The sequence below is a fragment of the Nicotiana tomentosiformis genome, chromosome 4 (assembly GCF_000390325.3).
Source record: "Nicotiana tomentosiformis chromosome 4, ASM39032v3, whole genome shotgun sequence".
NCBI classification, from domain to species: domain Eukaryota; kingdom Viridiplantae; phylum Streptophyta; class Magnoliopsida; order Solanales; family Solanaceae; genus Nicotiana; species Nicotiana tomentosiformis.
The window spans coordinates 7,328,756-7,400,844 of NC_090815.1; the positions used below are offsets into that span (position 1 = coordinate 7,328,756).

A 72,089-nucleotide genomic window follows, 5' to 3' on the forward strand; every position below is an offset into this window, starting at 1 on the left:
GCCGACGTTAAACTTCAGAGTGTCAAGCAAAAGGGGTTGGTTCAAGCTAAGAAGATCGATGAGCTTGAAACACGACTTGCTGGGGCTAAGGGGAAGGTCGAGTCGTCGAAAGTCTTGGTGGATAAGTACATTGCCATATATCGGGCTAATGTCGAGGCTGCTCAGATGGAGGCCCGGAAAGCGGCAAAGACCGCCGATGCTCGAGCTCATTGGGTTGCCAAACTTGCCAAGTGTAAGTATCGGAGGGAGACCCTCGAGGAGATACATGCTCAAGGTTTCGACCTTACCGATGAGATAAAAACGGTAAAAGAATTCGAAGCGGAAGCTGAAGCCTTGGCGTCTGATGATGATAATGATGATGATGGTAGCAAAAGCAGATCCGAGGATGGGGAAGAGCTCGACTAGGAAGCTTAGTTTCTAGTTCTTCATGTTTGTAAATTAATTGCATAGGCAATTTTGTACACACACACACACACACACACACACACACACATATATATATATATATATATATATATATATAACAAGGCAATTTTGACCTGGTAGTCTCTACGATCGATCAGATTTGTAGCCCCTAGGTTTGCTTGTTGAGTTGATGATTCAAACTCTGAAGGAACATACTCCGCAGGTGTAGTGTAACGGTTGAGTTAATGTAAACTCAAAATAAAAGTAGCTTATCAGCCGTCGAGTAAATGTTTTCAAACTTGAAATAAAGGTAGCCCGTAGGCTTAATAGTCGAGTGAGTGTTTCGAACTCGAGATAAAGGTAGCCCGTAGGCTTAATGGTCGAGTGAATGTATTGAACTCGAGATAATGTAGCCTGTAGGCTTAATAGTCAAGTGAGTGTTTCGAACTCGAGATAAAGGTAGCCCGTAGGCTTTATAGTCGAGCGAGTGTTTCGAACTTGAGATAAACGTAGCCCGTAGGATTAATGGTCGAGTGAATGTATTGAACTCGAGATAATGTAGCCCGTAGGCTTAATAGTCGAGTGAGTGTTTCAAACTCGAGATAAAGGTAGCCCGTAGGCTTAATGGTCAAGCGAATGTATCGAACTCGAGATAATGTAGCCCGTAGGCTTAATAATTGAGTGAGTGTTTCGAACTCGAGATAAAGGTAGCCCGTAGGCTTAATGGTCGAGTGAATGTATCAAACTCGAGATAATGTAGCCTGTAGTCTTAATAGTCGAGTGAATGTATCGAACTCGAGATAATGTAGCCCGTAGGGTTAATAGTCGAGTGAGTGTTCGAACTCGAGATAAAGGTAGCCCGTAGGCTTAATGGTCGAGTGAATGTATCGAACTCGAGATAATGTAGCCCGCAGGCTTAATAGTCGAGTGAATGTATCGAACTCGAGATAATGTAGCCCGTAGGCTTAATAGTCGAGTGAATGTATCGAACTCGAGATAATGTAGCCCGTAGGCTTAATAGTCGAGTGAATGTATCGAACTCGAGATAATGTAGCCCATAGGCTTAATAGTCGAGTGAATGTATCGAACTCGAGATAATGTATCCCGTAGGATTAACAGTCGGGTGAATGTATCGAACTCGAGATAATGTAGCCCGTAGGCTTAATAGTCGGGTGAATGTTTCGAACTCGAGATAATGTAGCCCGTAGGCTTAATGGTCGAGTGAATGTATCGAACTCGAGATAATGTAGCCCGTAGGCTTAATAGTTGAGTGAATGTATCGAACTCGAGATAATGTAGCCCGTAGGCTTAATAGTCGAGTGAATGTATCGAACTCGAGATAATGTAGCCCGTAGGCTTAATAGTCGAGTGAATGTATCGAACTCGAGATAATGTAGCACGTAGGCTTAATAGTTGAGTGAATCTTAAATCTGGTTGCACAATAAATCTCAAGTCATTGTATATGTGTTCATGTTTTGCGCTTATGTTCGGGCCAATCTACATGAGCATGGTTCGTTTTGACCATTTGGCTCTTACAATATTTCCTCTTGGAACCCTATTGTTGTGAAATAACTTTCCTGTATCTGAATTTGATGTATTTGAGGCCCTGATGCCCCCCCCCCGGTATTCGAGGTCGATTGGATAGAGGCCTCGGATACGGTTTAAAAGTGCAGCACGATCGATGGTTGCCTCATTAAAAACCTTGCCGAAAAATCCATTTGGGATAAAACCGGTCTAAAGGAAAAAGAGTGCAACACGTGCTTTTAAGCGAAAGATCCATCTCAGCTTTGTGGCGTGGTGGTCTAGCGGGTTCAAAGGCTTTGGATGGTTTAGCGATCGACTCCACATAGCAACATTTAGCTTTTGTCCGGACTTTCTGCAGTTAAATGAATATGGGAAGGTCGTACCTTAGCAATAGTACCGTTTTAGATGTGATACATTCCAACTGCTTGATAGCTGTTTGCCGTTTATGATGTCGAGCCTGTATGATCCTTTTCCGACGCCCTCGAGCACCTGATATGGTCCCTCCCAATTCGGTCCTAATTTTCCTTCATTTCGATTCCGGGTATTGATGGTGACTTTTCTTAATACTAAGTCCCCGGGTTTGAAATGGCGAAGCTTAGTTCTTCGATTATAATACCTTTCGATTCGTTGCTTTTGGGCGGCCAATCGGATGAGGCTGCTTCTCGTCCTTCGTCCGATAATTCAAGGCTGGTGTTCATGGCCTCGTTATTTGATTTTTCCGTCATGAATCAAAATCTGGGACTAGGTTCACTGACCGGTATCAATGCTTCAGAACCATATACTAAGGAGAATGGGGTTGCCCCCGTGCTGGATTTTGATGTTGTCCGGTATGCCCAAAGGACTTCGGGCAGGATTTCTCTCTATTTCCCTTGGCATCGTTCAACCTCTTCTTCAGGTTTTGAAGAATAGTCTTGTTTGTTGATTCGTCCTGTCCGTTCCCACTGGGTTGGTATGGCGTTAATAGTATCCTTTTTATTTTGTGATCTTCGAAGAATTTTGTAACTTTGCTGCCAATGAATTGCTTCCCATTATCACATACTATTTCGGCGGGTATCCTGAATCGGCATATGATATGATCCCAAATAAAGTCTATAACTTCCTTCTCTCTTATTTTCTCGAACGCCTGCGCTTCATCCCATTTAGAAAAATAGTCAGTCATAAATAAAATGAATTTGGCTTTACCTGGGGTCGATGGCAGAGGGCCGATGATGTCCATTCCCCATTTCATGAACGGCCATAGGGATAGGACCGAGTGAAGTTGCTCTCCGTGTTGATGGATCATTGGCGCAAACCTTTGACATTTATCACATTTACGAACAAATTCTTTCGCATCTTTGCTCATATCAATCCAATAGTATCCCGCTCTGATCACTTTTCGAACTAATGTGTCGACACCGGAGTGATTCCCACAAGTGCCCTCGTGTACTTCCCGGGGGATGTAATTGGTATCTCCCGGACCTAAGCATACTGCCATTGGTCCATCGTAGGTCCTTCGATATAGTGTTCCGTCAGTGGCCAACGTAAATCGAGCAGCTTTAATCCGTAGGGTCCTGAAATCTTTACGGTCTGACGGGAGCTTTCCTTTTTTTTAAATATTCAATATACTTGTTTCTCCAATCCCAGGTTAAGCTAGTAGAATTTACTTCGGTATGCTCATCTTCGATTACCGATTTTGAAAGTTGAACGACAATCCCCGAGCTCAAATCATCTACCTCGACTGACGATCCTAAATTCGCAAGAGCATCGGCCTCATTATTCCGTTCTCACGGAATATGCCGTAGACTCCATTGTTTGAAATGGTGCAAAGTGATAAGCAGTCTGTCCAATACCTTTGCATTCTACCTTCTCGGACTTTGAAGGTTTTGTTTACTTGACTCACCACCAGCAAAGAGTCACAATGCGCCTTGATGACTTCTGCTCCCAAGTTTCTAGCTAGTTCGAGACCTGCAATCATGGCTTCATACTCGACCTCGTTGTTAGTTAACCTAATAGTTTTAATATCTTGCCTAATAATGTTGCCCGATGGGGGTTTCAAAACTATGCCTAGCCCGGACCCCTTTACGTTCGAAGCCCCGTCTGTAAAAAGTGTCCATACCCCTGATGATATACCTGATTTTAGAAGGAGTTCTTTTTCGATTTCGGGTACGAGGGTTGGCGCGAAGTCGGCCACGAAGTCTACTAAAATTTGAGACTTGATGGTCGTACGGGGTTAATATTCGATATCGTACCCACTGAGTTTGATGGCCCATTTGGCCAATCGGCCTGATAGTTTGGGCCTATGTAAAATATTACGGAGTGGGCAGGTGGTTAATACGCTTATGGGGTGACATTGAAAGTACGGCCTTAACTTTCTGGACGCGCTTACTAGCGCAAGTGCCAATTTTTCTAAGTGCGGATACCTAGTTTCAGCTTCTACTAAGGTCCGACTTACGTAATAAACGGGAAATTGCGTACCTTGCTCCTTTCGAACTAAGACACTGCTAACGGCGACTTCCAATACCGCCAAGTATAAGTATAGTTTTTTGCCAGTTTTTGGAGTGTGAAGCAGTGGTGGGCTCGATAGATATCGTTTTAATTCCTGCAACGCTTGCTGGCATTCTGGTGTCCAGGCGAAGTCGTTCTTCTTTTTGAGTAGGGAGAAAAATTTGTGACTTCGATTTGATGATTTTGAAATGAACCGGCTTAAGGCTACAATTCTTCCCATTAACCTTTGTACAACTTTCACGCTGTCCACGATGGTAATGTCTTCGATGGCCTTGATTTTGTCGGGTTTAATCTCGATTCTCCGATTTGACACCATGAAGCCGAGAAACTTGCCCGAACCGACCCCGAAAGTACATTTTTCGGGGTTGAGCTTCATGTTGTATTTCCTCAGAATATCGAACGTTTCCTGCAAATGGGTCAAATGGTGCTCTGCACGCGGGGACTTAACTAGCAAGTCATCAATATAGACTTCCATTGATTTACCTATTTGTTCTTCGAACATTTTATTTACTAGGCGTTGATAAGTAGCTCCTGCATTTTTTAGCCCGAAGGGCATTACGTTGTAGCAATATGTTCCATATTGGGTCACAAATGAAGTCTTTTCTCGGTCGTCCGGGTTTATCTGAATTTGATTATACCCGGAATAGGCGTCGAGAAATGTGAGGATCTTTTGGCCGGCCGTGGCATCGATCATGCGATCGATGTTGGGCAGTGGAAAGGAATCTTTGGGGCATGCCTTGTTCAAATCTTTATAGTCCACACACATTCTAAGTTTATCCCCCTTTTTAGGCACTACAACCACATTGGCTAACCATTCGGGGTATTTTACCTCCCGAATGGACCCTATTTTGAGAAGTTTGGTTACCTCATCCTTTATGAATGCGTGCTTTCCCTCGGACTGGGGTCTTCTTTTTTACTTCACCGGTCTGAACCTAGGGTCCAAGCTTAGCTGATGCGTCGTTATGTTCGGCAGGATCCCTGTTATATCTAGATGGGACCAGGCAAAACAGTCGATATTATCGATAAGAAATCGAATGAGTTTCTTCCTGAGTTCGAGGCTCAAACCCGTCCCCAGCTATACCTTTCGCTCGAGCCAGCATTCGATCAGTATGATTTGCTCCAGTTCCTCAATCGTTGATTTGGTGGCATCGGAATCATCGGGGGTTACGAAGGATCGAGGGATCCATCGATCATCATCTTCTTCAATGTTCTGCTTACCTGACTGGGTCAAAGCCGATGATTGTGATTGCTATTTGGCGCTCAGCTCTTCGATTATGTTTCCTTCTGAACCTGATCCTTTTATCGGTGAAGACGAGGATATTTGACACCTCTCGATGTTGGGAATTTAAGGACCTAGTGCAGGGTCGAGGGTACGGCTCTCATGTTGTGGATCCATGGCCTTTCGGAAAGGGCATTATATCTCATATCGCCTTCGATCACATGAAACTTTGTTTCCTGGATGGTTCCGGCCACGTTTATTGGCAGGTTAATCTCGCCTTTGGTGGTTTCATATGCCATATTGAATCCGTTTAGAATCAGAGTTGCGGGTACGACCTGATCTTGCAGGCCGAGCTGTTCTACGACCTTCGATCTGATGATATTGGCTGAGCTACCTGGATCAATTAGCACACGCTTAATCTTAGTTTTATTCATGAATACTGATATTACCAGTGCATCATTATAAGGTTGGATGATTCCCTCTGTATCTTCATCATTGAAAGACAAAGTCCATATGGGTGTGTAATCTTGAGTTCGAGATCGCTTTTCGCTCACGATCGATGTTTTAGTGCGTTTAAGCATCGGTCCCTAAGGGGAATCGACGCCGCCGATGATCATGTGAATGACGTGTTGTGGTTCTTCTAGCTCGTTTTGCTTGCCGAAGTCCTTGTTCTTAAAATGGTTCTTCGCCCTGTTACTCAGAAATTCCCGAAGGTGTCCTTTGCTAAATAAGCTGGCTACTTCCTCTCTTAATTGCCTGCAATCTTCCATTTTATGGCCATGGGTGCCATGATATTCGCACATTTGATTGGGATTCCTTTGGGCAGGATCGGTCTGCATGGGTCGAGGCCACATGGTGTCTTTGATGTGTCCGATGGCCGATACGATAGTAGATGTATCAATGCTGAAGTTATATTCCGATAATCGAGGAACTTCTATAGGATAGACATATTTATCAAAGCCGCTCTTACTCATAAGTCCCCGAGAATTTTGCCCCCGATCAGTCCTTCGGTTGTTCCAAACCGTATAACATGCTGAACCATTATCCATCCGATTTGTGATGTATGGTTGGTATCGGTCTCTGTTCGATCTTTGTTCTCTGTTGATTTCCCTCTGATTTTTAGTGGTTGTGCGGTTCTGATGCACGGGTCCGTACGGGGCTCCCATTGATCATCTTCGACCCTGATTTTTGATTGGTACCGGTTGTGTACATCTGTCCAGGTTATTGCCGGGTACTCGATCAAATTTTGTTTCAGCCGACGTGATGTTGTCGAACTTAACCCATTCAACCCTTGAGTGAAAGCTTGTACGACCCAATCGTTTGTGACTGACGGCAAATCCATACGTTCCATTTGGAATCGGGATACGAATTCCCTCAGCATTTCGTTACCTTTGAAGAGGTCTCATTTCCTTGTTGCGACCTTTATGTCACAAGCATGTGCTTTTATGAACGAATCTGCTAACATGGAAAAAGAATCAATGGAATTTGGCGACAAATTGTGGTATCAGATCATTGCTCCCTTTGCGAGGGTTTCTCCGAATTTTTTCAACAACACGGATTCGATTTCATCGTCCTACAAATCGTTGCCTTTGATGGCACATGTGTAGAAGAGGTGACATGTTCGTTAGGATCGGTTGTACCGTTATATTTGGGAATTTCGGGCATACGGATTTTTTTGGGGATTGGTTTTGGGGCCGCGCTCGAGGGAAAAGGCTTTTGTATGAATTTTTTTGAATCAAGCCCTTTTATCATCGGCGGAGCCCCCGGGATTTGATCGACCCTTGCATTATATGTTTCCACTTTTTGTCATTGGCTTCGACTTGTTTTGTGAGTTTCTCGAGTAATTTAGCAATTTCAGGAGTGGTCCCTGATTCTTGCTCGTTTGATTTTACTATGGCGGGCTCCATTACGGGGATGACTTCTCGAAGAAGTGGATTGAAGTTCGGCCTGTTTTGCATATGAGTTTGGCTCTACAACTGAGCTATCGCTGCTTGTTGGGCATGTAGCATTTCGAAAATCATACGCAAGCTGACCCCGATTTCCCCCGTGCTGTGGGTGTCTCGGGCTATGGGTCGAGCACCGCCCTGAACGCTTCCTTCCGGTTCAGAACGTTGATTTACTTCTAGAGCTATTTGTGAATTGATATCCAATGGTACTTCGGCTCGAATTTTGGGTTCTTCGATTCGAGCCTCGTTGTCAATTAATTCCAGCATCATCAATTAATCTCATATTAACCACCACCTCGTTTCGAATTTTTACAACACTGACAACAGAATGTGAGGCATGAAGACCTCGTGATTACTTACTTGGATTAATGAGTCACATTTAACGCCACCTCGGCACTCACCTCATAGGCTAAAACCCAATATTTACAGCATGAAAATGGTTGAATATGAACAGAAAATATACAAGAATTATCAAATAAGCCTAACAGACATGACTCCCTATTAATATTTGTGAACAAATTAAATTTCACACAGTGAGAATTTTAAACTCATAAATATTTCACCACAAGGACCTTGTCCTTATATAACTTCCATCGCGACTTGTAGCCCTGTTTAAATATTTCATCTTATATAAAAATATGAGGATCTCGTCCTCAACTCAGAATCACAAGTATTTTGCACATTGTGCCAACTGAAATTTCAATTTCCTTTCTTTCTTCTTTTCAATATATTTCATAAATAGTTTTCACAAAATTGAACCCCCATACCAATAGGGCATACAATTCATAAAATTGAAATCAATTATTTTGAAATCACATCAAAACCCACTATAGTGAGTAATAGAAAGTCACGTTTGGACTTATAGCCCTCCTTAGTGTATAGAAATAATACTGATAGACACGGTTTATGTCACGACCCAATTTCACCTAAAGGTCATGATGGCGCCCAACACTACAGCTAGGCAAGCCAACTAATAAGTTAAACATATATCAATTATTTTCAGAATAACTTTCTAAGAAATTTTATTATTTTACTAGCAATATTAAAAAAATTAGAAATGATACCGATTAACTTAAATCCAAGAAAATAATACAATTCCAAATTCTACCAATGTGTGTGCCAAGACCTGGTGTCACAAGTGTATGAGTATCTAGTAGATTATACAAAACTCCAAAATACTGTCTGAAATAAAAATAGACAGAATGAAAATATAAAGAGAGGCACTGGTAGCTGCAGAGCGGCTCAACAAGGCAGCTCACCACTACGCCTCTGGATAACGTGGATGTACGATGATAGGTCCTCCACTAGTACCTGCCTCAGATCCTGCACAAAAAGTGCAGCAAGTATAGCATGAGTACGTAAATAACGTGTACCCAGTAAATATCAAGCCTAATCTCGAAGTGGTAGAGACGAGATGGCCGACTTGACACTCACTAAGAGTCAATAATAATAAATAAAATAACAATGGCAATATCTAGATCAACATGATTTATAGAATTTACAATTATTTTCTTTAACCAGCAGAAATAATTAAATTCATTCAAATGCAACAATTCTCAAAATATTAATTAAATTCCTTTAATTCCAATAAATTTTCAATTTATCAATTAGCTTTACAAGCTTCAATAAACCATCAAAGTATCGTGTAATTATTATTATTAGGCACGATTTCTGCCGAGGTCGTACGACCCGATCTAGAGTGTCGTGTACACTGTCGAGGGACGTGCAGCGCGATCCATAGATGCATCTATCCTACCGAGGCGTGCGGCTCGCTCCACAAGAAAGGAGAACATTTTCTTATGTGCCTCCGGAAGCAGAGTATATTCATAATAAGATAAATTCGGGAGGATGAACAATTTTTTTAACAGTTAATTAATTTAAACAAAAAATTAAGCATATGAGATTTTAATATTTTAATATTTTTATCTAACAATTAACAATATATATATATATATATATCAAATAATATTAATTAAACAAAAAATATAATTTGCACAAGTAATTCATGCTTTGAGTCCTAAACTACCTGGACTTTAGCATTAATAGTAGCTACGCACGGACTCTCGTCACCTCGTGCGTACGTAGCCCCCACAGTTAGCAATAATTATTACTTTAATTATCTATGGGGTAATTTCCCCCTCACAAGATTAGACAAGAGACTTACCTCAATTTGCTCCAATTTAATCTACTAGAAGGCCTTTTCCACGATTATCCAACTCTGTCTGGCTCGAATCTAGCCAAAATAATTCGATACAATCACTAAAAATTATAGGAATCAATTCTATAAAACAATACTACATTTTTCAATAAAAATTTGAAATTAATTAAAAATTCGTTTGTGGGGCCCACGTCTCGGAATTCGGCAAAAGTTACGAAATTCGACAACCCATTCAATTACGAGTCCAACCATACCTGTTTCACTCAAATCCGACTCTAAATCGATATCGAAATCTCAAAAATTCGTTTCTATGAGATTTCTAAATATTTTTCAAAATTTCAATCTCAAAACACTAATTAAATGGTGAAAACAATGATATATTCGTGTATATTGACCAAATCTAAGTTAGAATCACTTATCCCAATGTCTTTCCTTGAAAATCTATCAAAAGTCGCCTCTACTCAAGCACCAATTTGTTAAAAATGGAGAATGGGACGAAGTTCCCTCCTTTATAGTTCTGCCTAGGCAGCCTTCGGAACTGGGCCTTGATCATGACATCGATCATGGCTCTCGAGCCTGGGCCTCGATCGTGACTTTGATCATGGCCCTCGAGCATAGGCCTTCGATCATGACCCTCGAGCCCTGCCTTCGATCATGACCCTCGAGTCCTGCCTTCGATCATGACCCTCGATCATGGCCTCGATCTTGGGTCTCGATCTTGTGCCTCGATCCTGGGCTCGATCACAGCCCAGAATTTCCAGCAGTAGAGAAAAAAATTACAGCAGTTATTTTAAGTCCAACTTTTGATCTGTTAACCATCCGAAACTCACCCGAGGCCCTCGGGACCTCAACCAAATTTATCAACAAGCCCTAAAACATCATACAAACTTATTTGAAACCTCAAATCACATAAAACGATGCTAAAACCACGAATCATGCTCCACTTCAAGCTTAATGAAACTTAAAATTTTCAACTTCTACATTCGATGTCGAAACATATCAAATCAAGTCCGATTGACCTCAAATTTTACACACAAGTCATAAATGACATAACAGAGCTATGAAAATTTTCGGAACTGGATTTAGACTCCGATATAAAAAAGTCAACTCCCCGGTCAAACTTCCAAACTTAAATTCCTATTTTAGCCATTTCAAGCCTAACTTAACTACGGACTTCATAAAATTTCAAACATGCTCCTAAGTCCAAAATCACCATACGGAGCTGTTGGAATCATTAAAATTCTATTCCGGGGTCATTTTCTCAAAATGTTGACCGAAGTCAAACTTAGCATTTTAAGGCCAATTTAAGGAACCAAGTACCCGAACACTTCCAAATCCCGAACCAACCATCCCTGCAAGTCATAATTTCTTATAAGCACATACAAGGAGTTTTATTTAGGATAAAAGGGGTTCTAAAAGTTAAAATGACCGGTTGGGTCATTACATGTTAATACCATCAAATTTCCCAACAGGGATAAATATATAGGTGGGTCACAAAATTTACGAAGCTCACCCATAAGCGGAGCATAATAGGAGGACTCACCTCAATATTCATAATCGAATCAAATTAAGGGAAATTATCATTTTATAACAAAATCGGGATCGTACCTGTAATGTCACCATCTGGTGTATTGGCCTTAGCCAAATCATAGTGATAATATCAATAGGTCGGGCCTCCACCTCTTAGGTGCCCACTACCCGCCTCTCCTCCACCCCTAGCTGACTGTGCACGTGGAGTATCAACTGGAATAAAGCTTGTAGCTGGAGTAATCTGATGAAATTCACCTCTCCCAAGTCTGGGACAATCTCTCATGACGTGCCTAGTATCACCACACTCATAACAACCCCTCTGAGGTCGTGGCTACTCGTACTGCGTCTGTGCCGGATAACTAGAATAACCACTGCTAGAATCTCGTATCGATGGTGTACTATAAACTGGAGTACCCCGAGTAATCTGATGTGCGGACTGAGCTGACCGACTGCTCGAGCCTTCGCTATAATGGGTCCTAACTGAAGAGTAAAATACATTGAAACCTCCAGATCTTCGAGATCTTTTGGCCTCCTTAGACTCTCTTTCCTCGCTTAAAACACCCTCAATCTTCCTTGAAATCTTCACTACTTGTTGAAATGGAGTATCAGTTTGCAACTCTCGAGCCAGGCATATTTTAAGATCATAATTGAGTCCCTCAATGAATCTGCGGACTCGCTCTCTGACTGTAGGAACCAATATAGGTGCATGACGGGCTAACTCACTGAACCTGATAGCATATTCTGACACTCTCATAGTGCCCTCATGCAACCATTCAAACTCTGTGCGCCATGCATCTCTAAGAGTCTAGGGAACAAACTCTTTCAAGAATATTTCCGAAAATTGAGCCCAAGTCGGTGGTGTTGCATCGGCTGGTCTACTTTCTTCATAGATTTGCCACCACCGATAAGCTGCGCCTGACAGTTGAAATGTAGTAAAGGCAACTCTGCTCACTTCCACAATACCCATGGTGCAGAGAATACGGTGACACTTTTCTAGAAACCCATGAGCATCCTCTGTAGTTGTGCCACTAAAAGTAGGTTGGTCATACTTCTTAAACCTCTCAAGTCTCTTTTGTTCTTTTTCTGATGCCTCTGGACTGACCTCAAGCTGAACCGGAATAACGGGTTGTACTGGTACTATACCCGAAACTTGACCAATATGAACCTGTTGCTCTGGAGTACGAGCTGTAGGAGTCTGAGCTACTCCTCCAATATGTGAAATATTTGGTGAAATAGAGATCAGTCCCGCCTGAGTTAATGTACCAAATATGTTCAGGAACTGTGCCAAAGTCTCCTGAAGTCCGGGAGTAACAACAGGTGCTTCTGGTACCTATCCCCCAACTGGAGCTACTGGAGGCTCCTCAACTACTGCTCTGATAGGTGCTCCAGTCGCGGCATGTTCCCTTCCTCGACCTCTACCCCGACCTCTTGTATCCCTAGTTGTATGTGCGGATGCCTGTTCAGCTAACCCGATAGAACGTGTCCTCACCATATGTGAGAGAATAGAGGTACAAAGGCTCAAATTCCACAATCAATAAATCCGCACGACAGGATTGAAAGAAGTGGAAATTTCCTAATAGTTATGTAGCCTCTCGAAGATAAGTACACACATTTCCGTACTGATCCGCAAGACTTTACTAGACTCGTTTGTGACTCGTAGAACCTATGAACCTAGAGCTCTGAAACTAACTTGTCACGATCAAAAATCTCACCACAGGCATCGTGATGGCACCTAGTCTCTAAGAATAGGTAAGCTGATTTCAATTACATTTTTAAAGCCATTTGTTTTTAATAACTAATCTAAACTAACATCGGAACAAATATGAATATACAACCTCCCAAGACTGGTAGTACTGAGTCACGAACTCTAACTGAATACATGGGATGATCACGAAGACCGAATATACAATATTATTTGATTAAAAATTAACAGAACAATGAAATAAAAAGACTCCAAGGGACTACGACGACAAAGCAGCTTTACCTTGAATCCTTACGATCCCGCTTAAACTCTGCCCAAGTCCGATATCTCCAATACCTGGCTCCACACAAAAATGTCTAGAAGTGTAGTACGAGTACACCACGGTCGGTACCTAGTAAGTATCAAGACTACCCTCAGTGGAGTAGAGACGAGGTACAGTCAAGACACTCACTAGTGTTAATAGCCAGTGCAATATAATATACAAAATAATAGGAAACAGATAACAATAAGGGCAGGATAAAACAACTAGCGATATGCACAGCAAGACAACAAGAATACCATAAATATCACTCAACAATTAATAAATACATGTACTCCCAATTAATTCAAGTTTTTCAAATAAATATCTTTCACATATAATTCTTCCAAATAACTCTCTTTCAAATATAGTTTTCTCAAATAATTATCTTTCAAATATAATTATTTCAATAAATCTCTTCAAATATAAAATCCTTCCAAATAAATATTTTGACTATAATTCTTTCAAAGTAAAAAGTCACCATGTGACACCTCTTTTTATAATCATAAAATAGACAGGTCTCAGCCCAATATCATATTTCCACGGCACTTCGTGCCCATCATTAAATCATATTATTTCCCCGGCACCCCGTGCCCTCATTTCATATCACATCTGCATGGACAATTCACGTGCCAAATATCATTATCAATTAATCACAGCACCTCGTACCCACATTTCATATCACAATTGCACGAACAATTCACGTGTCAATATTCTCATTATTTACTCACAGCACCTCGTGCCCACATTTTATTTTATAATCCGCCTAGCAATAGCCACATGCTCTCACTTTTAACATAAATCAGATTAGCAAAGAACCGCGAACGCGAGGGTCAAGCCGCATTCGCGTAGAAGGAATGAGGCAGAAGCTGAAGCACAAAAATTGTACTATGCGATCGCACAATGATGTCCGCGATCGCAGAAGGCTATGAAATTGCCCTTCGCGTTCGCATAAGCTCTTCCGCGTTCACGTAGAGCAAAAACTGGGCAGCCTAAAAATGTGCTTCGCGATCGCGAAGCATTGTCCTCGATCGCATAAGGTAAAAATCCGAGAAACAAAACTTAAGTTTTGGAAAATGGGATTCGTCCCATTTTCAACCATTCTCCATTTTTTAGCTCGGGTAAGGCGATTCTTGGGCGATTTTCACGGGAAAACATTGGGGTAAGTATTCCTTATACTATATTTATTATATTTCATGATTCCATACTCATTTATATCATGAATCCGTGAAACTTTGGGAGAAAAATTAGATTTTTATAAAATATTCCAAAACAAAAATTTAAGATTTGAAGGTCTATTTGACATCGAAATTTGATAATTTTTGTATGGTTAGACTCGTCTCGGAATGGGTGTTCGGATTTCGTAAGTTTTTCCGAGATTTGAAACGTGGGCCCTACTGTCAATTTTTAAAGTGAATTTCAGATTTTATCCGGAAAATTAGTAAATTCATATGGAATTAATTTCTACGATTTGTATTGAGTATATCGAATTGTTTGTTAATAGATTTGAAGATTTTGGAGTCAAATTAAAAAGAAAAAGTTGTGGTCGAGTAATTGATTGAAATTGCAAAGCGAGGTAAGCGTCGTGGTTAACCTTGACTTGAGGGAATAAAACCCTTAAATTATTTGTTATGTGAAATGCATGTGAACGACGTCGACTTTATGAGATTAATTGTTCCAGAAGGTGGTGATTAATATGAGATTAATTGATGATGCTGGAATTAATTGTGAACATACATATGATATGCTTCATGTCCTGATATCATTATGATAATACAGTGCTTGCAATGATGAGATTGTGTTATTGATATATACATGTGGTGCTTTATTGGGTTGTGGATGTGTTGTTAGGAGTTATTTTGGTGTTATTCTGGTAAGTGGATAGGCCCAATTCCAGGGGAGATTCTACCGAAATTTCTGAAAAAATATGGGGAGTTAGAAAAATTTGGGGGATCGAAACATGCAAAAGAAGAGGCAAATTATGTTATGTGTTTGAGGGCGAATGATTCTAAGAGGGGAAGAATGTAATACCCTAGAAAATTTTTGAAGTACTTTCACATTATCAAGAAAGTTGATGTGTGCGTAGGCACAAGTTGCTATAGCCAGTTGAGACTAATACTGTGCGTTGTTGTGAAAAACAAATTGATCTTAAAGTTTACAAATATGGATAAAAGAAATAATCTCAAATGAGATGGTGTTGTCCGGCTTATCTCAAATGCGGTAACATGGGATCAATCGTGAGTATTTGTGTAAAAGTAAAATTATCGATTTGGTAACCTCAGAATAATTCTTAGCACGTTCGAGGATGAACGTTTGTTTAAGAGGTGGAGAATGTAACGACCCGACTTATCGTTATAAGAATTTACGCTATGTTCAGTGAATTAAGGTCTCGAGCATCTACGCAATATATAGTATGACCTACGGGTGTGGTCGAATTTGAATTACTGAAGTTTCGAAACTAAATTAAAAGAACAATCTTTAGTTAAAAGCTTAAATGGAAAGAGTTGACCGAAGAGTTGACTTTTGAGCAAACGACTCCGTAATGGAATTTGAAGGTCTGTAGAGAAATTTCTCTTGAAATGGAGAAAGATGAATTTTTGGGAAGTTTGGCCTAGGGTTAACTTTTTGATATCGGGGTTGAAATTCAATTATGGATATTTTAATGACTTCGTTATGTCAATTATGACCTGTGTGCAAAATTTGAAGTCATTCTGGATTGATTCGATGTGTTTCGGCACAAGTTATAGAATTTGAAAGTTCAAAGTTCATCGATTTTGATTTGGGGTGTGATTCATCATTTTGATGTTGTATGAGGTGATTTGAGAATTCGACTAAGTTCGTATGATGTTTTAGGACTTGTTGGTATATTTGGTTGAGGTCTAGAGAGGCTCGGGTGAGTTTCGGACGGCTAACAGATCGAAATTTGGACTTGGTAAACTGTAGAAGGATGCTGGTTTTCTGCCACTCGTTTCCTTCTATGCGATCGCGTGAGAAGCTTCGTGATCGCATAGGCTTGTTTTGGCAGAGGTGAGATTTGTTCTATGCGATCGCGTGAAGGCACTCGCGATCGCGTAGGCTTGTTGAGGCAGAGTAGAGTTTTGTTCTTCGCGATCACGTGAGGTCAACCATGATCGTGTAGGTTGGGCCAGTCTATGCTACGTGAACACGTGGGGAGTGCCGCATTCTCATAGGGGAACTTGAGAGGAAGCTGGGCCACGCGTTTGTTCAATGCGATCGCGTGAAGAGGGTTGCGATAGAGTAGAGCTGGGATCCTATGCATCGCGATCGCGTGAAGGACACCACGATCACGTAGGGTCTTTTCTGAGCAGTGGAAAATTGCACTTCGCGATCGCGTGTGTTTGTCCGCGATCGCGTAGAGCAAATAACTGGGCATAGAGTTTAAGTTCTGAAAATAGGACTTCGTCCTATTTTCTATTTTTACCGATTTGGGGCTCGGATTGAGGCGATGTTTGGTAGATTTTCAGAGAAAACAATGGGGTAAGTGTTCTTAACTCTATATTGGTTAAATTACCCGAATCCATGGTTGTTTTTAACATTTAATCGGTGAATTAAGTTGGAAAATTTGTGAAAACCCTCTTGGTTTAAATTTAAAATTTGGAGGTTGATTTGTTATTGGGATTCGATAACATTGGTATGGTTGAACTCGTATCGGAATGAGTGTTCGAATTTCATGAAAATTGTGTTGGGTTCCGAGAGGCGAGCCCCGCGTTGACTTTTATTGACTTTTTAGAATAAATTTTTAAGTCGGCGTTTTATTATCCGAAATTATTTTTGATGAATTTTAATGAAGTTATACAACTGAATTGGATAGATTTGAGCTGTCCGAAGGTCAATTCAAGCAAGAAGGCGATTTTAGAATATCGGCATAACTTCAAAAAGGTAAGTGTCTTGCCTAACCTCGAGTGGGGGAATTACCCCTTAGGCATCGAGTCTTATGTGCCATTTGTGAAATGTGAAAAGTCGTGTACGCGAGGTGACGAGTACGTACTCGGGCTTATATGTGCAAATTTTATTGGATTAAAGTCTTAGGCATTATTGTGTAGTAAATTAGAAAATTGTTGGCAATTATTAAATTATCTGTCTGCCATGCCTAAATCCTTGTTGTTAAATTTGTTTTTATATGACAATTTGATGTGATTGTTCCTTGAAATTTCGTAAGTATTGTTGGTTTAATATTTCTTGGAAATTAATTTCAATATGAATTTTTTCCTATGCAAATAATTAATTAAGCAAATTTAAAAAGAAGTGTTAATATAATTATCTAAAATTTGGATTATTGAAGGCTTTGCTTTATGTTGAGTAATTTCTATCTTTGATTATTATTTTGGTGGTGTTATATACATTGTGTGGAGCCTTCGGCTAGTTGTTGTGGAATTAATTGATTTGGTTGTGTCTTTGGAATTTTGGTTATGGCCATTGTGCAAACTGTGATATGAATTAATTTTGTTATGTTGCTGTGATAATTTTTCGTATAAATTGTTGTGTTGTGTGAGTTATTATTTTGAGGAGATAAGGGTGACATTTCACTGTTGATATTATGTGGTATAAGGGTGGCATTTCAATGTTGTTGTATTTGTTGGAATATTGTCTGGGCGGAGTGATAGGGGCGACTATATGAGCGATAATGGTGGCTATTGATATTGTCAAGGCGGAGGGATAAGAGTGGATATAGGAGAGATAAGGGTGGCTATTGTCAGGGACGATATATATTGATGTGGAGTTGTGATTTTTATGTGATGTTGTGATTTTCTTGTGTTTATTTGTATACCTTATGCAATTTGTCTTGTTGTTGATGCTTTGCTAATAATCTGATTTATGTTGAAATTGGGAGCCTGTGACTATTGCCAGGCGGATTATAAAATAAAATGTGGGCACGAGGTGTTGTGAGTAAGTAATGAGGATATTAGAACGTGAATTGTCCGTGCAGTTGTGATATGAAATGTGGGAACGAGGTGCTGTGATTAATTGATAATGATATTTGGCACGTGAATTATCCGTGTAACTGTGATATGAAATGAGGGCACGAGGTGCCGGAGAAATAATATGATTTAATGATGGGCATGAAGTACCGTGAAAATATGAAATTGGGATGAGACCCATATATTTTATGATTATGAAATGAGGTGTCACATGGTGACTTTTTCATTTGAAAGAATTATAGTCAAAATATTTATTTGAAAGGATTTTATATTTGAAGAGATTTATTAAAAGAATTATATTTGAAAGATAATTATTTGAGAAAACTATATTTGAAAGAGAGTTATTTGGAAGAATTATACGTGAAAGATATTTATTTGAAAAACTTGAGTTAATTGGGCGTACATGTATTTATTAATTGTTGAATGATATTTATGGTATTCTTGTTGTCTTGTTGTGCATATCGCTGGTTGTTTTATCCCGCCCTTATTGTTATTTGTTTCCTATTATTTTATATATTATATTGCACTGGCTATTAGACTAGTGAGTTTCTTGACTGTACCTCGTCTCTACTCCACTGAGGTTAGTCTTGATACTTACTAGGTACCGACCGTGGTGTACTCGTACTACACTTCTACACATTTTTGTGCAAAGCCAGATATTGGAGATATCAGACTTGGGAAGAGTTTAAGCAGGATCGTAAGGATTCAAGGTAGAGTTTCTTGGTCGTCACAGTCCCTTAAAGTCTTTTTATTTCATTGTACTGTTAATTTTTAATCAAACAGTATTGTATATTCGGTCCTCGTGATCATCCCATGTATTCAGTTAGAGTTCGTGACTAAGTACTACCAGTCTTGGGAGGTTGTATATTCATATTTGTTCTGCTATTAGTTTTGATTACTTATTTTAAAAAATGGCTTTAAAAATGTAATTGAAATCGGCTTACCTAGTCTTAGAGACTAGGTGCAATCATGACGCCTGTGGTGGGATTTTGGGTCGTGACATTAGCTTCGGTGGCACATTCTTATCACACAAGACACCATATGCTAACCTTCATTTCATCCATCCGCCCCTACACGGAGCGTGACATCCTCGTCAATCTCCTCATTCCCCTGGATAATTGACCCAAGATACTAGAAATTTACTTTCTTGGGGATGACTTATGAATCAAGCTGTTATGAGTCTATTAATAGAAGAAAGTCATAGTAGTCATTTCAAGGAAAAGTGAGTTAGGCGGTTAGACAATGTTAGTTGGGGGGAGGGGAGCTGACATTCAGTTAGAAGAGAATCTTGATTAGAGAATATACGCGAAGAAGCTCAGTTGTAATAACTATTCAGACTTAATACAATAACACTTCTCAAACGAGGTAGTTGTAGATTGTTCAAGAGCTATTCTCTCAATTGGCTCTTTAGATAATTTGTACTTAATTCGATTATGTACATAACAGTGGTATCAGAGCGACAGTCTTGGGAGAAATTATGCCGGAGACGACAACCAGAAATATAGAAGTTCGGCGAGAATTGGATGAGCTTCGCGAGGAAATTCGTTCCATGGCAGAGAAATGTGATGAATAGGTTCGAGCGATGGGGGAAAGGCAGGACGATGCATTGGGTGAAATTCGTTAATTGATTGTGGCGATGACAACCAACCCTAGGGTGGTTGCTGGAGCTTTGGTAGAAAATGGGGGAAATCACTGTCATGGTAACAATAACCCGTTTGGGATGAAATATTCTAGGGTGAAATTTCCTAAATTTTGGGGTGATGATTTAGATGGATGGATTTACAGGTGTTAGCAATTCTTTGAGGCTGACGGAACAATTGAGGAATCTAAGGTAAGATTAGCCGCCATTAATTTAGAAGGTCGGGCGTTACAGTGGAACAAAGCATTGATGAAAGCCAGGATGGGAAGGATGCCCAACTGGAATGACTATGTGTGAGATATACAGATAAGGTTTGTGGACAATTTGTATGATGATCTGATAGCGGAGCTAGTGGCATTGAAGCAGACAGGAACAATGCAAGAATTCTTAGACAAATTCGATGCGATGATAAATTAAGTGGAATTGACTGAGGGGTACTTGATTAGTTGCTTCTTGAATGGATTGAGGCCAGACATTAAAGTACAAGTACGCATGCTACAAACACGAACTCTTATGAGGGCTTACAACTTGGCCAGATTAACAGAACAATCCTTGAAGTTGCAAAGAGAATAGAACCAAGTGGCCATTAGGAGTTCCAGACCATTTCTTCCTAGCCCCAATTCTTCATGGCAATCGGGGAACTATTCTCAGCACTCGAGCAATGATAACCATAAATGAGGAGAGGGAAGAGGGTTCCTAATCAACCTGTAGTCAAATACTCTAGGAAATTGTCAACTACTGAGATGGATGAAAGAAGAGCACAAGGCTTATGTTACTGGTGTGATGAGAAATAATCTCCTAACTATGTCTGCAAGAAGAAAAAGCAATTGTACATTTTAGAAGTAGATGAGGAAGTGGAAGAGTGGCAACTAGAGGATAGTGTGGAGGAAGAGAATTTTGAAGAACCTGCCTTACAACCTCAAATGTATGTCCATGGTTTGGATGATACATTGTATTATAGAACTATGAGGGTGAGAGGAAGGGTTAAAGGTAAGATGGTGCATGTCTTGGTTGATTCGGGGTCAACACACAACTTCATGGACTTAGACATAGCCAAGAAGTTGGGGTGTTGACGAGCGCAAAACACACACTTAAATTATGCTCGCTAATCAAATATAGTATAGTATAATATCATATCCACAAGGATTGGTTTTAAACAGTATTCTCGTAGTTTCTAGCTTGATCGATACCCAAGAGAATCAACAGTTGAGGTTTATATAATTTCTAACTAAAAACTAAGAATCTAAAGTTATTGACTAATGACAATTGAAATAAAGATAAGCAAGACAATTATCCGGTGAGAGAAAATAGGGATTGATAAGATAGGCCCAAGATAATTGGTTGGGATCTAATTCTAAATAATTCACTTCTAATATTCAAGTGAGTCTCTCGAATTCACTCAATTATTAGTTCAAACGTTCAGCAAAACTCCTCTTTCAATTAAGTCTTAACCTCACAAGATGAACCAATTTAAGCACATTAAGATATGTAAGAATGCGTAGTGGATTGGTCTTAAGGAAAACCTCTTTCGATTATTCTCCTAACTAGGTTTAAGCAATGATTCAACTAGCCTCTTTCGATTACTAAGAAGAATTAATGAACTCAACCAATAATATAATGCAAAGATATCACAAGTTATGCCTCTCTCGATTACATGAACTAGTGAATATAGATGCAATAATTAAATCATCCAAAAATGCTTCAATACATAAAACTAGAGTTATAATCCACAAATAATCATCAATATACCTAATCCATCAAACCCTAAAGGGAACTACTCCGTGGATATGGAGTAATTCATCACAAATATGTTTAAAGTAAAGAAAAATATAAAACGATCCAAACTCTTGTCTTGAGTGAGAATTGAACTTATGCTTTTGCTTCTACACCTTCTATCTAACCTCCTTAGGTCTTAGGTGTGTCAAAAGTCCTAAAAATAATATTTTTTTCATGTATTTATACCAAGTAGGGTCGGACCCAGACGAAACCACCTTTTCCTATGCGAATTAGGATAATTACTCTGTAAAATTTATACAGATGCGCCACATGGAGCGACATGCCACGCGGGGCATTAGTGAGAAAGTTCAGAGAGTTAAAATCTGTCAAGCAGCCGGAAAATGTACATGCATGGCGCCCCACGTGCCGCATGTGTGTTATTTTCTCAAAGTCCGTATATTTCTTGACCTTTTGATATCCAGATGCGGTTTTTGACCCCCGAACGCGATCCTGGCTTTATTCCTTGGGCTTTTACTCAGAATTCAAATCTTCAATTCACTCAAATTAACTCTATAACATTTACATAGCTCGGAATTCTCCTACAAGTCATAGAATACATAATTAGTGCAAAATACTAGCGATTAAAGCTCAAACACAATTAAAGTACAGTAAATTAGAGTGTAATAAGCGACTAAAATACAAGATTATAGCCTACCATCAGGTGTAAGTTGGAAACTATTCCTACTATTTCAGTGACTGTTGCAAATGGTAGCAGATTGCATAGTTCTCTTCCAAGAACAGAGTAGTTGTAGATTGTTCAAGAGCTATTCTCTCAATTGGCTCTTTAGATTTATAGATTTGTACTTAATTCGATTAGGTAATGCCTTTGGGAAGGGCTGATGTAGTGTTAGGGATTCAATGGCTTGTTACATTAGGAGACATAAGATGAAATTTCAAACTTCTTAAAATGGAATTCCATATAGTAAACAAGAAGGTCTTATTGAGGGGCAACCAACCTGGGGGTAAAGAATGATTGATAACAGTTGAATGGAAATGTTATTGCACAAATCAATGGGACTTAGTATGATGGTTGTAGCACATGTGCAATCAATGGACACATCAGAGGCCTGCCTCAAATCACAACAAGTAGAGATATCTGGTGATTTGCAGGGCCTGCTGGACCAATACTCGACAATGTTTGCAACTCCTACTGAGCTGCCACCACATAGAAGCCATGATCACAAGATAATTCTGAAGGAGGGAGCACCTCCAGTAAATGTCAGACCTTATCGATACCCAGCTTTGTAGAAGAATGAAAGTGAATGAATAATACAAGAGATGCTGGATGCAGGGGTAATCAGACCTTGTGTAAGTACTTACTCTTCTCCTATAGTCATGGTTAAGAAGAAGGATGGAACATGGAGGCTATGCATTGATTATAGACAACTAAACAACCACATTGTCAAAGATATGTTCCATATTCCTGTAATTGAAGAATTGCTAGATGAATTAGGAGGGCTGAGGATTTTTCTAAGTTGGACCTTAGGTCGGGATATCATCAAATTAGAATGCATGAGAAGGACATTGAAAAAATAGCTTTTAGATCTCACCATGGGCACTATGAGTTTGTCGTGATATCCTTTGGTCTAACAAATGCCCTATCTACCGTCCAAAGTTTAATGAATAAGGGTTTTTAGCCCCACCTAAGAAGGTTCATCCTAGTCTTTTTCGATGATATATTGGTATTCATTTCTTTATGGAAGGAACACGTGACACACCTACAGAAAACCTTTGAGATTTTGAAGAAATATTGCTTATTTGTTAAGATGAGCAAATGCCAATTTGGTCAGTCAGAAGTGGAGTACTTGGGACACGTTATATTTTCTAAAGGAGTAACATCAGAACCCTCTAAGATCAAAGTCATGATAGACTGGCCTACTCCTAAAACTATCAAAGAGGTGAGGGGATTTATAGGATTAACTGGGTACTACAGACGATTTATCAAAGGTTATGGAAAAATAGCCAAACCTTTAACTGAACTCCTCAAAAAGTACAAGTTCACCTCAAATGAAATAGCTTCCACAATTTTCCAGGAACTGAAAGTAGCAATGACAACAACACCTGTGGTGGTCCTTCCCAATTTCAATCTGAAGTTTATTATAAAAACTGATGCATGTGGTATTGGCATTTGGGTAGTGCTAATGCAGGAGGGACATCCTTTAGCTTTTATGAGTAAAGCACTTAGCAGTAAGCATCAACAACTTTAAGTTTATGAAAGGAAAATGATGACCATAGTAGCAGCTGTAAAAAATGGTGACCTTATCTCATTGGAAGACATTTCACTATCAAGACTGATCACCAAAGTCAAAAATACCTCATGGAACGGAGGATATCAACCCTAGTCAACAAAAATGGCTAGCTAAGCTCATGGGGTATGGTTATACTATCACCTACTAGAAGGGTCGAGACAATTTGGTTGCAGATACATTGTCTCGATTACCTAAAGAGGAGATTCAGCTGCACACTTTATCATATGTGTCTTCTGACTTTTTAGAGAATATCAAATCTTCTTATGAGAAAGATACTCACCTACAACAGTTTATCCAACAGTTGCAGCAGGATCCTCTGTCTAAACCCTTGTATATGCTGAAGGATAGTATACTCTATAGAGGGGGAAAGATAGTGGTGGGTGCATATAAGGAAGTAAGGTAGGAAATACTACATTTTTTGCATAATAGAGCAGTAGGAGATCACTCAAGAATAGTTGCTACTCTGAGAAGGGTCACTCAGTTTTATCATTGGAAGAAACTGAAGGTGGAGGTGTATGAACGCATCAGAGGGTGTGAAGTTTGTCAAAGATGTAAGAGTGAAAATGTGAAATCACCAGGACTACTACAACCTTTGCCCATCCCAGATAAGGTGTGGTATGACATTAGCCTTAATTTTATCGAAGGCTTACCAAAATCCAATCATCACTCGGTGATCATGGTAGTGGTTGATAGGTTGAGCAAGTATGCTCATTTCATTGCCATGAAACACCCCTACACTGCTGTCTCAGTAGCTCAGTTTTTTTGGATAATGTTTACAAGCTCCATGGACTACCTCAAACAATTATCAATGACAGGGATGTGGTCTTCCTCTGTAAATTCTGGCAGTCTCTTTTTAATGTTCAAGGAGTGCAACTGCATCATTCTATGACTTACCATCCTCAATCAGATGGCAGTCTCAATGCATGTGTAATGATCGACCCAAAGATTGGGCATACTGATTGTCACTGTTGAATGGTGGTATAACATCACCTACCATTCTACTACTAAATTGACCCTATTTGAGGTATATATGGCCAAAAGCCACCTACGCACATGCCTTATGTCCCATACATCTCATTGGTGGAAGAAGTGGATAGAAGCCTGCAGGCTAGGGAAAGCACTATCAGGTTACTCAAGCATCATTTACTGTAAGCTCAATATAAAATGAAGATTCAAGCTGATAAAAATAGATCCTTCAGAGAGTTTGAGGTGGGAGATCAAGTGTTTGTTAGGCTGCAACCATACAGGCAGATGTCCTTGAAAGGTCACTCTTATCACAAACTAAGTCCAAAATACTTTGGTCCATTTCAAGTCATCAAGAGGGTTGGATCTGTAGCCTACCAGTTGTACTTACCTCCTCATACCAAAATCCATTCCACATTCCATGTCTTACAGCTCAAAAAACACATTGGATCTGCTCCTCTAATACGTGATCTACCAGTATCTCTTTCTCCCCGTGGCAATATTGTTTTGGAACCAGAGCAAGCACTGGAATTTCGATCCATTTCCAAGCATCACAGACAGGTCAAGCAAGTGTTGGTGAAGTGGTTCAACTGTCCAATCGAAGATAGTACTTGGATAGATGTCCATGCCTTCAAGCAACAGTTTTCTCATTTTGTCCTTGTGGACAAGAACTCTTAGTGTGGAAGATTTGTTACAAGTCTATTAATAGGAGAAGGTCATTTCATGGGAAAGTTAGTTAGGCGGTTAGACAATGTTAGTTGGGGGAAGGGGGGAGGGGGGACTAACATTCAGTTAGAAGAGAATCTGGATTAGAGAATACAAGGGAGAAGCTCATTTGTAATAGCTATTCAGGCTTGATACAATAATACTTCTCTCTAATCTTTCTCTATGTTCTTAGCTCTCTTCCAAGAACAAGGTAGTTGTAGATTGTTCAAGAGCTATTCTCTCGGGCTCTTTAGATTTACAGATTTACACTTAATTTGATTAAGTACATAACACGCCTTATGTTCATGTCCCGTCACGTTGCTGAAAACAAATCAAAAAAAAAAAAAAAGGTCATGTAAAGATGACCTGGCAAAGCCAAAGAAACAACGTAGACAAGCACAGCTCAATGGACTGATCGATCTAAATTTTAAACCTTTGAAGCAATATCCAAGGAAACAAAGAGTTAATCTTACATATGGTCATTATTCTTTACCGATCATTATAATTGTAAAATTATAACGTTATTTTTTATCACATTAAAATAATTATACTTTATCCACAATAACAATAAAGTCAATATTATCTTTTATGATGCTAAAAATAATTGAGCTTTACGTAATATAACAGTAAAAGTACCATCGAAAACACAGTCATAATATGCTCTCGGTAGGAGAATATATGATATTAAAAGACTCTAATTTTATAAAAGTTGCAAATGTTATACTTCTGATTTCTCATTTAATGGAGAGAGTTTTTTTTATATATATATATGAGGCAATGATATATATACATTACACGGACGATGTATAGTTTTTGGATATGTACAGTTACACAAACATAATAAAATTGTTTTTGTCTAGCGATATTGCGTTGACCAGACCAATACATAACTTGCACGGCACAATAATACATACAGAGGTCATTTTCTAATGAAGTAAGGCTTTCTTCGAGTTAGATTCATTCTTTTAACCGACGTGGGTTATGAGAGTGATAAGTACTCATTTATTTTTACGTAGAGGTTTAGAATTTGAATTCTAAGTATGAAATTACCTTTGTTACCGAGAGCTTTACACCCAATATATATAGGACTTCGACGCAATTTCTAATTAACTTGATCCCCAATGCAAATACCGGATTTCAAACAAAAAGAATTAATTATCTTAAACAAAGAAATTAAAAATATTCTGAAGGCGCGATGGATAGTCCCATTCATCTCCGTGTCAACAACACAAAACACAGAATAAAAAACTCAAAAAAAATAAAATAATACAATAGCTGACTTTGTAAGGAATGACCTCACCCACGTCAGCTGTGTATTGCACACTTGTATTTTATTACGTCATTATTTTGTCTTTTTAATAATTTAATCTTTTACATGAAATAATTATATTTCAACATAGTATCAGCATAGACATAACATAAATCTTGCTTTCGAGCTTCATCGCTGCTCATTGTAAAAAAAAGATATCACATACTTGCCCGCTTGGACATAAAATTTGCTGGAAGTTTTTTCCAAAAAAAATTCACTTTTTTTTTTTAATCAGCGTTTGTTCATAAAATTTCCAATTTTCACTTGAAAATGCATTTTGGAAATTTTAGAAAATTTAAAAAAATTCAAAAAACTGTTTTTCAAAATTTTCACTCACAAAACTTCAAAAACAACCCAAACTGAAATTTATGTTCAAACACAACTCTAAATTTCAAATACCATTTTCACTTGAAAAAGTTTTTCATCATTTTTTTGAATTTTACAATTCTTATGTCCAAACACCTACTTAGTTTATGAAAAAGAATTAGGCCTATAATGGGCGTTTTAAAAATATAATAAATGCATTTACAACAAGACATGCCTAAGTTTATGTTCCTTTAATGTTAGTGATGACATGAGATGTCAAAATGTGTAGCCCAACTGCCCAAGATTGTCCTTATTTTTTATTTAGTGCATCCCACTCCTCACTTCTCCATTTTATATTTAAGACAGTTGACTTTACTTCTCTATATATAGCTCTCCTTTGATCATTCCTCATCACCAATTCCACAGTTACGTACTAAAGAACTTATAATTTGGCCACCTTTGCAATTCCTAAGAGTTCATTCCTCCCTTTCCAATGGCCAGTCTTGATCAGGTAGTAGCTTTTTTTAAATATTGATTATTGCACTGTTAAAGCTTGTGACCAATGACGGATTCGGGATTTGAAGTAACGGGTGCACGAGGAATTATGTATACAATATACCCTGTTTGGAGGGGTTGATCATGTGTTCACGTGAACAAAGGTCTACTCTATAGATCCGTTATTGTTTGTGATTATCTCATCTAAAAGTTTAAGTTATCAGAAAGAATACGCTTATATTTTCAAAACGATCCTTCATCACTTCATGATTCTTTATGAGATTCAAATCCGTGGCCAGTACTCGTTATTTTTTAAAAAAAATAAAGAAAAATACCACTTAGTACTAGTTCTTATTTTACTTACTATGCTAAATGTTTCATTGGCTTCCTCTCCAAAAAAAAAAAAGAAGAATAACTGCTCTCTTTTGACCTTTTATGTTCTCGGAACTAGCTGATCATTGGTCGACATCTTCTTATATCTACTTGTATCACTGATGAAAAAATTTGTGATTTTCAAGGTTGAAATCCCGGCACAAGAAGTTGTAGCCCCAGCAACAACAGAAGTTGTTGCTACTTCAGCTGCGGCTGAAGTTGTAGCCCCAGCCGCAGCTGAAGCAATAGAAGCCCCAGCACCAGAAGCCTAAGGGGGAAGAATGATAGGTTCGGCTTGTCCCACGTAAATATATTGTGTCAATGTCCTTTAATAAAGATGAGATGAGAGTTCATCTCTAGGTGTGAATAATGATAAGAACATTGATCTTAATCATTTACTATAGTTTGAAAATTATAAATCAGTGTGTTCAATTTTTTGCTCTTATATATATATATATATTAGTTCGCATAAATATTTGATCCTATACAAATTAAGGAACAATGGTGGCCACAGATTCATTTGATCACCTTCTCTAGCCATTGGATCAGTCAAAATTTTACAAAATGGTGAATATTCAATATCGACTAAGAGCCCGTTTTAAGTTGTGGAAGTATTTGCCAACCAAAAAAAGAGCTTAAAAAAGTTAAAATTTGCTTTAAAAAGTCAAAATCAATAAGTTAAAAAATCCAACTTTTCGAAATTGGCTTAAAAGCTATATTGCTTTGACCAAGAATAATACATTCTTACCTCTTATAATTTTCCTTAATCCCAAAATTACCCCTCAGTAGAAAACCCTACATCATACTATCTTTTTCTTTTCTCCATTTTTGTTACGGCAGTCTCTGCTTTCTTCTTGGTGATTTTCCATAACTTTCCTCTCTTTTATTTTCATTTCTTTCTTTAAACTTTCATTTATTATTTTCCCATCTTTTTCCTTTCCTTTCTTTCTTCCCCAATGCTGCTATGAATTGAAAATATATTTACGTGTTCCTTTCCTTTCTATCGTCAAATTTATTTTCCGTTGCCCTTTCTCTTGCTCACCTCTTAACCTCTGAGAAATTATTGTATTTTCCATCCGAGAATGTGAAGTCCGGCGAAATGATAGGAGTGAACGGAGATCAGAGAAGATTTTGGGATAGCTTCCTTCCCCGGCGCCGGCCACCTCTATTGCTACTTGATACTTGACAACTTTAAGGATATTTCAGTCATTTTAACAAGAAAAAGTGCTTACCAACACTTGTTTACCAAACACTTCATCAGTTTTTTTTTTCAGTTTTAACACTTTTATCCAAACACATAACTGGTTATTTTTAAAATAAGTTCTAGCACTTAACTTAAAAGCCACTTTTTTTAAGTCAATCCAAACGGACTCTAAGTTTTCTTGTACTATATCAATTAGCTAAGGTTGATGAACATGATCTAATCGTTTCTGTAGATAAAAAAAATTATTTTGTATTAAAATGAAATGAGTCTGAAATAAATAAAAAATATCGATATTTACTATTTATATAATTTTATTGACTTATTTAAAATTATATTGTAATTTATTGATTGATTAAAAAGTGAAATGTTGAATAAATCCAAGCCAAAAAGTTTACGCAATTGTATGGATTGTAATAACTTAAGAAGGGTTTGTAGTGACTTCATTGGAACGTGCTACTCTTGTTTCACCAGCAATTGTATTTCTTAATTTTTCTTGTTTCCATATATACTTGACTTGGACAATAACAACAAAAACAACAACAATCCAGTGAAATCCTATAAGTGGGGTTTGGGAGGATAGTGTATACGCAGACCTTATCCCTACCTATGAAGGTAACACTACAAGAAAATGGGGCTTTAGCGAAAGGAAATCTGGTCGTTAAAAGTCCAATTCCGGTCGTTATAAGTTAATAACGACCGGGAAAAATCCGGTCGTCACCGGTCGTTAAAAGTCCCGATGTTAAAAGTTAACGACCGGATTGTAACCGGTTGTTAAAGGATCTTTAGCGACGACGTAATTTTCGGTCGTTATACATGCTTTTTAGCGACATGATTTTTCCCTCGCTAATTTGTTATCCAGTCGTTAAAAGTCTTTAATAACAACAATGTATTATGTCAATTCGAGTGCTTTTAGTGACCGATATTCCCTTCGTTAATTGTATAATTACTTTTAATAACCAATATTCTCTTCGTTAATAGTCATTTATCTATTTGAGAAGCCTGTCGTTAAAGAGTTTTAATGACCATATTTTTCTTCGCTAATATAAAAATGTAATAAATATAATTAAAAAAATAAATTATATGAATAGTAATAATTATTTATATGCTTTCATACACGCTTAATAACATTGGAAAATAAATCAAATACTTGATATCTTGTTAATACAAAGAACTAAAGTATCATATTTACGAGAAACCAATCCAAATTGTAACAAACCCATCTTGCTAAAATAATGAAAAGTAAAAATAATGCAAACCCAGATAGGAGACAACTAGAAGTATAAAGTGAGGTGAGTTAAGCATCATTTTAAATAATTCCTAAAAAGAATAAAAATAAAATTGTAGCATATATATGTACATAAGACAGTGTCTTTAAACCATCGATGACGAACCAAAAACCTCTTGAATTTCAACTTGCTCTACACTTTCTTCAAATATAGGTTCTTCAGATTTCAAATTTTAATCTGTTAAAATAACAAATTTATGCGAGTTTAGTATCAAAGAATAAATAACTAAAGAAGAAAATAAACACTTTAAAGGGAAAATGAACAGATAACACCTTAAATTATCGAATGCACAGATAGATAACCATATTCACGAGAAGTAAATTGACTAGCCAAAGAAGTGATAAGTTCAATTAAATTCTAGCCAAGTACCAGACTAACTTATACCAAATTACCTAATCATTATTGGACCCAAAATACACTTTTTCACCTTTTCAAAATTTTTCCCAAAACAAAACCAAAACAAACGTCATGAATCTTAACCAATGTTCCTAGATACCAATTGGCAATCTGCCACCAGCTTACAAAAAAATGAACTAGTACTTATTAAAGAGAGAACAATGACCAAATATTTAAGAAAAGAAAACCTTAAGTCTGTCTGCAAGATGGCTAGTATAACATGTCTTTCACCACAGTGCGTAATTTTTTAATTTATGATTATACGACTGGAGGACTCCGTATAGCATTCTAAGTTTCAAGTCTTGAATCCATATTCTTTAAAAGTGTGGAGATATTAGATAGAATAGCAGATTCTCTATTTCTTTCCAACTAATGTCTTCTCAACTATGGAAGAAGGTCTCAATAATAGCTTAAAATCTTTTAAACTCTTGTCCAAGGTATGAAATATATATGACATTTTAAATACCGAAGATTGTATCAAGGCCATGAAGAGGTTAATTGTCATTTGATTACAAAGATTACTAGCAGTAACATGCAAAAAGATAAAGAAATTACTAGAAGAGCAATTTGAAGCTACTCATAGTAGATCAAGAAAAGAAACCAAAAGCTCCAATTTTTACAAAGAGAAAATAATAACTAAAAAATCATAATCATAACAATAATAGTTATAATAGTTGTAGCATTTTACTAGTAACCATAATAACACTAATTATAACAACAACATACTAACCAACAAAGCTCGTGATTTTATCATCAAGAAACAAACAGAGAGAAATAAAAAGAAGGCAACAATTCAAATAGAAATAAAGCTAGAAGCTAAAGCAGAAAATTATAGAAAAGAACAAAGAAAAGTAGAGTACCCTTTAGTTATTTCAAAAAAATTGCAGGCTCAGAACTTAAGTGATATGACAGGATTGTTCTGCTTTGTGGGTATTCTAGTTTCTACTAAAAAAGGTGAGGTAGAAAGAGAGATAATAATAAGTGTAACAGGAAAGAAATAGAGATAAGATCATTGGAGAGAGAGAGAGAGAGGCGCAACGTCAGATAAAAAAAAAAAGGAGCAGACAGCGACACATTACTTTAGCAGACAGCAGCATATATCTAATGTAAAATCTCTCCAAAAGTCCTTTATCTCCTGGTATGTACGCAAGCACAAGTGCACCATGTACATAATATTTGAAACTTCATTCTTACTTAAATTCACTTGTTTCATTAACTATGTTTTTATTTATTCATAAATGTTAATGACATAAAGAAAAAATTCACATGAGCGTTGCAATATTTTCATCATAGAGTAAAATAGGATTTTCAATTACTAACCTGTTAAATGATTCAATCTATGGATCACTTGAAGATGTTGATGAAGGCTGATCAAACACTATCATTGCTCTTATCTTGGTATAGAAACTAAAGAATGCTCTATCTTTTATTTGTTCTCTTAAGGCAATACACTCCATCTCTATAACTTCTAACAGAGAAAACTCTCTATATACACTATCCCTTGGCGAAAGATCATAACTAGACAATACAGAAAACCATTGTAAGAGTAAATGTAGCAACATAAAAAATATCTAAAATCTAGTCAATATACAACTATAACGAAAGTATTATTGTTATCTATTAGAAGAGAGGAATCTAAAGGCAATGACATCCATAAGGAATAATAATTTTTACTGATACACCACCACCACCACCAGTAACATACCCAGTGTAATCCCACAAGTAGAGCCTGGAGAGGGTAAAGTGTATGCAGACCTTATACCTGCCTTTAAGAAGATAGATAGGCAGTTTCCGGTAGACCCTCTGCTCAGGAAGGAAAAAGGGGAGGGGCAATAACAAGCAAACCGATTTGACACCGAAGCAAAAATACAAAACTAGCAATAGGTAATGCAATCAGAAAATCGAAATAAAAGACAACGGCAAGTAGTAACACGAGAATAGATACATTATAATATTCTCAAGTTAAGTTGTTCCAAATCTTAATGAGTAGCTCGTCTTGAGAATCAGGGGCTTGTAATAAAATGAACAACAATATGGTTGTAGATGCAGGACTTTATCAGGGTAATTTTAAAAAGGACTTCTTAATTTATACAGTTCCAGATGTTAAAGCAAAATTCAGCATCAAACATTCTTCATAATACCTTTCTCTATTTGTGCAGCATGCATGCCCATACTACTTTCAATTTCAACTTAAACTTTGCATGGACAGGCAAAATAAAGACGAATATACTTTGTAGTCTGGGTAACTAAACATATTTTAATTTTCTTTATTTTGCTAAAGGTAAAGGCAATTTATTAGAGCTAGTAGCAAGAAGGTACTACAAAACACATAAACTTTTACATAATACTTCAACTCTTTTCTGTAACATATCAGGTAAATCTAGGTATAATCAACACTATCCTATATCAAACTATAGCTTTGTCTTAGAAACATTTAATTCAAACATTTATCAGCTACAAATGCCAATAATTCACCTCAATTGAATATTCAAATTAAAGGAAAGGAAAGGCAAATTATTAGGAAAAATGAGCTCAAAGCATGAGGAATAATATTAAATTCTAAACTACCCCTTATTAGTAGTGCTTCTGCAATCTTCATTTTAAACGAATATGATACAGATATACTGTACAACTGAAGAGAAAGAATACTATAGAAGGAAGCATGTGATAAAAAAGGATTGGAGGATTTAAGGTTTAACAAAATACTTCACCTGAAGCTTAACTTTTATGTCCAAAATCATATGTTCTTTACTGATACACCACGCACCAATATTTTAAGTAAAAAGTGCATTCTTAATATTCATACAACAAGACGTGATTTTCTAATTGTTTCAACATCTGATAGCACATAGCACGTGAACAAAGTCATCACTTACTTCAAGTTCTCTGTTAACATGATTCTTAAAACTAAGGGACTCTAAATATGGAGTCTAACTCATGATGTAGTACTTAAAGCAACACAAATAAGGTCAAACCAAACTCCAATTAGCAGAATTATCAGTATAGCTTCACTTATATGTCATCATGTTGGTAATAAATCTTATCCATGACTGTTTAGCAATTCAGTGAAATGGTATATTTTTAAGCTCTTTAGAGTAAACGAACAGAAAAGCTTATCATTAATTTTATTAAAATCCAATGGAAACACATAGGTCACAGAAAAACTTTTCCAAAACTAAATGCAAACAAACCCTGTAAATTCTGCTTAAGATATAACTTTGTTATTTTTCCTTTACTCTTTCTCTTTTATAAGCTATAGAATAGTTAATTAGACCATAACTATGATACACATACATATCGACATAGTTTTTAATGAAAGTGAATTTCTCCTAATTTTGCTTCAAAAATAATTAATAATTTTGAAGACCATAATTTAGACTTCTCATACAATAATAGTCTTGTTCAACAAAAGTAGAAGAAATAGGGATGCTAAAACGGAAACAACAGAAAAACTGAATGTAATTCAAAATCAAACCCAGTTCAAAAATAATCTGCTCTATAAGAGAATACACACAGTTGACATATAATGAGCAATATTCAATAAATAAATAAATAAAAGCAACTCCTGTACATTCATCAGCAATGTTAAAATCTGAATATAATTATAAAATTGTAGTACATGTAATTATAAAAAAAACCAATACATGAAAAACAAAGAGATAATTGGAGTATAAAAAAGGTACCCAATTTCACAATAGTACTACAAGATTAGAGCTTACTTTGAGAAGAAGAAGAATGAAACCCTAGGTTGTAGAGAGGAACACAAGGCTTGATGCTTCACAGAGTTTCAACTGCTTAATTTTACTTATACCCTAGCTTTGTAATTCCTATGATTAAAAAAAAAAAAAGTGAAAAAATTATGGGTTTGGGCAAAAAAAGAGGGAAAAGTGGCGTGAGTGGGCTGATGTTGGGCAAAAGATAGGGAAACGTTAGCGTTATTTATTTTTTTTTAACGACAGGATTTATGAATTTTAAGGACCGAATATTTTTTCTTTGTTAATATTAAACTAAAAATTAATTTTAACGACCGGAAAAAAAATGTGATCGCTATTGATATACCTATAACGACCGAATTCATGTCCCTTCGTAAAAAACTGGTCGTTAAAAGTCAAAATTCTTGTAGTGTAAAAATACTGTTTCCGAAAGACCCTCGGCTCAAGAACGTAAAAAAAATGGAGCATTAGAGAAACAATAGCAGCAACAATGAAATAGAGAATGCATATAGCTTGCGGGCAAAGAAAAACCAACAAAATTTATGAAATTTTAATCTTTTAAGTTACTAACCTAAACTCTAGCAACTTGATACACGAGCTAGATCTCTTGTTCTTTAGTCTTATTCTTTCAAATGCAAAGATGCGTCATTGTAATGTGTCTCGTTCCAACAGGTTTCACATTTGCTAGTGTATGAATAAATTAAAGCATGACCGATGCTCTTTAATTATCAGTTGCTTGTTCAACGTCCGTAATTCAAGAAAAAGCAGCAGTCTTAAATAGATTAATGTTTCCTCAAAGTAGAACAATCTTGCAGTAGAAGATTAATGTTACATCGCTTTGCTAATCTATTTTTATGGATCATAATTGCGTCTTTACACCTCACCCAAACTTTTCATGATTAAAATTTAAAACCTTGAGGCTCGACGTATATTTACTCAGTTCAAAACTTGGAAGTTAACATAAGGTTGCCTGATATATTGTTATAACAACAATAGTGATAAATTTGTCTTAGAATCTTCGGAAAAGGTCCAAATATGCCTTTATACTATATGAAACTGAGCACATTTGTCATTCGTTAATACTTTAGCTCAAATATGTCCTTACCGTCACATAGTTGGTCCATATATGCCCTTAGAGTTACACAGTTGGCCCATATATGCCCTTTTCGAAATGGAATCCACTCAAACTAATTAACTCTTTCGTTAATTGAATTAAAGTATATTACAAACATTATTTTCTTTTTATTAGTACTTTTTTTTCTTTACCTTTCTCTTTTCTTTCTTCTTTTTTCTTTTCTTCTCTTTTTTTTTTTCTTTTTCTTTCTCCCTTATCCGATTTCCTCCATTACTGATATTTCTCCATTTTCATCATCAATTTCACTTGACAAAACTCATAAATTTCAATTACTAAGAAAATTCTCCCATAAAAATATTTTTATAGATCATATGTTTTTCAATTTTTTAATTTTTACTGAACGTATATTTAGTTCTAAAAAATTTAACAAAGTAAGATTGAAATAATATTTATGTAACAAAAAATTCGAAAATCCAACAAAACCGAACAATCCAAACCGATATAATTGGTTTGGTTTGATTTTGATAAAAAATCAAAATCAAACCAACCTGTTCCATGTACACCCCTAATCTACATAGTTAATAAAAAAATAAAAAATGTCCCGCTGAAGAAAGACTAACAACTCAAATTTATAACACTACAACTTGAACTCTAGGCTTTTAATCATTAAATTATCTTTCTGAAAATAATTTAAATATTTTGGTATTTTGAGTATTGATAAAGGTTGAGATATTTTTATTATTTTAAAGTTTAATCCATAATTTTTGGAATAATTTAATTTCATTTATTTAAAGGACCAGTGAAATTGGAACTTGATTACCTTATGGGAGAATTTTCTCAGTAATTGGAATTCATGAGTTTTGTTAAGTGAAATTGGTGACGAAAATGGAGAAAATATTAGTAATGGAGGAAACGGATAAGGGAAAAAGAAAAAGGGAAAAAAAAAAAAAAGAAGAAAAGAAAAAAGAAGAAAGAAAAGAGAAAGGTAAAGAAAAAAAGTACCAATAAAAAAGAAATAGTGTTTGTAATACACTTTAATACAATTAAAGAAAGATCTAATTAGTTTGGATGAATTCCGTTTCGAAAATAGCATATATGGGCAACTGTGTAATTCTAAGGTCATATATGGACCAATTATGTGACGGTAAGGGCATATTTGAGCTAAAGTATTAACGAATGGCAAATATGCTCAATTTCGTATAGTATAAGTCATATTTTCACCTTTGCCCTAGAATTTTTTACTTATTTATTATCAGCTTCCCCTTTTAAACTTAAAGCACTTCAAAGATATATGTGACGTCCAATGATGGAGGGCAGCGAATGAGAGCGAGTCAAAGAGACGAATTGACCTATTTGTTAGGTGGCACATAACTTAATTTCACATCGAAATAAGAGGCAAAAAAAAAGTATATTACATAACACAAGTTCATATATAAGATAAATTCACTAGGCCCGTTAGGCTAAGGTAGACAATGCATGGCATCGACTTGGACTGCGACAATATATCAATATTTAAGAGAATTATATATATATATATATATATATATATATATATATATATATATATATATATATATATATATATATATATATTATATTGGTGTAAGGATTAATTTGATTTTGCATCTATTGAGAAACTCGAAAGGAGATCAAGAGGTCTATAAAGAGAATTGGCTCTTAAGAACATTAAATTCCAAAATACTCATAGAAGGACAAAAGAGCCAATCGATAAAAGATTAATATTGACATTATTGTTCAGAATTAAGCATTTTATACCGTATATTTATGATCTGTATTGACCAGGGCTTTCTTTTATTTTATACAGTATAAATTTTTGTTGTTGATTTTCGATTCGTCAATAACACAAGTTTAACATGTCAATTGTCAATTATATATACCACGCAAAAGTGACAGAGGAAATATCGAAAAAAATTAAGTTTGTGTGAATATAAAAAAAAATTCTTAAAGAATATAAAAATATATCAATCTTCTTAAAAATAAATTAAAAGATAATTGTACTGCCTTGGAAATATTACTCCACTTACTATTTTTAATCAATTGATTGTGACAGTGTGGTCAAAAAATCAAAGATCAAAAGCATATTTCGACAATTTCTAGGATAGTAACCAAACAAAAGACCCATCAAACTTTATGTAAACGATGCATAAACGATCCACTTGGCACATAGTAATTGTTTTGGCTGTCTTTAACAAAACAAAGACAGTCAGGCTGAGTTTTAATTGCGCCCCACTCCATTTTGGACGGACATAAACAATTTAAATGATTGCAATAATACATACTTATAAGTTATAAGTTTTGTACCCTAAGAAAAAAGGACATATGGATTTAAGCTTTGTATACTTAAAAAAAATAATAATAATTTGGTGCACTAAGCTTTAATTATATATAGAGTAAGGTTAAAGTTCAAACTACATTAAGTTTATTACACAACTTTATCTTATATTTTTTCGAGAGAATGATTTCATGGTTTAAACTTTTGAGTTCCTGATCATACAATGATAACTTTTACTGTTACGCCAAACCTCTTCATAAATTTCATATTTTTCAAATTACCATATCAAACGTGATACGAAGAATTATCTATTATTGTAGTTTAATTTTACATGATGAGGTAAAAAATACATTGTCTATACAGAGAATTTAAAGTCAAATAAAATTTTGGTAAAATTAATGTTAAGAGTTGTAGACAAGGCGAGAAATTTGAGGGGCAATCCCACATATCCAGCTCATGCAAGTGGGACCTAAAGGGATATATGGAGTAATAACCTGGAAAGCATCTGGACCGTTCAGCTTTAAACATCTTTAGAAATGTCGGTTCCCATGGGCCCACGTTAAGTGGTCCCACGTCAGGTGTTGTTGTTGCTTCAGTGGGGCCGTTTTAGGACGCTTCATCATCGGATTTTTCTGGTGATGGGCCCCCACTAGGCGCCGGCCTAGCGCCGCATGTCTCATGTAAAATTAATTAAATATAATATATTTAGTGATAACAATATGTAAAAATATGTACCATGTATCAATTGCTTATAGATGCTCAATTCTTCACTAATTTTATAGCTTAAACAATATTATTCTTATCGATGTAACTACTTAAATTTAAAAAATGTGTTTACCCTTAAAACGGATAACAATTAAATTTATACGTGATTTTAAGGATATGTAGATATATTCAATACAAGAAATCAAGAATGTTAGATAAACGAATTAAATATGAAGTGAATAACCAAACCAGTTGTGACGTTGAGTCTATGCTCGAGTTTTAGCTTAACAATGGTCTTACCCACGACCGGGCCCTCGATTCGAAGCCAAATGTGTATGGAGAACTATGAATAAAATAAGAACCTTTCAATGGCTAGAAAACAGAGAAATAAGTTTATATTGCCTTGACATGCATGTTACAATACGTCCATTGAATAAGAAATCTCCCCTTTATATAGTAGGGGTATTTTACCCCTACTATAATTCTAAAAAGGTAAAAATTCTCTTTGTATATTAATCACGGATATGCTACCGGCATCGAGTGAGATCTGCACCGTGATATCCGATTGGGTGCAGATATCACGACCCTCTGTTAGTCATGTTCAACCGTTTGTACTACCTTCCGATGACTTGTCGGGCCCGATGGTGAGCACCCCGTTCCGGTCTCGAACCAAAGAATTCTCAGACTCGTCTCTATCTCACACATTCGTATTTTGTTAGACTTACCGAGAACTCGGGGTGTGTGCTGACCCCGAGTTTACCCGTATACAGATAGTCCCCTTATTTCTCAGAGAGTAGGTCTGCTGAAACGATAGATGTATCGCAGTTCCTTCCTTCGTACGTTACAACCGACACGACGAAGAAGCCGAAATGTCCCATTAATCGCGTCGTTCTAACTTTGGACACATGTTAACCATCGGTTGGTCGCCTCCGAATATGAAACAGTGCGTAATGATTACATTTTCCTCTATAAAAGCTTCGTCCCTATTTACTTCCTTCACTTTCTGATCCTAATCTTTACCTTCGAGCTCTACAAAGGCTTTCGTCTTTCTCAAATCTTCATACCTTGTTTCTTGAACCTTCATATCTTCATCTTCAACCTCTAACCTTCATACATTTTCTTGAATTTTCAACCTAGAACCTGATATCTTCACATTCAAACTTCAAATGTCCATACACTCTCTTCAAATCTTCATATATTTTTTAGATTTACAATGGCCAAGACTTTTAAACCCGTTCCTCAGCAAGCTGCCTCTTCATCTTCTCACTCAGCCACAGGTACCGAGGCAGCCATCCCCGAAGTGGTTATTCTCGAGACGGATGCTCCCGAAGTGGTTGCTGCCAAAGCGGCCCCAGAGCCCCCATGATCCTAGACGACTTCAAAGTTGAGAAGGCCTCATCCAAGCAAGATCGAGGTGAAGGGGCATCGAGATATATATGCTTTGTCACCGAAGATACCCTTCCCATTGTCCGAGAGTACTATAAATGGGGAGGTAAGGACATGGTATTCCCCGGTCCTGATGACAATATCACCACTCATGTGGAGGGGTATTTAAGTATTTACACTTATCCCTTCACACTAGGCCCGGTAGACCCAGTTGTTTTGGACTTTTACAAGAGATACGAGGTGTGCCTTGGGCAAATCCACCCGTCTCTTTGGAAGATCATGATCCTCCTCTGTTACTTTGTGAATAACATCGAGTCTCCTCGGTTCACCCTCGACCACCTACTCCGTCTATATAATCCCCGAATTTTACGACGGGGACTAATCAAGCTCACTCGCCGGGCCAACAAGGCCCTCTTTTCGAGCATTTACGAGGAACGAGATCGAGGATAGCAGGGGCACTTTGTTCGGGTGAAGACCGAAGATTGAATACCTCCCGAATTTTTGCCATTCCTCGAGAAGTGAAATGTATCTCGTAAGTGTAATCTTTCCTTAAGTGTTGAGTCTCCTCTGTTTCCTTTCTCACCATCTGTATTTGTGACCGTGCAGATGTTGCTCGGGTTCCCGATGCGATGCCCCGGCTCAAGGAGCGGATCGAAGGCATCTACAAGCAGATGTCGTATTTTGAGCGCTCGTGGCGCAATCTTTAAAAGGGACGATGAGAGGCCCGTTCTTATGGTAAAGCTCTTCACGGAATAGTTATTATTACGCCCCGAACTTACATAACACTGACCTTTTCTCTTTCCTTCGCAGATTTTCCTAAGGCCACCGAACTTAGGCCATTGAAAGGGGACGAAGATGCGTCCCAATACGTTGATCCCGTTGTTGCGGGGCAACCCCGGGTTGCTGTGGAGGAGAAGAATATAAAAGGGAAATCCTCGGGCACGGAGGGGGCCTAAGGTGAGGATAAAAAAAAAGGCGGCCACTTGGGTTCATAAGCCCAAGAAGAGCACAAACTCTCGCGTGCCGAATTTTGACTCACTTTGCCGGCTCATGGATGAGTCTGAAGAAGATGACATCTTTGTTGCTCACGGATCGACCCCTACCGGGGAGCAGGTGATAGCCGAAGAAGAAAGCCATGAGGTTGATCTCCTCCCGACTCGGGAGGTACGGATTGAAACGGGGCTGAGATCTCCCGAGAAGCTGTTTCCATTCCGAATGACGCGACCGGTGTAATAGACATCGTTGAGATACCCTCATATGCCGAGTCTATGCTTGAGGAGGCCCAAGCAGGAAAGGAAAAGTCAAGTGAAGGAGTTCACGAAGCGGAAGACCCTCTCCACTCCTTCTTGGATGGTGTGGACACGTTTACTTTGGAAGACTTTTCAGGGTTGGGCGATATAGAGATTCCGTAGAAGGACGCTCCTTTGGAAGTTGGCGGGCCGAGTTCGATTCCAAAACTGGTTAATTAGTTTCTCGCTCTGGGTGCGGACCCCGGTCACAAGAGATCGGTTATTCTTACTGTCCTAGAGGATGCTCGGGTTCTATCCGCTCCCGTGGACATAGCTAGCTACCTTCGATGCCTGGTGACCAAGGAAGACTAGGCAAAGATGAACGAGGTGGGAGCGTCGTGTCTCTTCAATGAGGCGCAGTAGGCGCTGAACCGGGTAAGGCATCAATACTCCCTCTTGAAATCCATTTAGGTTTTGATTTCTTTGACTATTTTCGTTGTTTTGTAGACCTTAGTTATTCACCACGAGAGCTTCCGCCAGTACCGCTTTGAGGTCAACCAGCTCGAGTTCAAGATCAAGGAGAAGGCTCGAAAGAAGGATATGTACAAACTCCTCAGCGAGTAACAAGACGGGGCTATCAAGGACCTTTAGGCCGAATTGGACAGGGCTTAGAAGGAAGCTTCGACTCTGAGGCGGGAACATGCCGACCTGGTCGAAAAGGTTTTGAAGCTAAAAACGATGAGCTAGTCATGGTGACTAACAACACAACCTCGCAGGTTCAATAGAAGATTGACCCGATCGACCAATTTCGAGCCTAGATGAACGAGGTCCAAGCCATGGTTGATGTGTGGAAAAGTAAAATGGACCTCCTGGATGCGGAGAAGAAAACCGCCAAGGCGAAGCTGGCATCGACAGAGGTCCAACTCTGGGTGGCGAAGGAGAAAGCTGACAAGTGGTCTCAACTAAATGACGATCTCCGAGCACAGCTGAGTTCGACTGTCACAGAGAGGGACGCCCTCGGTAGAGAGTACGAGGCAGTGAAGTCCAAGTTGACTACTACCTCCGCCGATGCCGACGAAATAGTGGCCTAATACAAGGTCGATGTGGAGGCAACTGAAGTCCGCCTGAAGGCAAAGGCCGAATACATGAAGCGGTTGTCCCAAAGAGAGACCCTCGAGGAGATCCACGCCCGAGGTTTTGATCTGTCGGCTGAGATTGACGAAGCCAAAAAATCAAAGCCGAGGCAAAGAAGCTTTATGAGCCCGAAGGTGCCGATGACTCTAAGGGTTCTGAGGGATCCGAAGGCTCTAACGGCTCCGACGGCTCTAGCGAAGAGTCGGGCCCTGGTGAAGATGAGGTGTAGATGCCTCAGTACTTTTTTAGTTTTTTTGTCTTATGTACATTTTATGTTTATTTTGAGGCCGTTTTTATTTGGCCTTTGTAAGTATATTCCGAAATGTATGTATAAAAGTTTGTATCATGGCTAAAGTGGACTATGTGGGCACGATTCACTCGATCGTTTGGCCCTTATAATTAATCCTAACCACCGAACCTTAGCTTCTAACATATAAGATTTTCTTCTTTCTTTGTTAAATTTTTCCTTGCTAAAAACCTTAATCCGAGGTTGATGGCCCCCAGTATTCGAGGTCGAGCTTGAGAGGGCTCGGATACTTGTTGATGGAAAATAAATGCCCGTTGACTTCGGTTTGAGACCGGCCTTTGAATCTAAGTTAGTACATTTCACTGTTGACTCGTTAAAAACCTTGTAGGAAAATCCATTTTTGGACAAAACCGGTTCAAAGGAAAAATAGTACAACGCGTGCTTTCAGACCTAATAGCCACGTCCATCCTTGGCCGTTGCCTGCAGGTGTTAATCCGATTCGTAATATTATCAAAGAGTAATTGAAATCGTACCCTAACAGTAGTACCACTTTAAGTGTGCCACCTTCTTGTTGTTCGGTAGCTGTACACCGTTTCATTTAATTATATATATAGAAGTCATTTTCTAACGAATTCATGTTTGTACGTACTCGAGTTTGAGTCATTTCCTTAAGCATAGACATTTGATTTGTTGATGTGAGAAACCTCAACTAAAGAAAGAAATTAAAGGAAAAAGTTTGGAGAAAAAGTAAATTAAAGAAATTAAAGGAACATGAAAGCATGATATAGTCCCTTTCACGGTTTCACCTCCGTGTCCTACATCATATATGGTTCAGAATAATCAATTCGATAAAAAAGAAAAAGACATAACAGATGTCAAAAGCAAATGGCTTAGATAAATTAATTAATGCTTAGTCGGTGTATATTGTAGAGTTTGTATTTTATGACATCATAATTATTTACCACCGCCTACAAATATTATTTTATATAATTTTCATACAGTAGTTTTCAACACTTCAAAATCAAATTTAGTTAACTATTCAAATCTTAAAATTAAATCATATTGCTACTTATAGTCTTATATAGTTTAATTTTCGGTATACAGAACGCGATATTTCTTAAAATAACATTTCACATGTTACGTTAATATATTTTCCCACCGCTACTAGTAAATACATGAATCAGATTAACTTAAGGTTCGTTGAAACAATGTCATATAGAATGGGACTATGGAAATATGTAATGTCTATAAAAAGTGAAGACCCTCATCTTATAAAAGGAAAAAATATAGTTTTTTTTGTTTTCGGGCGAGCGATATTCGTATATTTTATTGAAGCTCGATAAAATTTAAATTTGTATCCAAAAATCCCACGTTAAAGGTAAAGCGCTAAAGGCAATCTAAACATGTTATTTAAGCATGAAGGAATACTATCCTGTTGGTAAACAATAACAAGGATTTTTGAATTATTTTATTTTAAGTATATAGAGACGTAACCACATTTTCAACTAAGATATCCTAATTTTCTTGTGTAGCTTTCAAGATTCTCTTCTCTTTTTCTATTTGATAAAGTGTACCTCTATTTATCAATTTTCCATTATATTATATTATTATATTATAATATTATTAACACACAGTTCATCTTACTTCCTCTATATATAGCTCTCTCCTCTGATCATTTCTCATCACAAATCTCACAACCAAAGCATTAATTCTCATTAATTTTCCCTTTAATTCCCATCTTCTTATTATCAAGTTTATTTATTCCTCATTTACCAATGGCAAGTCTTGATCAGGTACGTTTATATTGATTTTTGCACACATTTTCCCTCTCTTTTTTTCCAAATTAAACCTAGCCCTCAGGTCAAGATCAGCTGGCTAGCTAGCTCCAGTAGTGTTGGTTAAATACATAATCACAAAATTTTCATATATAGTGAACTTTCACAAGAATATATTAATCTAATATCAGTATTAGTAGCTGAATAATCAGCTTTCGTCTAACTGACGATTGTCTAAACTTTGAAAAAACAGAATAAAATATAACTCTTACTTTGCTAAATGTTTATTTAATTTGGCTTTATCTATGAAATAAAAAAGTAGCCGCTCCTTAACTGACCTTTTAGGTAATTCTTTGAACTCTAAATAGGCGATCCTTCACTTGATCATCAATTTAAACTTAGGTAATTCTTTGAACTCTAAATAGGCGATCCTTTACTTGATCATCAATCTAAACTACTCCCTCCATTTCAAGAAGATTGACATAATTCTGAGTACGAGAGTCAAAGTACTTAACTTTTGATTATAGTTACCCGTAATAAGTAACCAGCTTATTGTGTAATTATTATTTACTCAGAGGATACATAAAACTTAAACTCAGTTTCTTGTAGTGTCACTGATGTATATATATTATTTTTATGGTTTTTAAAGGTTGGATCAGCAGCAGCAGCAGTAGTAGAGCCCACTCCTGCAGCTGCAGTTGAAACCACCAAAGATGCAACCAAAGAAGAGTCAGTAGTGAGTACTGAAGCCCCAGAAGCACCAGAAGTTGCTGCTAATGAGACTGCTGCTGCACCAGTAGTAGAAGAAAAAAAAGAAACTGTTGCTGAAGCTGTTGTTGAAGAAAAGAAAGAAGAACCTGTAACTCCTGTTGCTGAAGCTGCCACAGAAGTTCCTGTGGAGAAGACTGAATGAAGTGAAGATTATTATCATTTGCAGTTTATTATTGGTGAATGATGAGGTTATTGTATTATGGCTTTTGTGTTTTTATTTGTTTATTATCACTAGCAACTTGAGAGTGATAGCTGCTTGGTTTTAGTAGAGGGGATGAGAGGGTTTTGCATGTGTCCAGTCCCAAATATGGATGATCAGTTTGTCTGCTCACTTTGATTAAAGCTGAGATGAGATGAGATTTGATCTTTCTACATTTTAATAATAAGAGTTTTCCGAGTCAGTGTCCAAACCAGAAAATTTTCCGTAATTTTTCGAGGAATTGACACGAATAGGTAACCTAGTAAAATTCGTAACTGACCAGTTATCACGAGTTAAACAACATTAATAGTATTAAGAAATCGTTAAAAATGTTTTCAGTTTTATGCTCTATATTTCCTCTGATTGTTAAAAATGTTCAGTTTTATGCTCTATATTTCCTCTAATTGTACGAGGTAATTATAGGCAAATCTTTGTTATTGCCATGAGTTGATAACCAAGTACAAATTGTTATTTGACCTGTTATCACAAGTTAAATTACGTAGATTAATAATGTAAAAATTCGTTAAAGTGTTCCAACTTTACGTTCTATATAGTTCGTATAATTGTTTGCTCCAAATTGAGAAATCACCGCGGTTACAGATTGATCATGCATCGACCTTCAATAGTGACTGAGCTTTCTTTTATCAAAAATTAGGGTTGATGATAAAATTGCAACACGATCAATTGCTTGTTTAGTCTATTAAAAGTTGGATATAATAAGTTTTTACCCGATCATAAATAATTTATGAACTTCTGTTATACATATCATCCGTCTAAATTGACCTATTACATTAGGTGCTTATAATTACTGTTGATCCAAATCAAACGGTTATTAAAACTATATTAATATCAATTGATTTCTAGATTGTTCTACAATATTTTGAATAAAATAAAAATATCTTCATTTGAAACTCCATTGGAGTCGACCGGAGTAATGTACCTCTTTCTATCAAAAAGCAATCTATCAAAAAGCTATTTCAACAATTTCCATGTTTATAGTTCGAAAGGAAAATGATCTCAGAAAATTTAGTCGAACCTAATTCTTTCGGATTTTTTTATTCCAGTCTACGACCTCTTACCATACTAAAGAGGGGCGAACACTTTTTTTTTAATTGTCCCTCCTTTGTTTATTTGTTTCTTCTTTACTCTTCAAAGAAGAAGTGGTTTTGTTAAGTGTATCAATTACCTACATTATCTTTTATGTGACATGATGATATAACTAAAGAGGAATATTGAATATAAAAGTTTCTATGTAATCACTATGTATACGGTCGAAATAGATTTTTGCCTCCGTACGTTTGATCGAGTTCGAATGGTAAGCGATCGAAGTGAGAACTCGAGACGAGTTCCGAGGATAGTACAAACAAGCCTCGAGCTCCAAGACCGATCGAGGAATCGGCTCGGTATCATTATCAAGCCCATGGCCAAATCGAACCGCAAGGCAAAGAGAAGGTTGTCGGAGATGCACAGACCGATTGACACTCATCCTGAATGTCGAACTCGAACTTAAGGCCGAGGGCTCGACCCAATACCGAGCTCGAGCCAGTATCGAGCTCGCAGACAGGAGCTGTTGCAACCGCATTAGGGGAGAGAATCTTGGCAGGAATCGAGGAAGAGACAATTCATCATGGGTTCTCCACTATATATTTTTTATTATAATTAAAGTAAGATCCTTCTACTATAAATGGGAAATCCTTGTAAGCACAAGCAGGTTGATACATTTTAAGAAAAGACTACTTTTATTTATTGTAGAATAAATCTGTTAAGCTTATTTTACTCAGCATACTCAGTCTTCTAGTTCAATAATTTATATCTCATTTCTATAGTCAAGAATCTAAATATTTTTCACTTCTACGTACGATTTATGTCAAGCTATATTACATATTCTTAGAACTACTTATAAATTCAATTATTTTTGATTTTCCGGGTAAACACATTATTTCAAAAACAAAAGCATAGTTGATTGATTGATCGAAACACTTGAATAAGCTCCTTGAAACAGCCTCCAAACATGTGTCCTTAACTCGTACGTCCCACTATCTTATGCTTTTCCACCATTGTTATGTGTCAGCACAACAGTAAACTTGTCCATAACTGCTGCATAAAATTATTGCAAAATATCCAAAAAACGAGGGGCAGGGAAACAAGGTTTAACCAATAGCAAAAGTTTTAAATTAATGAGGTGTTGGAGAGAATACCATAAAAATTAGATACTTTTGAAATTTATGAATTCTGAATCACGAACTAAATTTATAATAAAATATTAATATTTATTTAATATATTTTTTAATACATATATAAAATTTAAGTAAAAATTATTATGTTTGACCGAACATATATACTTAATACAATAGCTTTGCCCCACGTTAAATGAGCACGTAATTGGGTGACATATCATGTGGAGATCGATGATAAGATTCGAACATAACAAAAGTGAAATGTGGAGCAAATCAAGCCCGAAATTTTGCGCAAAAGTACACTAATTTAAGATGAACATATTACATATCCTGCCTCGTAAAAAAAAGGGAAAGGGTCAATGTTACACTATATGACTTCATTAGAAGACAAAAAAGTTTAAATTATATATGTAAGTACTCTCACATCATTCAAAGGGCCAAAACAGTGAATTAAAACTTTGACAGATGTTAACTAACAACATGATCTAATGCGATCACTGAGAAAGATAAGGTTAATAATTTGAAGCAGATAAAAAACAATTAAGCAAATAAGTAGATATAACCACCTTAATAAACCCCTTAACAGCTGCCATGCAATATGGGTTGACGTCGGGGCGGATCCTGAACATGAGACTTGGTTCACCGGAACCCAGTAATTTTTGTTCATGTCTTGTATTTATACTAAAAAATTTATTAAATATCTATAATTATTATATTGCGAACCTATAAACTATTGTATATTAATTTAAGATCATTGTAGGAACTCATTAACTATAAATCCGGAATCCGCTTCTCCTTGATGTCTCACACTACTAAACTTAATGTTTTTCCGCACAAATGTCATGTGTATCAGCTAGCTGTCCAAAGAAGAGGGAATAATTGTATGCTTTACTCTTTGTAACTATCACGATCCGAAATTTTCACCTTCAGGATCGTGATGGCGCCTAACATTTCATTTGTTAGGCAAGCCAACGTTAAAATAATCTTAACCATTTTTAAGTAAATTAAATTAAGCGGAAGTCAATTACTGAAATAAAGTGCGGAAGACCACAATAACTGAATCATCAAAATATATCCCCGAATCTGGTGTCACAAGTGCACGAACTACTAGGATAAAATAAATAAAGGTCTGAATAAAATTTAAGTTGTTTAAAAGATAATACACAGCTAAGATAAGATAGAAGGGGACTTCAGAACTGCGGACGCTGTGCAGTTATACCTCAAGTCTCCTCTGGGTAGCTGAATCCGAACAAGTCTATGGTACGCCGTTGGGACCAATTCCAAAATCTACACAAGAAGTGCAGAGTGTAGTATGAGTACAACCGATCCCATACTCCGTAAGTGTCGAGCCTAACCTCGACAAAGTAGTGACGAGGCTATGACAGGACACATACGTAAATAACCTGTATAAGTATATACAAATACGAAACAACAATAACACAATAAATAACAATTTATAAATTTGGGAGGGAACATGCGAAGGGGAATGATATAGAAATTTCAGCAGGAGTGGTGTCACGTAACGGCCAATTAAATCATCAACAATAAAATGAGCAGCTGATAATATAAAAATGGCACGGCACCACCATTCGTGCAGCTGATAATATAAAAATGGCACGGCACCACCATTCGTGCTTTTACTCTCATTCCTCCAATAAACTGATAAATAAATAAATAAATAATAATAATAATAATAATAATAATAATAATAATAATAATAATAATAATAATAATAATAATAATAATAATAATAATAATAATAATAATAATTGGCACGACATCACTCTCTTTTGGCACGGCATCACCCTTCGTGCTTTTACACTCTCTGAAAATAACACGGCATCACCCTTCGTGCTTTTACACTCAAAACTGGCACGACAACACCCTTAGTGCTTTTACACTCTTTCTCACCATGGCAATGATAATATAAATGATAAAAATAGCATGAAATCACCCTTCGTATTTTTACACTCTTCTTTACCATGAAAATAATAATAATATAAATTCGAACGAGTATTTAAATGCGGGGATATACACTTATCAGTCAATTCAATACCAGAATACCGATTTCACCTTCCAGAATATTCAACAATAATTAAATGAATAATAATTTCATGAATAATGATGAAATAATCAATAATAAACTTAAGTAGGAATATCTTAAGTAAATAGGCAATTATTCTCGATAAACAAATTCTACCCGCATGCTTTGACTCAACTACAACGCATATGTACTCGTCACAACACATATATGTTGTACCCGCACATTAAATCACATAGCAAATAGATAAATAAGTCCTACTCCCTCAAGTCAAGGCCAACCACGACACTTACCTCGCTTTGCAACCAAATTCAAGAATCCAATAAACCTTTGCCTTGTGAATTCGTGTCTGAAATCCTTAAATCTAATCATAAACAATTCAATATACTCAATACAAATCGTAGGAATTAATTCCATATGAATTTACAGATTTTTCGGATTAAAATCCAAAATTTATCTAAAATATTAACAGTGGGACCCACATCTCGAATCTCGGAAAAACTTAGGAAATCCGAACATCCGTTCCGTTTCGATTCCAACCATACAAAATTACCAAATTCCGATGTCAAACGGGCCTTCAAATCTATTATTTTTTTGTTTTTGGAAAGTTTTACAAAAAAATTCAATTTCTTCCATCTAAATCCAAATTTAATGATGAATATGTACATGGATTCATGAAATATAATCATCATATGATAAAAACACTTACCCAGTTCGAAATCATGAAAAACCCCTTTGGAATCGCCCAAATTCGAGAGTCAAAACTCAAAAATGAGTAAAAATAGCTAACTCTCGATTTTATGTATTTTGCCCAGCATTTTCGCATCTGCGGACGAATTTCTACATCTGCGAAATGAGCTTGCCTAGCGTGTGTCCGCATCTGCGAAAATTGAGCCGTATTTGTGGCTGCTTAGAAGCGGTACCTTCCGCATTTGCGAAGGCCGAGCCGCAGAAGTGGTGGTCGCATCTGCGACCATTTTCTCACAGAAGTGAGTAGGCTGCCCAGGCTCCAAATCGGAGAAGCGACAAGGCTCTCCGCAGAAGCGGGGCCGCACCTGTGTTCCCAAAGTCGCAGGTGCGAAACACCAGAGCCAGACCTACAAATGTTTACAAAAATAATCTGAAACACATATGAAACTCACCCGAGCCCCTCGGGACCTCGTCCAATTATACCAACCAGTTCCATAACATAATACGGACTTACTCAGGGTCTCAAATCACATCAAATAACATCGAAATTATAATTTACACATCGATTAGAACTTTTGAGTTTCAAACTTTTTAATTTACGAAACTCGTGCCGAAACGTACTAAACAAATCCGGAATGACTTTAAATTTGGCACACAAGTCATAAATGATATAACGGAGCTATTCCAATTTTCGGAATCTCAATCCGAGTCTGATATCAATAAAGTCAAATCTGTGGTCAAACTTTGGAAACCATTAGCCCTTAGATTTCTAATTTCCGTTAAATGACCATAACTTGAGCTAGGGACCTCCAAATTAAATTTCGGGTATACGTCCAAGTCCTAAATTACGATACGGACCTACTGGAACTATCAAAACATTGATCCGGGTCTGTTTGCTCAAAATATTGACCAAAGTCAACTTAATTGAGTTTTAAGGCTCTATTTTATATTTTAATCAATTTTTCATATAAAAACTTTTCGAAAAATTATACGAACTGTGCACGCAAGTCGAGGAATGATGAGTAGTGCTATTTGAGGTCTCAGAACACAGAAATAATTATTAAATTTAAAGATGACCTTTTGGGTCATCACATTCTCCACTTCTAAAACAAACGTTCGTCCTCGAACGGAATTAGAAAAGTACTTGAGCTGGTAAAAAGGTGTGGATATTTACTCCGCATGTCAGACTCTGACTCCTAGGTAGCTATCTCAATTTATTGACCTCTCTATTGCACCCGAACTGAAGGATAACTCTTATATCTTAACTGTCGGACCTATCGGGCTAGAATAGCTACCGACTCCTCTTCGTAAGTCAAATCCTTGTCTAGTTGGATTGAGCTGAAATCTAACACATGGGAAGGATCACCATGATATTTTCAGAGCATAGACACATGGAACACCGGATGAACCGCTGATAAACTAGGTGGTAATGCAAGCCTGTAGGCTACTTCACCCACCCTTTCAAGAATTTCGAATGGTCCTATATACCTAGGGCTCAACTTGCCCTTCTTTCCGAACCTCATTACACCTTTCATAGGTGAAACCCGGAGCAATACTGTTTCTCCAACCATGAATGCAATATCACAAACTTTACGGTCGGCATAATGCTTTTGCTTAGACTGAGTTGTGCGAAGTCGATCTTGAATAATTTTGACCTTATCCAAGGCATCCTGTACCAAATCGGTACCCAACAACTGAGCCTCTCCCGGTTCAAACCAGCCAACTGGCGAACGACATCGCCTTCCATATAATGCCTTATATGGAGCCATCTGAATGCTTGACTGGTAGTTATTATTATAGGCAAACTCCGCAAGTGGCAAGAACCTCCAAGTCTATAACACAAGCACGAAGCATATCTTCCAAAACATGAATAGTGCGCTCTGACTGTCCATCTGTCTGAGGATGAAATGTTATACTCAACTCAACCCGTGTGCCTAACTCACGCTGTACAACTCTCCAGAAGTGTGAAGTGAACTGTGTACCTCGATCAGAAATGATAGACACGAGCACACCGTGAAGGCGGACAATCTCACGAATGTAAATTTCAGCTAACTGTTGTGAAGAATAGGTAACTGCCACTAGAATGAAATGTGCTAACTTGGTCAACCTGTCCACAATGACCCAAACTGCGTCAAATTTTCTCTGAGTCCGTGGGATCCCAACAACAAAATCCATAGTGATACGCTCCCACTTCTACTCAGGAATTTCTAACTTCTGAAGCAAACCACCAGGTCTCGGATGCTTGTATTTGACTTGTTGACAATTTAGACACCGGGCTACATATGAAACTACATCCTTCTTCATTCTTCTCCACCAATAATGTTGACTTAAATCTTGATACATTTTGGCGGCACCTGGATGAATAGAATACTTGAAACTGCGTGCCTCTTCAAGAATTAATTCACGAATCCCATCCATTTTAGGCACACAAATACGACCCTGCATTCGCAGAACTCTATCTTCCCCCACAGCAATTTGTTTGGCATCACCGTGCCGCACCGTGTCCTTTAGGACAAGTAAATGAGGATCATCATATTGCCACTCTCTGATGCGCTCATATAAAGAAGACCGAGCGATTGTGCAAGTTAGAACCCGACTGGGTTCAAAAACATCTAACCTCATAAACTGATTAGCCAAGGTCTGAACAGTTGCCACTAACAGTCTCTCACCAACCGGGATATACGCAAGACTACCTATACTCACATCCTTTCTACTCAAAGCATTCACCACCACATTGGCCTTTTCGGGGTGATACAAAATAGTAATATCATAATCTTTCAACAACTCCAACCATCTTCTCTACCTCAAATTGAGATCTTTTTGCCTGAACAGATACTGTAGGCTACGATGATCAGTGAATACCTCACACGAGACACCGTAAAGGTAATGCCTCCAAACCCTCAGAACATGGACAATGGCTGCCAATTCTAAGTCATGAACAAGATAATTCTTCTCATGAACTCTCAACTACAGCGATGCATATGCAATCACCCTGCCATCTTGCACCAATAGTTCACCAAGCCCAACACGAGATGCATCATAATACACCGTATAAGATCCTGAACATGTGGGTAATACCAACAATGGCACCGTAGTCAAAGAAGTCTTGAGCTTCTGAAAACTCAACTCACACTCGTCTGACCATCAGAATGGAACACCTTTTTGGGTCAGTCTGGTCAATGGGCTTGCTATAGATGAAAACCCCTCTAAGAACCGACAATAATAACCTACCAAACTCGGGAAACTCCGTATCTCTGTAACTGTAGTAGGTCTAGGCAAATTCTGAAAAACCTCAATCTTATTAAGATCCACTTTTATGCCTTCTGCTGATACAACATGCCCCAAAAAGGCAACCGAGTCAAACCAAAATTCACATTTTAAAAATTTGGCATATAACTGATTATTCTTCAAAGTCTGAATCACACTCTGAAGATGCTGCTCATGCTCCTATCGATTGATGGGGTAAATCATGATATCATCAATAAATATAACCACAAAAGAATCCAAATAGGGCTGGAACACCAGATTCATCAAATTCATAAATGCTGCTGGGGTATTTGTTAACCCAAATGACATTACTAGGAATTCATAATGCCCATACCAAGTCCGGAAAGCTGTCTTAGGGGCATCAGATGCCCTAATCTTTAACTGATGGTAACCATACCTCAAGTCGATCTTTGAAAACACCTTGACACCCTAAAGCTGATCGAATAAGTCATCAATTCTTGGCAGTAGATAATTGTTCTTGATAGTAGCCTTGTTCAACTGTCGATAATCTATACACATTCGCATTGAACCATCTTTCTTCTGTACAAATAACACTGGTGCACCCCAGGGAGAGACACTATGTCTAATAAATCCCTGATCAAGCAAGTCTTGTAACTGCTCCTTCAGTTCTTTCAGTTCCGGCGGGGCCATAGGGTGTGGTGGAATAGAAATGGGCTGAGTGCCTGGAGCCAAATCAATACAGAAGTCTATATCTATGTCGGGTGGCATCCCCGGCAAATCTGCAGGAAATACTTCTGAAAATTCACGAACAACTAGTACTGAGTCCATAGAAGGAACATCCAAACTAGGATTGCAAATATAAGCCAAATAGGCTAGACACCACTTTTCGACCACACATCGAGCCTTCATATATGAAATAACCCTGCTGGTAGAGTGACCAAGAGTTCCTTTCAACTCTAATCGAGGTAACCCCAACATGGCTAGTGTCACCGTCTTGGTATGACAATCCACATAAGAATGATAGACATGATCTACCACGATAGAATCTCCCACCGGAGTGGACACACCCACAGGCGCACTCAGAGAATCACAAGGCATCACCAGATATGAAGCAAAATAAGAGGACACATAGTAATAAGTAGATCTTGGATTAAATAGAACTGAAACATCTCTATGGAAAACTGGAATAATACCTGTAATCATGACATCGAATGATTCGGCCTCAGACCTAGCTGGAAAAGCATAAAATCGGGGTTAGGCCCCACCACTCTGAACTGCATCCCTAGGACGGCCTCTAACTGCCTGGCCTCCACCCCTAACGGCCTGACCTCCACCTCTAATGGTCTGACCTCCATCTCTAGCTATTTGATCCCTACTTCTAGTTGGCTGAACAGGCAGTGAAGCAACCGGTTCTGGAATCATAGCACTAGAACCCTACTGTTTCATGATGCCCTAAGACTTGGGGCAGAATCTAGAAATGTGCCTCGAATCACCATAAGTATAACAGGACTTCGGCTGCTGTGATTGCTGACCCTGAAATTGTCCCCGTCGACCTGAGTAACTTATCTCGCCCAAATCACACCTCAGTTTGCGGTTGTAAAGCAGTCGATTGCAATAATAATACCCAACTAGGAGTCGGGATCGAATCCACATGGAGCGTAGATGGGATTAGGTATATATTCGGACTAAGCATGTAAAGTATCTAAGTTGTACTTTCACAAACTGTGTTTTGATTCTACTTCTAAATTATGCTACGGTTTGGAAATGTAAAGCTAGAGAATAATATTTTTGGTGTTGTTTTTCAAGTATGTAAAAGATCTAGGGTTGTGACTTCCACCTAGGTGTTTGCCTAATGGGGTGTGGGATTTAGAGCGGGTCTTGTTGGTCGGGGTGTATTATAGCAATCAACACACAATTACCCACTTAATACCTCTCGGTAATAGAGTGGTTTTGCCCAATTTGGCTTTCTCAAGTCCTATTGGGTGATGCACAAAACAGTTGATAGATGCTCAAGTCGGGTTTTACTATCTCTAGATTCAACCCTTTAATTGGGATAGTCAATTTCTTGAGTTCATCCCAATTTCTTGTTGGCCAAGTTTTCCTAGACTAAGTCTCTGTTTCTCAAGTAGAGACTAAGTCAAATAGGCTTTAATCAATATTTGTAATCATTAATTCTAAAATTATAACAAGAACTAGGCTAAATATTACACACCCAACCATAAACAGGCCCTAAATCAAACACCCATTAGGTACCCACACTAGGGTTGGGTCACAACCCTATCTAGAAGTTTAGCTACTCATAGTGGGTGATGAAGAAAATAAAGAAGAAAAGATGATTAAACTCATATTTAATGATAAATAGATGAAAATCCAATGTAAAATTGACAAGCTATGATAAAGTTTCCTAAAACAGTAAAGAAAAATGGCTCCCAACTTTCAGATATTCAAAACTTGACCTAATTTCATGAAAGTAGTCTATATAAACAAAGCTGGAATTTTCGGACAAAATTGCCCTTTAGGAGGTTCTGCGGCCGCACAATTCTGTGTGCGGTCCGCACTTTGCTGCAGCTCTTGACAGGACTGGTTTCTGTGGCCACACTTCTTGAGTTCTGCGTACCGCACAATTCATCTTGAGTTCTACGGACCGTACAATTATAGTGCGGTCCACAGATCTTGATTGTCTTGAATTCCCAACTCTCTGAACCTTGACTTCTACAACCGCTCAATTATTATGCGGTCCGCACTTTGTATTGCAGTACTGTCAAATTTTCTGCTTGTTCTGTGACTGTAGACAAAATTCTGCGGTCCGCACTTTAGCCTTTTTGCTTGATTTTTGTCCTTGTTCAAAATCACTCCTTCTTGAGTTGAATTTCATCACTTTGGCTCATTTTCCAATACTCATGCAAGTAAGTATATTTCATCAGTTTTCGGGAATACCTTTAAGCATTTTTGAACTAAAACGAAAGTCAAAAAGCTCAACTAAGTAGACAAAATCCTCACTTATCAACTTCCCCAAACGTAAGCTTTTGCTTGTCCTCAAGCAAATAAGGTAATTCCCACCTCCACAAGAAAAAAGCTATTCCATCTAAGCTAAGGTGAATCAAACACACATCAATTAGGACCAACAATTACCCACACACTCATGAATCATCAACAAGGCAATGTTTTGAAGGTTAAAGCACAAATAACTCTAATGTGACACTTGAGCATCAAGAGTTGATTTTACTCATCAAGGAAGTTCGCACTTTCATGTAGGTCACTATGGATCCCAAACTCCTCCTTCTATACTCTCCGTTAGCTCATCTTACTTAAGAATGTAGTACTCAATTCAATGATTTGTGAAAAGTTCGCTCATCACTCCCAAAAGAATGTCACAAGTACGACTCTAAGTACCATATGCTTGCCGCTCATGTAAATCACCACTAATGTAAGCTCACTCGGCTTGAAATCATGTAGGGATTTTTCGACATGTAATGAAGGCTTTTGGACTAAGGTAGGAAATATTGGAATAGAATGGGTTTATCTTTCCTTAAGCACTCCATTTTCTTTTTTTGGCTCATGTTTTGCAGACTCTTTGAGTCATTTTCTTTTTCTTTAGGGGAACTAGAGAGACTTGACATCACTCTTTCTTGGTCATGATATTCATTTTCTCCTTCTTTGTTTTCTCCATGATTTGCACTTTTTCTTTTCTTTGAATCCCTTTAACTCTTCAATTTATTCTCTTTCTTTTTGTGGCTTTCTTTTGTTCTTTCTTTTTATTCATTTCTTTTCTCTTTTTGTACCTTGATACCACTTTCAAACTCCTCTTCTCTCCCCTAAACTTATGTTTTTGCCAATTTGCTTCCCATGAATGTTAAGAAAAGCTCGGGTGCCAAGAGAGGGTCACTACAAAATGGGTAAAGGCTTGTAACATGGTTATTAAATGAGAAAAACTTTAGGCTCAAAAGGGTTGACTAAGGATAACATCATTGGTGGGCCATGGAAAATTTCAAAATGGGCCAAGGAGAGTCTACCATCACTTCTCAAGCCAAGCAAAACTTAGAATTTTGCCTAGACCATTCGCACGGGTACTTGGACTTGTAACAAAAGATCTCACCTCTTACATAGCTGGATTGTTCAAGAGGATCGAACTAAACCGTATTCAAGATTGAAAATCACTAATGGTTCAACTAAACCACTCGATGATTGCCTAAATCAACACAAGAGTCACAAGGTCACTAACTAGAGCCATTTCTTTCCAAGAATTTATTTTTAACCATAAGCGTGTAGTTCAGTGTTTTGGTACCAAGTGAAGTATGCTTGACCCTCTTATCCATTATTACTACTGTTTTTACCTAATCATCAAAACGGACTCAATCCTTTAAGAAGGTTGTCACGCCATCCATCGCTGGGAAGAGCCACCCGGTTCACACAAAAACCACCTGTGGAAAGAACCGTGGCATTAAGAAAATCAAAGGCTTATTGATCACTTAAACATAAAAAGAAGCTACCAAATCAACAAAAAGTTATTAAAGTAAATAAGAAGCTAAACAACTAAGAAACAAAATAAAGAAGCTATGAAGTAACTACTGAAAGCAAAAATGAATATACAAGCCAAGAATGGGAAAACGAATATATACATCAATAGAGAGGGAGGAATATATACATAATGAAAAAGAAAATAAAGATAAAAATGGAGTATTATAGTTATTACAGGCCAATGTTAAATATCATATCAAATCAAAAATAGACCACCCCCCTGAATAAGAATAAATGTTGTCCTTAATGCTTAACAAAAATCAAAATAAGGAGGGGAAAGAGTAGAGAGGAGTCCTTATATGGTCTCGGTATCCATAACAGCATCACCTCCCTCAGGCTCCTCCAACTGGATCTCATCATCCTCTCGTCGGGGAGCAGCTGGGTTGGTGAACATCTGTAGCACCGCTTCAACAGTGTGGGTAGCGCTGTCTGGCATGGTCTATTTTTAGGTGCAGGTGAGTGCGGCCACACAATTTTTTGTGCGATCCGCACTCTTTACCTGGTCCTTCTGAAGATCTGCGGTCCGCACAAAACTAGGTGCAGCCGCAGATATTTGTGCGGATCGCACAATTTTAAGTGCAGCTACAGATTGTGAATTCTCTATAATTTCAAACGTTAGAGAGTTGCATTTTTAGGTCCCTAGTTATGCGGCCGCACATAGAATTGTGCGGCCACAAACTCCTTTCTGCTGTGGTATGCAAGATTGTGCGGTCCACACAATAAATGTGCGGTCCGCACTTTTTCAACACTTAGCCATTTGTTCGAGCACAGTTCCTGCAAAGCACACTCATTCCTGCAATTCACTTCAAAACCAGTTAGCACAAAACAGAACCTATCTAAAAAGAAGAAAAAGAGAAATAAAAAGAAACATAGGTTGCCTCCCAAGAAATGCCTGATTTAACGTCGTTGCACGACGCAGATTACCATCAATCATTTGAAATGAATTAATGTCACGACGTGGCCATCATCAACTTTTCCAAGATAATGCTTCACCCGGTGGCCATTGACTCTAAACACTTCATCATTTTTATTCTTCAATTCTAATGCACCAAAGGGTGTCACCTTCACAACCTCAAACAGACCACTCCACTTAGACTTCAACTTTTTCGGAAACATCCGTAACCGAGAATTGAACAATAACATAAGATCACATTTTTTGAACTCCTTGTTCCGGATGTACTTGTCATAGAGGTACTTCATCTTCTCTTTGTATAAGGAAGAACTTGTATATGCATGGTACCGGAATTCATCAAGCTCATTCAATTGTGCCACCCTCAGGTTAGCTACGACATACCACTCAAGATTAAGCTTCTTCAATGCCCACATAGCCTTGTGCTCAAGTTCCACCGGAAGGTGACAAGCTTTCTCGAACAACAACAGGTATGGAGACATCCCAATCGGTATTTTTTAAGCCATCTTATAAGCCCATAGAGCATCATCAAGTTTTTTCGACCAATCCGTCCGGTTGGCATTCACGGTCTTTGACAAAATACTCCTGATCTCCCGGTTGGAGACTTTCACTTGTCCGCTTGCTTGAGGATGATAGGGGGTTGAGACTTTATGAGTGACACCATACTTGGTGAGTAAGGTATTAAAAGCTTTATTGCAAAAGTACGATCCCCCATCACTTATAATGGCCCTTGGAGTGCCAAATCTTGTAAAGATATTCTTTTTCAAAAATGCCACGACACTTCGAGCTTCATTGTAGGGAAGAGCAACATCCTCAACCCACTTTTACATATATTCCACAGCTACCAAAATATAACGGTCCCATGAAATCAATCCCCCACACATCAAAAATGTCAATTTCCAAGATGGTGGTGAGGGGCATCTCTTTTTTCTTAGAAATCCCACCAGCCCTTTGATATTCATCACAACGCTTGACTAGATCACTAGCGTCCTTGTAGAGGGTTGGCCAATAGAATCCACAACTCAACACTTTTGCCACCATTCTCTCTTCACCATGGTGAGCACCATATGGTGAAGAGTGGCAAGCCTTAAGAATTTTCACTTAATCTTCCTCCGGCACACATCGTCGAATCACACCATCGGTTCAAATCCGAAAGAGATACGGTTCATCCCAATAATAGTCAAGGCAATCCCATTTAAGCTTCTTCCTTTGGTTTGAAGAGAACTCATTCGGTACAATACCACTCACAAGATAATTCGCTAAGTCGGCGAACCATGGCATCTCGGTCATTGAAATGGCTAGAAGTTGCTCGTCGGGAAGGAGTAATTAATCTCAAGGCCGTCATGTGGCCTTCATTCCTCCTCCAAGCAAGACAAGTGGTGCGCCACTTGGTTTTCACTTCCTTTGAGGTCTTGGATTTTTATATAGAACTCTTTCAATAAAATCACCCACCGTATTAACCTCGCCTTTGAATATTTTTTGATTATTAGGTACCGAAGTGCCACATGATCGGTGTGGACAATCATCTTTGTACCCATCAAGTATTGGCGAAACTTCTACATAGCAAAGACAATAGCAATGAGCTCTTTTTCGGTCACCGTGTAATTGACTTGGTCATCATTCATGATCTTACTAGCATAGTAGACCGGATGGAAGATTTTGTTGATACGTTGCCCCAAAACTGCTCTGACCGCCACATCACTTGCGTCACACATGAGCTCAAAAGGCAATCTCTAATCCGGTGCGGTGATAATAGGAGTAGTATTCAATTTGAACTTGAGCAATTCGAATACCTTCATGCAATCCTCGTTGAAATGGAATTTGGAATCCTTCTCCAAAATCTTACACAAGGGGTTCACACTTTGGAAAAATCCTTGATAAAACGGCAATAGAACCCCACATGACCCAAGAAGCTCCTCACTCCCTTCACGGATGTAGGGGTGGGAGTTTAGAAATCACCTTTATTTTAGCCTTGTCGGCCTCAATACCATTCTTTGAAATTTTGTGGCCAAGGACAATGAAGTGACACTTCTCCCAATTGAGCACCAAGTTTATCTCCTCACATCTTGCCAAGACCTTATCCAAGTTTGTCAAGCAATCATTAAAGGAATTGCCAACCAAAGAAAAATCATCCATGAAGACCTCAAAAAAATCCTCCACTATGTCGGTGAAGATAGCCATCATACACCATTGAAACGTCGTCGGTGCATTGCATAACCCAAATGGCATCCGCGAGAATGCTAATGTACGATAGGTATATGTGAAAGTAGTTTTCTCTTAGTCCTCCGGAGCAATAAGAATTTGATTGTAGCCGGAATATCCATCAAGGAAATAATAGAAAGCACGACCGGCCAGCCTATCAAGTATCTGATCAAGGAAGGGAAGTGGGAAACGATCTTTCCTTGTGACTTTGTTGAGCTTGCGATAGTCCATATACACTCTTCACCCGGTCACCGTTCTTGTAGGAATCAACTCGTTCTTATCATTGATGACCACAATCATGCCCTTTCTTTGGGACACATTGCACCGGAGAGGTCCACGAGCTATCGAAAATGGAGTAAACAACCCCAGCATCCAACCGGAGAGGTCCTTCTTCAACACCTCTTGCATTGCTTTATTTAGTCTTCTTTGATGTTCAACGGATGGTTTGGCATCCTCCTCCAAAATAATCTTGTGCATGCAAAAGACGGGTCTTATACCCCGAATATACGCCAATGTCCATCCGATAGCTTTCTTCCTCTTTTGTAGCACTGCCAAAGTAGAGTCTACCTGTATATTAGTTAAACAAGAGGAAAGAATAACCGGTAAAGTAGAACACGGGCCAATGAATTCATACCTGAGATATGGAGGCAATGGCTTTAACTCCAAAGTGGGAGGATCCTCGATTGAGGGCTTTGTTGGAGGAGTCTTCCAGTTTTCAAGATCTAAGAAAAATTTGTGGGGTTCATAAGTGTACGACCCCATTCCTTGCAATGATTTAAAAAATCCACATAGCCATACTTCTCATCAACATCATTATTAAGCAATACGATCTCCAAAGTATCATCAACATTCATCATGGCACTAGCACCATCAACAATCACCCCGGTCACTAAGTCCACAAACGAACAAACTTTATTGCTATTCGGTTGCCTTATAGATTTGCACACATGGAAAACTACATTTTCATCACCCACCCGGAAGGTGAACTCGCCGGCTTCCACATCAACAAGTGCCTTGCCCGAAGCAAGGAAATATCTACCTAAAATAATAGGCACCTTATAGTCTATTTCACAATCAAGAATCTCAAAGTCCGTCGGGAGGATGAACTTATCAACTCGAACTAGCACATCATCAATAATACCCAATGGCCTCTTCATAGTAAGATCCTCCATTTGTAGCCTCATAGAAGTGGGTCTTGGTTGCCCAATCCCCAACGTTTTGAAAATCGAGTAGGGCATCAAGTTGATACTCGCCCCTAGATCACAAAGAGCTTTAGCAAAGTCGGCGCTTCCAATGGTTTAAGGGATTGTGAAAGCGCCGGGATCTTCCAATCTAGGAGCCATTGAGTGCACAATTTCTCTCACTTTATGTGTCATCTTTATAGCCTCACAATTCATCGATCTCTTCTTTGTCACCAAATCCTTCATGAACTTTGCATATCTGGCATTTTCTCCAAAGCCTCAACCAATAGCACATTAATAGATAAGATCTTCGTCATGTCAATGAACTTTTTGAATTGGTTTTTGCCATTTTGCTTGGCAAGCCTTTGAGGGTATGGAGGAGGAGGCCTTGGCATTGGTGCCTTAGCCTTTGGCACTACCGGTTCCGGTATGTCAACAATGTGTTCCCTAGACGGGTTCACTTCTTCTTGAGTCTCCTCCATATTTTCATCACTATCAATTCTTCCTTCGTCATTTGCTTGCACCACACTATTTGGAATCTCATCTTCTTGAATCACTTGTTCATCATCCACAATTTTTCTTGGACTTGAGATGGCTACATCCCCACCTTATAGTCACGGCCATGGCATGTCCCGTATTATTCCCACCCTTCAAGTTCTTCACCGTGTCACTTGGTAGTGCCCCCTTAGGACGAGTATTTAAAGCTTGCGAGATTTGCCTGAACTGAACTTCCAAATTGCGAATTGAAGTGTTGTGAGAAGCTAGTTGAGCATCGTAGTCGGCATTCTTCTCCATCATTTGTTTAAACATGTTCTCAATTCGCCTCATCTCATTGTTGGACGAACTAGGACCATGTTAAGGATAAGGAGGTGGGTTGCTTGGTTGTTGATACATCGGGGGCCTTTGAAAACCCGACCCCCGATTCCCTTGATTATTGTTCCATCCCCCTTGGTTGTTGCCTCCTCAATATCCTTGACTATTTCCACCCCAATTTCTTTGGTTGTTTTGATTGTTCCAATGACCTTGATTGTTTTGACCATTCCAATTACCTTTGTTGTTTTTATTGTTCCAATTCCCTTGATTACCTTGAGATCCCCATTGTTGTTGATTCGGGACTTGAGAGTTGTTTCTTTGCCCTTGGAAGTTGTTCACATATTATACTTCCTCCTCTTGTTCATTGTAAGATTCATCTTGGTCAAACCCACTATCTTCTTGCATGTATTGTTCCGCACGGTTTTGCACTGGTTGAGCCTTCTACCTTCGCTTGTTCACCATCATATTTACTCCTTCCATTGTATTTACTTGCTTGGGACCTTGAACTTGTTGAAGTTGAGCTTTGGCTAATTAATTCATTGTGGTGGTCAACTCGGCAATTGCTTGCCCATGATCATGTAATTCTTTATGTAGGTGAATCACATTTGGATCACCTTGAGGAACATTTGCTCTACTTTGCCATGCCGATGAAGTATCCGCCATTTCATCTAAGATCTCACAAGCTTTGACATATAGTGTTGTCATGAAATTTCCACCGACAAGTTGGTTGACCACGCATTGGTTGGTAGTATTGATCCCTCTATAGAAAGTTTGTTGAATCATAGCCCCAGTCATGTCATTGTTCGGGCACTCTTTCACCATAGTTTGGTACCTCTCCCATATCTCATGCAAAGGCTCATTGGATTCTTGTTTGAATCCTAGAATCTCATTTCTAAGAGTAGCCATATGCCCGGGAGAAAAGAACTTGGCAATGAATTTCTCTGCCAATTCATCCTGTGTATGGATGGAATGGTTTGGCAACCTTTATAACCAATCCAAGGCTTTCCCCCATAGTGAAAAAGAAAATAGCCTCAACCTTAAAGCATCCTCAGAGACGTTTGTCTGTTTACTCCCCCAGCAAGTGTACACAAATACTTTCAAGTGTTTGTACGCATTTTGATTCGGAGCCCCGGTGAAGAATCCCCATTGCTATAGCAATGTGAGTATAACATTTGTGATTTGAAAGTTGCCCGCCCTAATGCGGGGCGAGACTATGGCACTTGTATACCCTTCATTCGGCAACACCCGGTGTGGAGCCACTCTTGGTGGAGATGGGGGTGGAATGTGAACGCTGTCTTGAGGCGGTCGACCTCGTCTATTTGCTTGAGGTTCATGAGGAACCTCTTCAATTTGGTTGTCTTCCACATTCACATCCCCCAAAGGCATATTTCCGAGAGGATCATTGTTGTTGAGAGCCATTGTTTCACCTACAATTGTTTCACCAAAAATAATTAGTAACACTGAAGGAAAAGAAGACAATTCACACACAAAATCAAATATATAGCTAAATTCGTCTTTTAAGTTCCCCGAAAATGGCGCCAAAAATTGATCTCGTCCAAATCACACCTCAATTTGGGATTGTGAAGCGGTCGATTGCAATAATAATACCCAACTAGGAGTCCACAGGGAACGTAGATGGGATTAGGTATATATTCGGACTAAGCATGTAAAGTGTCTAAGTTGTACTTCCACAAACTGTGTTTTGATTCTACTTCTAAATTATGCTACGGTTTGGAAATGTAAAGCTAGAGAATAATATTTTTGGTGTTGTTTTTCAAGTATGTAAAAGATCTAGGGTTGTGACTTCCACCTAGGTGTTTGCCTAATAGGGTGTGGGATTTAGAGCGGGTTTTGTTGGTCGGGGTGTATTATAGCAATCAACACACAATTACCCACTTAATACCTCTCGGTAATAGAGTGGTTTTGCCCAATTTGGCTTTCTCAAGTCCTATTGGGTGATGCACAAAACAGTTGATAGATACTCAAGTCGGGTTTTACTATCTCTAGATTCAACCCTTTAATTGGGATAATCAATTTCTTGAGTTCATCCCAATTTCTTATTGGCCAAGTTTTCCTAGACTAAGTCTCTCTTTCTCAAGTAGAGACTAAGTCAAATAGGCTTTAATCAATATTTGTAATCATTAATTCTAAAATTATAACAAGAACTAGGCTAAATATTACACACCCAATCATAAACAGGCCCTAAATCAAACACCTATTAGGTACCCACACTAGGGTTGGGTCACAACCCTAGCTAGAAGTTTAGCTACTCATAGTGGGTGATGAAGAAAATAAAGAAGAAAAGATGATTAAACTCATATTTAATGATAAATAGATGAAAATCTAATGTAAAATTGACAAGCTATGATAAAGTTTCCTAAAACAGTAAAGAAAAATGGCTCCCAACTTTCAGATATTCAAAACTTGACCTAATTTCATGAAAGTAGTCTATATAAACAAAGCTGGAATTTTCGGATAAAATTGCCCTTTAGGAGGTTCTGCGGCCGCACAATTCTGTGTGCGGTCCGCACTTTGCTGCAGCTCTTGACAGGACTGGTTTCTGTGGCCTCACAATTCTGAAATACGGACGCACTTCTTGAGTTCTACGGACCACACAATTCTAGGTGCGGCCGCATATCTTGAGTTCTGTGGACCACATAATTCTGGGTGCGGCCGCACAATTATAGTGCGGTCCGCAGATCTTGATTGTCTTGAATTCCCAACTCTTTGAACCTTGACTTCTGCAGCCGCACAATTATTGTACGGTCCACACTATGCATTGAAGCACTGTCAAATTTTCTTCTTGTTCTGCGGCCGCAGACAAAATTTTGCGGTCCTCACTTTAGCTTTTTTGCTTGATTTTTGTCCTTGTTCAAAATCACTCCTTCTTGAGTTGAATTTCATCACTTTGGCTCATTTTCCAATACTCCTATAAGTAAGCATATTTCATCAGTTTTCGGGAATATCTTTAAGCATTTTTGAACTAAAACGAAAGTCAAAAGGCGCTAATAAGTAGTCAAAATCCCCACTTATTAGTAACCACCTTGAAAACTCTGGATCGGAGGTGCACTGATAGGTGCTGGTGGTGCACTGTAGGATGCCTGGAGTGCTGAATGAAACCTCCTGGAGGATGACCCCTACCAAAATTACCCCTGCCTCCAGATGAGGCACCACTGAACCCACCGAACTGCCGAGGCCTCTTATCAGACCCCGGCCCTCTTTCCTGTGCAAGAACCATCTCGATCATCCTAGTAACATTAGCAGCTGCCTGAAAGGAAATTTCACTTTCGGTCTCCTAGGCCATCTAAAACCTGATAGGGTGAGTAAGTCCCTCAATAAACCTTCTCACTCTCTCTCTCCCTCAGTAGAAAGTAAAAGGAGAGCATGACGGGCTAGATCCACAAAATGGGTCTCGTACTGAGTAACAATCATCCTGCCCTACTGGAGACACTCAAATTGCCTGCGGTAATCTTATCTCAATGTGATAGGGAGGAAATTCTCTAGAAATAGTCGTGAGAACTTCTCCCAAGTCAGTGTAGGCGACCCAGATGGTATGGTCAACATAAAATCTCTCCACCACCTCTTGGCGGAACTCATCATCTGAAATACAGCAAAATCAACCCCATTGGTCTCAAATTCACCCATGTTCCGCAGCACCTCATGGCAGCGGTCAAGATAATCATGTGGGTCTTCAGAAGGTGTACCACTCAAATGAATTGGAAAGAGCTTAGTAAACTTGTCCAGCCTCAATAAAGCCTCTGAAGACATGGCAGGCCTATCACCGGCTTGTACCGCAACGACTGGCTGAACTACCCCAACTGGTGGGCTTGTTGGAGCCTGATACTGTGGAACCATCTGCTCCGGAGCGGGAGTAGTGGGAGTCTGTGCTCCTCCCCCAGTCTGTGAGATGGCTGGTGCCACTGGAAATGTACCATTCTGGGCCACGCCCTCCATAAGACTCACCAAACGGACTAGAGCGTCCTGAAGCACTGGAGTAGCTATAAATCCTTTCAGGACTTGAACTGGTCCAACCAGTACAGTCTGAACTGGAACCTCATCCTGAAGATCCACCTGAGGTTCTACTCCGGGTGTTGCTGCTCGAGCTCTAGCTTGAGCTCTGCCTCTACCTCGACCTCTGGCATGACCTCGGCCTCGACCTCTACCCCTGGTCATAGTTACCACCGGGGGCTCTAGTCCCTGTCCATCGGTAGATGTATTACGTGTTCTCACCATCCGCGAGAGAATAAGAATAAAATGGTTCAATCATCGATAATAGAAAAAAATCACATGACAGAATAAGAAAAAAGTGATATTGTTCCTAAACTTCATAACCTCTAAATGACAAGTACAGACGTCTCTGTACCAATCCTTCAGACTCTACTAAGCTTGCTCGTGACTCGTGAGACCTAAGTAATCTAGTGCTCTGATACCAACTGTCACGACCCAAAACTTCCACCTTCAGGACCATGATGGCACCTAACATTTCACTTGCTAGGCAAGCCAATGTTAAATAATCTTAATCATTTTAAAGCAAATTTAATTAAGCGGAAGTCAATTACTGGAAAAAAATGGGAAGACCACAACAACCGAATCATCAAAATACATCCCCTAATTTGGTGTCACAAGTGCACGAACTAATAGGATAAAACAAATAAAGATCTGAATAAAATTTAAGTTGTTTGAAAGATAATACACAACTAAGATAAGATAGAAGGGGACTTTAGAATTGCGGACGCTATGCAGTTATACCTCAAGTCTCCTCTGGGTAGCTGAATCCGAGCAACTCTATGGTACGTCGTTGGGACCAACTCCAAAATCTACACAAGAAGTGCAGAGTGTAGTATGAGTACAACCGACCCCATTTACTCAGTAAGTGTCGAGCCTAACCTCGACAAAGTAGTGAGGAGGCTATGACAGGACACATACGTAAATAACCTGTACAAGTATATACAAATACGAAACAAAAATAACACAATAAATAACAATTTATAAATTTGGGAGGGAACATGCGAAGGGGAATGATATAGAAATTTCAGTAGGAGAGGTGTCACATAGCAGCCAATTAATTCATCAACAATAAAATGAGCAACTGATAATATAAAAATGGCACGGCACCACCATTCATGCTTTTACTCTCATTCCTCCCATAAACTGATAAATAAATTAATAATAATAATAATAATAATAATTGGCAGGACATCACTCTCTTTTGGCACGGTATCACCCTTCGTGCTTTTACACTCTCTAAAAATGACACGGCATCACCCTTCGTGTTTTTACACTCAAAATTGGCACGGCAACACCCTTCGTGCTTTTACACTCTTTCTCACCATGGAAATGATAGTATAAATGATAAAATTGCACGACATCACCCTTCGTGCTTTTACACTCTTCTTTACCATAAAAATAATAATAATATAAATTCGGAAGAGTATTTAAATGTGGGGATATACACTTATTAGTCAATTCAATACCAGAATACCGACTTCACCTTCCAAAATATTCAACAATAATTAAATGAATAATAATTTCATAAATAATGATGAAATAATTAATAATAAACTTAAGCAGGAATATCTTAAGTAAATAGGCAATTATTCTCGATAAACAAATTCTACCCGCATGCTTTGACTCAACTACAATGCATAAGTACTCATCACTTTACATATACGTTGTACCCGCATATTAAATCACGTAGCAAAGAGACAAATAAGTCATATCCCCTCAAGTCAAGGTCAACTACGACACTTACCTCTCTTTGCAACCAAATTCAAGAATCCAATAAACCTTTGCCTTGTGAATTCGTGTCCGAAATCCTCAAATCTAGTCATAAACAATTAAATATACTCAATACAAATCGTAGGAATTAATTCCATATGAATTTACAGATTTTTCAAATTAAAATTCAAAATTCATTTCAAAAATTAATAGTGGGGCCCACATCTCAAATCTCGACAAAACTTATGAAATCCGAACACCCATTTCGTTCCGAGTCCAACCATATAAAAATTATCAAATTCCGATGTCAAATGGGCCTTCAAATCTATTTTTTTTCGTTTTTGAAAAGTTTTACAAAAATTTTAATTTCTTCCATCTAAATACGAAATAAATGATGAATATATACATGGATTCATGAATTATAATCATTATATGATAAAAAACACTTACCCAGTTCGAAATCGTGAAAAGCACCTTTGGAATCACCAAAATCCAAGACTCAAAATTCAAAAATGAGTAAAAATGGCTAACTCTCGATTTTATGTATTCTGTCCAGCATTTTCGCACCTGCGGACGAATTTTCGCATCTGCGAAATGGGCTTGCCCAGCGTGTGTCCGCATCTGCGGAAATTGAGTATGCATTTGCGGCTGCGCAGAAGTGCACAAAGGAACCGTAGAAGCGGTACCCTCCCCATTTGCGAAGGCCGAGCCGCAGAAGCGCTGGTCGCATCTGCGATCATTTTCTCGCAAAAGCGAGTAGGATGCCCATGCTCCAAATCGCAGAAGAGACGAGGCTCTCCACAGAAGCGGGGCCGCACCTGCGCTCCCAAAGTCACAGGTGCGATACACCAGAACCAGACCTGCAAAGTTTTACAAAGATGATCTGAAACACGTCCAAAACTCACCCGAGCCCCTCGGGACTTCGTCCAATTTTACCAACCAATTCCATAACATAATACAGACTTACTATCTCGGTTTTACCCGTATACAATTTTGATTTAGGATTTGCAAAGATCTTGCAATCACTTGGATAAGTCGTAACTTATGTATGTATATATATATATATATATATATATATATATATATATATATATATATATATATATATATATATATATCGCTTCAAATTCCTCTCTCTAAAGTTATTTTATCGCTATTTATTTTAATTGTAATCTAATTTATCGCTTTGTATCAAGTTAATCCACATGTCATTATAACCACTAAGGAATTCAATTGCTATCCGATTTAGAGGGTAAACAGTTTGGCGCCCACCGTGGGGATAAGGATAATAGTGGTTATTTGATACAAATCTTCATAACACACACTACTTTACACTTGCTCTGAAGTGTCTTTGATTTCAAGCTAAAAATGCCAAACTCTCAATTAGCACCCCTAATAAGGACATCGAGTCCGGTTATCAGGGTGAGAATAACAACATAGCGCCCGGTAATGTAGGGCCACCCGCTGCTCCCGTTGGAATTTCGATCACAAATCCAATTGATGTTAATTCACATGTGGCTATCGATGCCAACTTGCCTACCGATCCCGAAAATAACATCTGTGGTGGGGACCGATCGTCAGCTCTTAACACACAAAACAATGAAGAAAACGGGATCAACCTACGGATGATCTTCGAAATGCTGCAAGCTCAACAGTTGGCGATAGCTCAGTTACAGAGCCAAAGCCAGACGCCGAGTAGGGTTGAACCCGATCCGCCCCGTGAAGTCACCCGCAGAAATGAACCGGTCGTAGGAAGGTCAAATGAACAAGAATCGGGTACTAACCTCGAGATTGTAAAGATGCTCGAGGAGCTGACAAAGAGGATAGAATCAGGGGAGAAGAAAATCAAAGCGAACAACAAAAAGGTGGAAATCCTAGGAGCACCTCCGATATTGAAAGGAATGGATTCCACAAATTTCGTGCAAAAACCTTTTCCTCCAAGCGCGGCTCCAAAGCTGATCCCCAAGAAATTTCATATGCCCGAAATATCTAAGTATAACAGGACGACCGATCCAAATGAGCATGTAACCTTTTTCACATGTGCCATCAAAGGGAACGACTTGGAAGACGACGAGATCGAGTCTGTTCTAATAAAAATATTTGGGGAGACCCTGTCAAAGGGAGCTATGATATGATATCACAACTTACCTCCAAATTCTATTGACTCATTTGGTATGCTTGTAGACTCTTTTGTAAAAGCACATGCTGGTGCCATCAAGGTCAAAACCAGGAAATCGAACCTTTTCAAATTCAAACAGAAGGATAACGAGATGCTCAAGGAATTCGTGTCCCGTTTTCAAATGGAACGAATGGATCTACCACCAGTCGATGATGATTGGGATGTTCAAGCTTTCACTCAGGGACTCAATATTCGAAGCTCAGTGGCTTCACAACAACTGAAGCAGAATTTGATAGAATACATGTTATTACCTGGGCCGATGTACATAACCGGTATCAATCAAAAATCAGAGATGAAGATGATGAACTCGGGGTCCCTTCGGAGTCTTTTTATCCCGTCAGAACCCTCGACAGAGTCAAGAGAGACATCGATCGTGAACCAAGATCAAACAGGGATAGATATCTTTCATATAATAGAGATCGGAGGAGCAGTGGGTCCGGGCGTAACTCCATAAGAAACAAAAGGAGAAATGATCAAGGTCGAAGCAACTGGGGGCTCATGACCAAAAATAGCTTCGACAGGTCCATCGGGCCTAAAAAATGCCGAGGCTATCGGAATACAACTTTAATGTCGATGCTGCTACCATTGTATCATCTATCGGGCGCATCAAGGATACCAAATGGCCCTGACCTCTACAATCAAATCCAGCTCAAAGGGATCCTAACCAGATATGCAAATATCATAGGATCCACGGTCATAGAATGGAAGATTGTCGAAAACTGAGAGAAGAATTAGCCCGACTATTCAAAAATAGGCACCTTCGAGAATTCTTGAGCGACTGGGTCAAGAATCATTTCAGGAACAGGGATTCTAACAAACAGACAGAACAAGAAGATACCAAACCTCAACACGTCATTAATATGATCATCGGTGGAGTCAATATCCCAAGGGGGCGATGTTGAAATGCACTAAAGTATCCATCACTAGGGAGAAATGAACTCAAGACTACATACCGGGAGGATTTATCTTTTAGCGACGAGGATGCGTAATGGATCATAC

General features: G+C 38.2%; 3 protein-coding genes and 2 long non-coding RNA genes across 6 annotated transcripts; 3 read left to right on the plus strand and 2 right to left on the minus strand.

Annotated features, from left to right (window-relative positions):
• Nucleotides 1–25,034: 25,034 nt before the first annotated feature.
• Nucleotides 25,035–25,511, plus strand: LOC138909213 (uncharacterized). Its single transcript, XM_070200400.1, has one exon. It carries the CDS (start codon nt 25,035–25,037, stop codon nt 25,509–25,511), a length of 477 nt encoding a protein of 158 aa, XP_070056501.1.
• Nucleotides 25,512–27,572: 2,061 nt separating this feature from the next.
• Nucleotides 27,573–28,465, plus strand: LOC104094206 (uncharacterized). The gene is made up of 2 exons (XR_685811.2): nt 27,573–27,664; nt 28,167–28,465. It is a non-coding gene; the product is annotated as an uncharacterized lncRNA (long non-coding RNA).
• A 1,881-nt stretch (nt 28,466–30,346) lies between these two features.
• LOC117276271 (uncharacterized) lies at nt 30,347–34,822 on the minus strand. Its single transcript, XR_011415247.1, has 2 exons — nt 34,626–34,822; nt 30,347–32,780 (listed from the first exon to the last, which is right to left on the minus strand). It is a non-coding gene; the product is annotated as an uncharacterized lncRNA (long non-coding RNA).
• A 9,399-nt stretch (nt 34,823–44,221) lies between these two features.
• On the plus strand, nt 44,222–45,635 carry LOC104095058 (fruit protein pKIWI501-like). 2 transcript variants are annotated; one of them, XM_009601109.4, is made up of 2 exons: nt 44,222–44,481; nt 45,113–45,635. In XM_009601109.4, the coding sequence occupies exons 1-2, from the start codon at nt 44,464–44,466 to the stop codon at nt 45,374–45,376; spliced, it is 282 nt and encodes a 93-aa protein (XP_009599404.1). In that variant the 5' UTR covers nt 44,222–44,463; the 3' UTR covers nt 45,377–45,635. The 2 variants fall into 2 exon arrangements, with proteins under 2 accessions (XP_009599404.1, XP_070055626.1); XM_070199525.1 differs by having other exon boundaries at nt 44,356–44,485; nt 45,123–45,635.
• Nucleotides 45,636–58,382: 12,747 nt separating this feature from the next.
• Nucleotides 58,383–59,479, minus strand: LOC138909214 (uncharacterized). The gene is made up of 2 exons (XM_070200401.1): nt 59,081–59,479; nt 58,383–58,481 (listed from the first exon to the last, which is right to left on the minus strand). Exons 1-2 carry the CDS (start codon nt 59,477–59,479, stop codon nt 58,383–58,385), a joined length of 498 nt encoding a protein of 165 aa, XP_070056502.1.
• Nucleotides 59,480–72,089: the final 12,610 nt, after the last annotated feature.

Coding starts and splice junctions, on each gene's coding strand:
- LOC138909214 (XM_070200401.1), bottom strand. CDS start 59,479: ATGTCTCCATACCTGTTGTTGTTCGAGAAAGCTTGTCACCTTCCGGTG. Junction 58,482..59,080: donor TTAGAGTCAATGGCCACCGG/GTGAAGCATTAT, acceptor GCGGTGCTACAG/ATGTTCACCAACCCAGCTGC.
- LOC138909213 (XM_070200400.1), top strand. CDS start 25,035: ATGAAGATTCAAGCTGATAAAAATAGATCCTTCAGAGAGTTTGAGGTG.